General features: G+C 39.2%; 2 protein-coding genes across 4 annotated transcripts; one reads left to right on the forward strand and one right to left on the reverse strand.

The window, feature by feature from the left end:
• Window positions 1–15,309: 15,309 nt before the first annotated feature.
• c1qtnf12 (C1q and TNF related 12) lies at window positions 15,310–50,768 on the reverse strand. Its single transcript, XM_036591771.1, has 8 exons — window positions 49,512–50,768; window positions 38,983–39,087; window positions 37,872–37,983; window positions 36,798–36,979; window positions 29,250–29,358; window positions 23,316–23,409; window positions 17,366–17,444; window positions 15,310–16,688 (listed from the first exon to the last, which is right to left on the reverse strand). Exons 1-8 carry the CDS (start codon window positions 49,683–49,685, stop codon window positions 16,590–16,592), a joined length of 954 nt encoding a protein of 317 aa, XP_036447664.1. The 5' UTR covers window positions 49,686–50,768; the 3' UTR covers window positions 15,310–16,589.
• Window positions 50,769–54,215: 3,447 nt separating this feature from the next.
• sdf4 (stromal cell derived factor 4) lies at window positions 54,216–60,629 on the forward strand. 3 transcript variants are annotated; one of them, XM_036591214.1, is made up of 7 exons: window positions 54,216–54,361; window positions 55,140–55,483; window positions 56,094–56,230; window positions 58,416–58,529; window positions 58,633–58,791; window positions 59,082–59,257; window positions 60,408–60,584. In XM_036591214.1, exons 2-7 carry the CDS (start codon window positions 55,176–55,178, stop codon window positions 60,582–60,584), a joined length of 1,071 nt encoding a protein of 356 aa, XP_036447107.1. In that variant the 5' UTR covers window positions 54,216–54,361; window positions 55,140–55,175. The 3 variants fall into 3 exon arrangements, with proteins under 3 accessions (XP_036447107.1, XP_036447108.1, XP_036447106.1); XM_036591215.1 differs by lacking the exon at window positions 54,216–54,361 and adding an exon at window positions 54,370–54,550; XM_036591213.1 differs by lacking the exon at window positions 54,216–54,361 and having other exon boundaries at window positions 55,176–55,483; window positions 60,408–60,629.
• Window positions 60,630–69,171: the final 8,542 nt, after the last annotated feature.

Below are 69,171 nucleotides of genomic sequence, written 5' to 3' on the forward strand. Positions count from 1 at the left end.
CAACTCTCCCCAGTGGGGCTGAAAGGAGAAGAGGGAAGAGGAGAGATGAGGACTGAATCTGAATCTCATGTTTAAATCATAGGTTTATCTCAGGCTAAATCATAGGTTTATTATATCCATCTGCACATATGGACACCTTACTGTACATATTGCACTTTCTGTACCCCCCATCGTGCATCTTGCACATCTAGACATTCCACACCTAGACACTTTATTTCATATTGTTTCACCCATTATTATTATTATTATTATTATTATTACTGTACTGTGATCTATCTATCTATCTATCTATCTATCTAGTGGAATCAATCCATCACGTTCAGCAGCTCCATACCAGAGCTCGCTACTGAGAGTCACTGTGAAACTGCTACAAGGTAAAATATATACTAAGATATCTGTCACAAGCTTCAACTAAAACATCTGAACATCTTTCAGAAGTTTATGCAAACCACTGTTAGTTTAATGCTAACAAACTGCTAGAACCAAATAGGGCCACTAGCAGAAATTTGCATTTTCATTGAAGTGTTTTTTCCTCATACTTGGACCAAGTTTTGACATTTATGGCCTAAATTTAGGGCCTAACTCTAATACTCACAATTTGCCATTGGATTGCAGACAAATCAAAACTATAATAAGTCATAAGAGGAACACTTTCTCTGTCTGTAGTGCTGATATTAGCCCCTTAAAATCTCAGGTTTATTACATACTAAGGCTTATTATTCAGTAACTACAGGAACTTCAATGCAAACCGGCTGAGCTATTCTTAGGTTATAAAAGTGTGTAATAAAACTTTGGCTCCACCAGTCATCCCTGGTCATTTAGGGAACTAAAAGGGAATTCCACAGATTTTTTAAAGTTTCTGCATTTAATCTTTAAGTTGTAAACAAAGTTGTTCTGAGTGGTTTGGTATGAAATGCTTCATTCTAAAGAAACTTACAGAGCCAGCATTGTTCACAGTGTTGGAGATAAGGACCAGACATCTAAAGAGCCTCTACAAGCTCCCTCACCGAAGGTTATTACATAAAATGGTTACGAATATGCTACCTAATGCCTGAGACGTAGTTCTAAGATAAGCTTTTGGACTAAAACATTTTTTTGATTCATTTATAGTATTGGATTCCATCAATATTTTACCATAAACAACATTACACATAAAAAGTCAAGACATGCGTAGGTTCACTAGTAGTTTTGGATAGAAAATAAAAGGCTGTATTTGTTTTTTTTTTTGCCACCGTGACACTGCCTCCTATCATCACCATTGTAAACCATTTCACATCAAACCACTCTAAATGACTTTGTTTACATCTCTTTTAACAATGAGTGGCATTTCCCTTTTAAATATTGTGGTATTTCATTCAAACTAGCTTGTGCTTCCTATGAATTCTTTCGTTACACCAGATTTAAGTTGCTTTCCTACTTTTAGCTCTAAGGCTAATTGCGTAGCATATTTCTGTTCTCCAATCACTCCATCTCTCTGTCTGGCCCTGCCATAGCCTCCCTGCCTGCCTTATCACTGTATGGCTGGGTCAGTGAAACCCCTGTAACTTCTACATTGCAGACAGTAATTCACTTCCATTTAATATACTGAAGGTTATTTTTTATAGTGTCTGTAATTTTGTCCTTGCGCTTGACCCCTTGCCAGAAATAAATGTTTTGGGTTCCATCATGGATAAATATTTTTGATCTCAGTTATATCCACATATAGCATGTGTCTGTATGCTTTCACTTTCTTAGTGTAAGACAGAGGAAAAGAAAGAGAGACAAAAGAGTGTAGCTTTCATTCCTGGCAGCCTCTGTGTGTTCCTCACAGGAGCCTCCTGGTCTGAGTAAGAGCTCTCCTCACAATTTATAGGGAAATCAGTGGCTGCTCAGTGTCTGTGTACTCTGCTCATTCCACAGCTTTACTGCAGCGCTCACACTGCTCACTGTAACGTAAGCCTGCACAGCACTGCTGGAGCCCTTTATTAACCAAACCCCCCTCTACATACATACAGAGGGGGCAGTGGTAGAAAAAAAGGAAGATGGAGAGGCAAACTGCGAGAGGCAGAGATAGAGAGAGACACTGAGGGAGAGATGGAATCAGACAGAGAGAAAGAGAGAGATACACCAAAAGAGATACATAGGAGCAAGAGAGACAGAGAGAGATACAGAAAGAGATACAGAAAGACAGAGATACAGAAATAGAGATAGAGATGGGGAGACACAGAAAGAAAGAGATAAAGAAAGAGAAAGAGATACAGAAAGACAGAGACACAGAAAGATAGACAGAGCAAGAGAGACAGAGAGATACAAAAAGAAAGAGATACATAAAGAGAGACAGAGAGACACAGAAAGAGACAGAGATAGGAAAAGACACAAAGAGTGAGAGAGACAGAGAGAGATACAGAAAGAGATAAATAGAGAGACAGGGAGAGAGACAGAGAGAGAAAGATACACACAAAAAAAGGTGCAGAAAGACAGAGATGGAGAGATACAGAAAGAGATACAGAAACAGAGAGAGGCAGTGAAAAATACAGAGATACAGAAAGAAAGAGATGGAGAAAGAGATAGAAAGAGATGGAGAGAGATATACACAGAGACAGAGAGAGATAGCGAGACATACAGAAAGAAAAGTACAGAAAGTGAGACAGAGAGATACAGAAAGAAAGAGAAAGAGATACACAAAGAGAGACAGATGGAACAGATAGAGAGACGGAGAGAGAGAAAAAGACAAGAACAGAAAGGGAGAAAGAAGGAGAGGGATAGAGTGACAGAAAATGAGACAGAGAGTGAGAGAAAAGAGAAAAACAGAGTCAGAAAGACAGAGACAGAGTAATAAAGTAATGAAGGAATGTTGCAGAGCAATGACGCTCAGTCATCCTGCGATTGTAATAATAAGCATGAATCTCTCATCTTGAGCCACCCTCAGGCCCACCGTGACGGAGAGACAGGCGAGTGGCCCGTCGCCATGACGACCGCTTTTGTTTGGTGCCGGCTGGTATCAGCAGGGCCGGGGCAGCGTGGAGCTGTTTAGAGTAACTCGGGTCGGCCCGAAAAAATCCAAAGCATGCGCAAAGCATAATATACAGGCAGTCTCTGTGTCTGCTCCCGGCTCTACAGGTGGCCTTGTTTGGAAGTGCTGACAAATAGGAAATCTGCAGTAGGCTGTGGGGACTGTAACTCATCCCCAAACGGTCAGTCCCCTGCAACCGGGCGGCTCTTTTGCTTTGCAAAGGCCGAAAAAAATTACATGTTTGGTCTGGTCCTTTAGGCCTATGCGGGTGACGTTTAGATTTTGTCTGCGATCAGAGGCTGTCAAAGCCGCAGCATATGGAAATAAACAGCCTGCTTTTACCATTAGTCAGTGGAAGAAATCTGGACAGGTTAGGCCGGCTCCAGAGTCCTGAGTAAGCTCTTTGAAAATGACCGACCATATTAGACCTGTATTATCCAGCCTACAACTGGCTACTGTTCGATTTCATCTTGATCATGAAATCAAATCGATCTTGGTGGTATAAAAGTAACACATGGTTTAGCTCCATATTATTCAAGTGAAATAGTGACATCGCACAATCCGTATTGTTTATTAAAGCCCAAGTAAACCTGAATATGTACATTCTTTCTAAGTAGGCTAATCTTGCTGTTGTGGGCATTTAACATATAGTAAGGTGCAAAAGTCAGAGACCACCCATTCAGTTATTTAATTTCCAGTCAAAATACCCATTAAGTTTAAGTTATTCATTTTTCAGAGTGATGTTGGTTTTAAGATTGGAAGGATGAAGTAGTTAAGGTGGTGGGAGAGTTCACAAAAGTGAAGAGTGGACAAATTAAATACTGATTAATTTTGTTGGAGGCTTTTATGTTATTTTCTGTAAAAAAAATTAAATTAAATTAAATTAATTAAACTTTTCTCTCATTTGTTCCATTCCCAATCCCTCCATGCTAAACTGCAATTACTGTTCCATGAACTGATTTGGCTCCACTTAACCTGTTTAAGCTTATTTAATCAATCATTTAACTATTTATTACATGTTTATTTTTGGCCAAAAATACACATACCTATACTAAATCATGTACTGAAATTAGGCTAAAGCATGCTGATTTAACTAGCAACAGAATAAGTGGTACAAATTAAAAAACAAATCATGGGGTTTGCATTTTACAAGCATCTGTTGCCTCGAAATCGAGGACCTCTGTGTCCTCACAGTAGTTCCAAACATGACGGTCACTGATAATTAACTGAAGGCTTGAGGCAATGATGTATAGCAATGATTGCTAAGCTGTGGAGGGCTGAAAAAATGAGGCAGTGCCTGGCGAAGAGTGATTTTACTGGCCATAATACAGTGACAAGACTCCCAGAAAACAAATCAAATTTCATTATCTTAGAAATGTGGCGTAATAAATATTCCATAACCCTTTGACTGAATAGACCTGTGGCTGTGCCCCTGAGTAGACTGCTGTTGTTGCTGTTTCCACATTAAATCTCATGAATGAAGATATGGGAAAAAATACACTTCTAAAATTGCTACTTACAGCCATGTACTTAATGGCTGTTTTGGAAACTGAATAAACAAAAGGATAAACAAAAGGGTGGTCTCTGACTTTTGTATAGTACTATGAGTACAGAGTAGAGGTTTGCATGGCTATTCATTTTCACCGGTCGACTACAATGACAATTGTCTTGACCATGTTTAAAAAGAGCTGTGACTGTTCTGGATACCTGTGAAAAGTATTTTGTTAGTAGATTTCACAAATACTGTGGTTTGCAGTGTAAGATTTTCATTGCAGAACAGATTTTTTGTTATGTTTCAGCAAGTTGCAGTTTTAGGCGCTCTTCCAACTGAAGCACCCACACTGTCTGAAGTAAACTGCATGTTAAAATCACCACAGCTTCTATCAGAGATCGGTTCTTGAAACCTACTCAGTCTGGCTTATGAGCCTGTAGGTCAGTGCAGTTTTACAGAGGAATAGATTTCAGCTTGTGTAGCATTTCCACACTAATAAAGTACGTTGGCCTTTTTGTTCATAGAAACGTTCTCTCCTCCAGCCAGTTAACTGCAGTTTTCAACTCCGCTATATTTTAAGCACCGCCTTCAACTTGTTGCCCACAGCGCCAACCAGTCCACTAGTCTATGCAACCCCTAGCATGAAGTAAGCCCTACAAATAGCATTCCAGTGTCCCGTGGCAGATATATTTCACCAGAAATTCTCCCCTTTTGACATGAGAAAGGCAACCCTGATCATGAGTAAAGATTGCATAAGCTTTACAAAGCTAATGTTGCTTGTCCCACCCACATGGCTTTAACACAATTGTACAGTACATTCCCCATATCCTCACTCTCTTTGAGTATGCGCAGCTTAATCAGTGAAAGCTAACTACCAAGCGAAAGCTAACCTAAAAAGCATAACCAATCTAGCTCATCTGTCTGTCTGTCGTCTGTTTGTTTGTCCGTCCATTAACATCAGCCATGGCAACATTTCATACGTGCCTTAACTTCTTTAAGATCAAGAGTGTCAGGGAGGGTCTCTGAGCTAGCTGAGCATTTTCTTTTGATGATAAAAGGTGTTGCGGTGAGACAAAACATGATATTATTGGTTAATGTTATTTTCCCCACCCACTGGCGCATCGTGATGTGAGAAAAAGCTGGGCAAAAATGACTACATGGTGATGAGAGACTATGAGATTTTTGTCTTTTAAATGTTATATTATGATTAGTATCTCCAGGGACATGAGCTGACAAGGTAAAACATGCTAGTTTAATTTCAAGATTTCAAACATAAATTACTTTAAGATAAAAGCTGGATGTTACTTAAAGGCACAGTGACGAAAACAATCTGTTTAATTTTAAGGGATAAAGAAAGACTGGAAAATACTCATATGTGGCTGGTTTTGGCACATACAAGCATACAAACACTGTAAGTGGACTTATCACATACAAGAAAAATGAAGAATACAAACCTTTTAAAGCACAAAAGCACTGTATGTATTACATCAAATTGAGCTGAGGCAGATGTTTGGATGGTCCGTCCCACTCTCCAGGAGTGTACTTAGCCCACAGAAGCCTCTGCTAGAGTTATCAGTTTTGGCGCCCTGTTGGGGAAGGATGAGGAATCCGCTAATTAAATGTCCACTTAAACATACACAGCCCTGTTAGGACTGTTTACGGGCCGCTCTGGGATGAGGAAAGTTGAGCGCTCACAAAGGGACCTTTCATAAATGCTCCTTCTCTTCTCTGAAAGTGGTGGTGGGAGTGGGGGTGGTGGTGCTGGTGGAGGTTTGCTCTTAGCATTTGGGCAGGAGGTAATTGGGATCACTCAGCTCGTCTGATGCTGATAGTGGAGCAATGGGAAATTCCTGTCAGTGAGTTTTGCCGTGGCTGGGTGGGTTTCGCAATCACCTTGGCAGGCTCCGTACACTCCACACAGGGAGAAAGAGAGAGAATGAGTCGCAGCATGCTCACATAGCTGTCATTAAACACATTAAAGACAAATAACAGCATAACACAATCAAAAAACCAAAGCTATGTGCCATGCACTCGCTTCTCCAGTGCTTAAGAGGAATACCAGCTGTAGAATCTGATTCGCTGACTCAGTGTCTGGGGCCTGTTTTTGGGATTTGCCTGACGAGCCGCATTGGAATTACTGGACTCATGTAATCTGCGTGATCTAGTCACTTTACATCCAGAGCCAGGCCTTCAGTTTGGGTCATACATATTAAAACACGGTCAAAAATAAAAGTAAAAGAAAAAAAAAAACTCTACGACAATGCTAATTTCGAATAGTATGTTAGGACTAAGTCCATGCTGCACATAAACATTTTTTGGCCATGGTAAATTAAACACGGACATTTGAAGCATGCAAAAGATTATTTGAATTAGCATATTAATTAGCATGTACATAGCAGTTTTTAGCAGTATTTAACAGTTTTGCAGTGAGCTCTTCAGTCAAGGGCCTGGCATAGAGCTGCCACTGTTTTCCATAGCTAACAACTAACTGAAACCTGACTAGTCTATGGCTCGTATTCTCAGCCAATGATGTATCTACCATCTAGAAGGCCTAGAGTAATGGTCACCAAAGCTGGTCCTGGAGTTCTACCTTACTGTAAAGTCTAGTTCCAACCACAGTTAACTTCAGAAGTTCTTGATTGGCTGAATCAGATGCATTAGTGTTAGGTAAGGGGAGGGCAGCTTGTTGAATGCAAGTTGGAACTAAACTCAAGAAAGTAGATAAAGTAGATCTGAGGGAAGAGGGTTGGAGACCACTGGCCTGGAGTGATTTTTTTTTTAAACAAAATTGGTCATTTTTGTTGATGTTGGTAGCTAATCTAACCTGGATAGGCCCTCTGTTCAGCTCCTGAAGTCCTTTTTTTGTTAGCTATGCAATGGTGGTGTAACAGTTAGTCTTATGTAGTTCTTGTCCTTAAAAGCTGTGAGCTACTGACCTTATTTTGATTGCTGTTTCACCCCTTATATGACCCCTTATGAGTTTTATTACACACTTCTATAACCTAAGAATGGCTCAACGAGTCTCAATAATAAGCCTTAGTACACTGTTAGAAATAAAGGTACTGTGTAGGTACATTTTTCGTTCATCAAGGTACAAACACTGTAAATGTTCCCTCAAAGGTATAACAGTGATTTTAAGGTCCAGTTGTGTACCTTAAATAAGTTTTTCTAGGTGAAAAGTACATATTTGTACCTTTTCATAACCTAATGTTTTAAAACAGAGCAATACAATAAAACGTCTGGAGATGAGACGGGGTGTGTGGAGTCAGTACAACTTAGAAAATATAATTTCAGTGGATTATGGTACAATTATGTTCCCTGACTAGCTTATAATACAGTATGTAATAATCGTAAGTAAGTAGACTACATTATGTAACTGTCATATTTGTTATGTTAGGCTGAGTTTTTTCATTCAATAAAGCTGAAATATAGTGCTGTGCTTGATGTTTTCATGGGCTGTGTCTGTGATTTTAGATTTGCAGGTTAACAATTAGTCACTGACAGTGGTCAGTTATTGGTCGAAGGAATTTGCCAAAAAAAGCCAAAAAGCATGATTTTCTTATTAAAAAATTTAAAAACATATTTTTTTAGTTCCCAGAAATCATTTCACTTTCTATGAAAGGCCTAAAAGGCCTGAGGCTTCCCCACAATTTTACATATAAAAAAGTTTGTTTTTTATCAGTCCTGTAAGCTCAGTATAGCTGATTTAGTGCCTCATTTAGCCTTTCTTAGATGTCATTATTTGCTAAGCATCAGATATTTTCCCCTCAGTCCTCTGAGAACAATTATTCAAATCAAATTAAATATTGAATTTACTACTCACATTAAATCAGGGTTCAACATTTACGCCAGAACAAACATGAAACATTTCTTTTCCTGCAGACAATAAGCGTGAAATGACAAAAGAATAATGGCGAGGGCTAAACTGTTCACCATACCAGTTTACACAGACACAGAGGCCAGAAACATGACAAGCAAATATGTCAGGCTTTTGGCCTGTGTGTACATAAATTGGTGGGGTGAACTGTTTAGTTTGGACAATAAGAACAGACAAATAAGGCCCTTTACATGTGGAATAAAGTGTATTTAAGAGAAAAACTATTGTTCTGTCATCCATGGCATGTTGGTACTCATCTAAATGGTGGATGTTTATAATGGATATCTACATATCTCCATATTTTATCCTTTTATCCTTTTTTATCCGATCAAACAAGTATTGCTAAAAAGTGTCATGATGACTAACCCCTCAAGCTCAAGCTTTGGTGGGTGGGGGGGTTGTTGGGTTCTGTACTTTATTAAAGCATTTCCACTTTTTGAAACTCATTTTCAATCCACTACATTTCAAAGTAATTATCCTACTTTTTACACCTACACTTTACAACCACAAAGGCTTTAATATAAGTTGCTTATTAAGATAATTTGGCAAATTTTAATGCACAATTATTTCTACATATATACATACATACATATATATCGCTAAGAAAACCTTGTATCTCCAATCTTGTCATTTTTCAGTTTTTGGCGTAATTTGAAAATACTTCTTGTCCTTTACATTGTGCGTAAATTTCATGAAGAATGGACCAAAAGAAACGGCCTAAAATGACTTGGAAAAATGTCTCGTTCCATTGACTTGCGTTAAAAGTAAAGTAGGTTTTTTCCTTCTCCTGTGAAGTCATCATTTCAAAGATACATGGTTTTCTTCTGACAACAGCGATATGTATAGTTATAGTGTAGAGTAGTTTGCACTGAAAAGCTCAGTGTCTTAGAAGGTGACACTATCATAGGATGCTCTCTTTGCCACAAGTAACAGCAACAGCAGCTCAGCCATGAAGCAGTAGACCACCCAAAGTCACAGAGGGAGGCCATCTTTTTGTTGCATCACCCACTACAGATCTCCAAACTGCCTCTGGAAGCAACATCAGCATAAGAACTGTGTCTCAGGAACTTCACGAAAAGTGTCTCCATGGCCAAGCATCTGAACACAAGTCTAATATCATTACGCGCAATGCCAAGCATTGGCTGCAGTGGTGTAAAGCACGCCGCCACTGGACTGGGAGCAGTGGAAATGTGTTCTGTGGAGTGATGAATCACACTTCACTATCTGGCAGTCTGATGGATAAATCTGTGTTTGGCTGACGGCAGAAGAACGCTACCTAGCGGAATGCATAGTGCCAACAGTAAAGGCTGTTTTTCAGTGTTTGGGCTCGGCACCTTAGTTCCAGTGAAGGGTAATTTTAATGCTATAGCATGAAAAGACATTTTACACAATTATATGCTTCCAACATGTGCCCCTGTGCTCAAAGCGAGATCCATAAAAACGTAGGTTCATGAGTTTGGTGTGGAGGAAGTCCAGTGGTCTGCACAGAGCCCTGACCTCAGCCCCACTGAACACCTTTGGGATGAAGTGGAATGTCAGTTGCAAGCCAGGCCCTCTCGTCCAACTACATTGTCTGACCTGACAAATGCTCTTTTGGCTGAATGGGCACAGAGCCCCACAGACACACTCCAAACTCTTGTGGAAAACCTTCCCACAACAGTGGGGGCTGTTATAGCTGCAAAGTGGGCCAACTCCATATTAATGCCCATAGTTTCGGAATGGGATGTCCAACAAGCTTATATAGGTGCATTGGTCAGCTGTCCACGTACTTTGACCATATTGTATGTATATATATATATATATATATATATATATATACATATGGCCAAAAAACCTTGCATCTTTGTTTTTGTTGTTTTATTTATTTATTTTCCTTTACTTTTTTACAGAATTTGAAAACTCCAGTTACCCTTTGCATTGTGTTACAATTTCATGAGGAAGTGACTTTGAAAAAATTCCTGTTACAAGAATGTTTTTTTTTCTTCTCCTGTGAAGTTGTATATATAGAACTGTGAAAAAGCCTTAAGCACATAAGGAGACTGTTTAAAACCATTTATCTCAGCACATATTTGTGCTTGTAAAAGCACCAAATATCATTAGAGTAAATGCGAATAAACATGAATACAATAAAAAGTAACAAGAATTAAGTGTTGATAAGCCAGAATAGACACTGGATGATAACTAAAATTATTATTGGGCTGCCACAAGGAAAGCTTATGTGTGTTTGGAAACCCTATGTGTGTTAATGTTAATTAACATTAACATTAACACACATAAAATGAGTACTTACTGTATTAATGTTGTTTGGTTTTTTATATTATTTGTATTATTTGTAGCCTGCAACGGACTGCTGACCCACCCAGGGTGTGTTTCCTGCCTTCTGCCCAATGACCGATGGAATAGGCTCTAGCACCCGCCGCAACCCAGAAGGATAAGAGGCTTAGATTATAAATATATTAAGTAGGCAGTTCATGTGCACAACGAGCTATGAAACGTACCCTTTGACAATAGTCAGAAGTCTGGATTGCAAGACAACATTGGTTGTAACTCCAAACAAGGCAGTAGATGTGACCTTGTCATATTCCCAAGTTTACAGTTTTGGTTTGAGACGGGGGGAGTTACTGTTGGAGAATGGAAACTATGAACATCCCTGCAATCACTTGAGATTTGATTTTGAAAATGACTGGTTTGCATTTGAAACACACTCCCACTTCCTCAAATTCAACTGCGGTGTGATCTCCCAAGCCTGGAAATCTAGCTGCCTCTGAGGTAGACCTACCCTGAACTACATCCACAAAAATGAAGTGTATTTTATCTCCAGAACAGAAGTGATTTCACAACTTCTCATGCTTCAGTAAGAGAAAATAACTGGACTCAATCATGCGGTACTCAAGCAGAAATTGCATCTCTCCATCCCAATGGATCCTAACGCATAGTAATACACCACTGCCAGAAAGAGCTATTTAGCCTGGCAGAATGTGTTTAGTATTACAACACGCTCCTCTAACCACTATAAATCTACAGCAAATCAAGAAGCGATAATGGTTAGAGATTTATGTTTTTAAATACATTATTTCTGAAAAGCCGGTCCTAAATCTTTCTTCATGAGTTGAATTGGCTCCTTTTTCCCAGATCCCTGTCTAGGTTCTTTAAAAACCTATCAACTCTACAAGTTTCCAAAAGTTGGGTCACAGAAATGAGAATGTGTCATCTGCTACTTTAATATACTGAATTTCACTCCAACGAAAACAGCACTAATAATGCACTTATGCTGTAAATGCTCAGAATCTTATTCAGCTGGCAGGACAGGCTTCTGTGCACCAGAGGGTTTAAGCTCCTTAAAGGTATCTTGTGACACACAGACCACCCAAGCCGGGTAGTGTCAACACTTATAAATCCATATTTCAGAAGTAGATCATAATGATAGTGATACCACTCATTTCATGACGTTACACTATTTAGTCAATCCATAGGCTTTGGCTACTTAATTATTGTGTAATATTTGACCTTTGATTCATTATGTAAAATGGGACTATGTAAGCTTGCTGTAACCTCCGACTATTTAGTTTAACCATAGTATTTCACTAGTTAGTCATTCTATAACATTTGATTATTTAGGTATTTTTTAACATCTAGACAATTTGTAATATTTGACTATTTGGTCATTCTGTAACATTTGACTATTTACTTATTTTATAATAATCAACTACTGAATCATTCCGCCTTTGTCAATTTAGACCTTCCAAAACATTTGACTGTTTATTTATTACATAATATTTGACTATTAGTCATTCTGTAACATTTGACTATTTAGTCATTCTGCAACATTCGACTATTTAATCATTCTGTAACATTGAATGTTTATTAATTCCTTCATATTTGACTAGTTCATTATTTCACAACATTTGTCTTTTTAGTTATTACATAATATTGACTGTTTAGTCACTCTGTAACATTTGACTACTTATTTCATAACATTTTACTATTAAGTCACTTGGTAACATTTGACTGTTTTTATTACATAATATTTGACTATTTAGTCACTCTGTAACATTCGACTATTCACTTATTTCATAATATTTGACTATTTAGTCACTCTGTAACATTTGACTATTCACTTATTTCATAATATTTGACTATTTAGTCACTCTGTAACATTCAACTATTCACTTATTTCATAATATTTGACTATTTAGTCACTCTGTAACATTTGACTATTCACTTATTTCATAATATTTTACTATTACATCACTCTGTAACATTTGACTATTTTTACTACATAATATTTGACTATTTAGTCACTCTGTAACATTTGACCATTAAATTTTTCTTTAACATTTGACTATTTAGTCATTCCATAACTTCTGTATACTTAGTCTTTATAAACATAAATGTTCTGATTTAAACATCATCACTGAAGTAACAAAATCTCACATCTCCTAAAAGGTAACTTTATAAGAGAGTGTTCTTAACTTTAATGTACATTACAGGAAGTACATTAATAACTAATTTTGGATCATTTCTACTGGTCTGTTCACCATGAAATCTTCACACAATGTGAAGTGTTTTGAAAAAAAAAAAAAGTAAAAATTAAGTCAGATGGTTCTGCAGAACTGTGACCCTGACTGGAACCAATTTCCCTACTGGCATCAAATGAACAAGCAGTTGTAGTTCAATCTTTGTCAAAACTGAGTTATTTATTTTTCTATTTAGATATGCATTCTTCATAAATGTGACACAATGTCAAATAAGTTGCGCTTGGATGCCATTAGAAAGGTCCTGAAGGCTGCGTGCTGTGAAAAGATAAACACAAATGTGTTGTTGTCGAGGGAAATCATACAGTGAGCACACACGATACTGCAATAAAAAACACAGATGAGACTGACTCTACCTGGGGTGCTGAAGCTGGTAAACTAACCACCTGAAAGAGATTATTTGTAATCAAGCAGTGTGTAACTAGCAAGCAGGTGTCATTATTAGCTCTAATTGCAAGGAAAATTGGCAAGGTGAAGTGCTGTGAAATTATCACGAGTGCTCAAAGCCCTTCATGTGTAAATTTTTGCATGCCAACACAGTGCAGCTGCTGTAAAAACAGCACAGCTGCAGTTCAAACTGCACCACTTTACTTGTTTAGAATGTGACGAAGGCTATTTTTCACATACACTACTGGCTTCAGATGTAAGCTTCTCAATACAGTATCTGTTGAACACATTACATCCATCAAAGTAAGGAAACTCCAAATGTGCAAAACATGATGCTTTCAGAATGACTAAATCGTTTCTTGAAGGGAGAGAAAAATACTGCAGAGTGCCTCGTAAAAGACTTCATTAGACGCTTTTGGTGTGAAACCGAATATTGAGGATTTTGTGCCAGCTCGCTCTTCATTCCCTTGACCGGCAACTTCTGTGTGAAAAAGCAAGAAAAACAAAAAGGCCCATTGACTCAAGCTTGTGCTCCGGGCCTATAGTGGCGTGGGATTCGAATGACTGAAACCACAAGTCTGGAGGCAAGCAGGCGCAAAAAAAATGAAGGAAATACATACATAGATAAATAAACTGTGTCACATTTATGAGTGCCTTGTTTTTCACATTTCTTTCCAAATGACAGTCACAGATTGGGTTTCGGAAGATCGCACCATGGTCTGTTCAGGTGGCAGGCCACAGTCAGCTTGGCAGAACCTCCTTGTGTTCGCCAAAGTATTCGAGGCATTCTGAGATATTTACAATGCAAATGACCCAAAAATGCATTTTCCACTCTCCTTGCACCAAAGAGTATTTTCCATTTTGCTGCACTGTGCAGCGTGATTATGAAACCAGGGTGGCTTGAACAGCATGTTCCTATTACTTTACTAAACAAGATTAAATCCTTAAGTGGAGAGTTATCATTGTTGTTTTTCAGTGCTCTTTAAAGGTAATTACACAACATAGTTCATTTGATTTTCATTCTCTATCAACAGGGTCAAGTCTGCATTTATTACTTTCATTTTGTTAAATGGTTTCATTTCACAAAAAAGGACTGTATGCAGAACAATAACGTCTCATCCACCTCAAGTTATAAAATATTAGTTATATATTATTATATATTATTTTGATATATTTCAGGTTATTTAGAAAAAGTATCTTCCATGCTACTTAACACAAATCTTGTATGAATTAAGAACATTAGCCAGAGTAGCCAATTCATTACTCAACCATCAAGCTAAGAACACATATTAAATGGCAAACAGTGCTAAAAAGGACAATATGGAGCTGGTTGTGGTGTAAGCGCTAGCTTAGCTAGCAAGCTAACAGCTAGATACACACAAGAAAAGGTTTGCTCCATCGCATTTAAGTCTTCAACATCTAAACATATGTAAATAGATAATAAGCTAGCTGGAGTTAAACCAATACTGCGGTGTGCAGTCTGCTAGCTAAGCTATTTCTAGCAGCTAGTGCTAACTAGGACAGTGGAGCTGGCTGTGGTTCAAACACTAGCTTAGCCAGCAGGCTAACAGCTCCACACACCATGGCACATCAACTTGATAAATATAAATGAAATCCAACTACTTTGTCTTAGCGAGAGAACATTCTGCACTTGCTAAACATCACAATCTTTAGGACAGGCGTGTTCTGTACACAGAGGTTTCCTATAGTAATCCTCTCATTAGCATGTTAGCATATTGGACCATGATTTCAGTTCATGGCGTATGAAAATAAGCTGACATGTAGCACCACAGGAATCGTTTCTAATGGAAGTGCTGAGATGTGAAATGTGAAATTTGACACAAATTCCAAACTATATAAGTATAATAAGCCATCCAGGAGGAGTTAACCATTTAAAGAGCATTTTTGGATACAAGGGTCTCAAGTCAACAGCAGGCGCATCTGGACGTATACAAATGGTACATACATTTACTGAGTGTAGTTTCCTTTCCACCACGCTACAGTACAAACTACTGAAGAGTATGTCTGCTCAAGATGGTGATTTATTCACATTACCATCACTTGTATCAACATTCTATTTGATGTGTAGCAGCCCATTCAGAATTTTTGCTTTTAGGTACATTTGCGGATACATTTACATAAATACTTTGACCAATTGTACATGGAATCATATATGTGCATAACCTCGCCTGATATATTCAAGAAAAAAGGAGGAAAAGAAAACGATTGGTAGTTCACCTAAAAAAACAAAACAAAAAGAGCTTATGGCTTCCCAAGGGCATGCTTGAGAAACAGAGGCTTGACATGTTTGGCGTTTTGGAAAACTCAGCAGGAATCTCCAACATGTCTAATTTGTCATGGTAGTTACACTCCTTAAGCACAAGCGTACATTCCTGGACCAAAATTTGGAATTGGAATTGGAACTTCATTGAGGAAACAGAGTAAACAGAGCCAAAACTGAAGTTTTTTATGCTCCTCATTGGCCGTCTCTAGATTTAGGCCATTATAAGTTGGCGAATCCGTTCTCCATGGACAACGATGTGATCCATTTTCTTGCACTGACAGTGTTTTAGAGCTGTGTGGTGTGTTATGGTTTGTTATCTTTTGTATTATCATTAGAAATCAACAATACAGAGATGTATACATAAGGAGCGATAAGCACAACAGGATCCATCTCTCATGGAGATAAGGCCAAGTTCATTGAGTCCATAGACAGGGCCTTACTCGTTTACAGTCATTTTTCTCTCTAAAATATGTGTGCTCTGCTAATAATATTAGCAGAGTTATATTTCACTCATTTTCTAGCAAAAATATGCAGGATCTGCTAACAGCAGTCAAACAATAAATCTGTATCAAAGTACCTTAAAGACATGACTCTCATTTTTCAAAAGAACATTATGTAGTTGTAGTCATATATCTTTGTATATATCTACCATTATATATATCTATATGTACCACAAAATAAATTCTGCTCAATATCATATTCTTAAAACCCCAATGTAACAAAAAGATTGCTTTCATTGTGTAGGAAAAGACTATGAAAAAGACATTTTCATAGCATGCAAATAAAACTAGTGTAGATCAATGTCCTCTTTTCTCTCCAAGGATGATGAAAATTCCATCCAACTGTCTTTTCTCAGAAAGGACCCAAATGTGCCACATTCAGCACAGCAGTTCAGTCACATCATACTGAAGCTTTAGTGTAAACAGTCTCTGGATGTTCCATTACGCCCATTGTTTGATGGATTGGATTGTAGTCCAAAAGAAAGCAAAGCAGTCTTGGTTGAGAGAAAAAAGAAAGAGAGGCTATACCCCCAGCAGCATGCCCATGAAGTCCGAGCCGTTCTGTATTGTGATGGAAGCTCCTGCTGCATTGTCCACAAATATGGATGTGTACTGGCCAGCCTAGAGGGAAAACCACCAGTCTTAAATAAGTTGGCTGCTGAGTCTGAGACCGTTCATGTTTTGTTAGTATCAGTGCTTTTTTACAGGTACAAGTACTATTAAAATAGCACAATATCAGGCTGAAACCTGATACCAGTATCGGTACTGATGCACCTCTTCACTACAGCTACAAGGCTAATGTAAACTAACAAGTAAGTTCAGCTTATACCCTATACCGTTCCTGAATCATCACACAGTTGATTCAGAATTAGCTTTAATTTAATTGTGCCCAATTCCACTTGCTATGTTTCCCCTTATCAACATGATGCTACCAGGCTGGGAGGGTAAAGTCAGAATGGGTTTCCAACAAAACACATTAAGCCATCTTTTTGAACTTGCGCTAACACAACGTCAATGGACAGCTCAACACAATTTGAGGAGTACGTTAACTACCAACTCTGTTACATCTGCTAATAGATGCCCACATTGGCTAGCATCGCGCTGAGCAATAATGGGGGCTATTATGCTCTCTTGGACTTCCAGCCATGGTTGTGGCATCACCAAGGCTCGGACTCAACAATAGGGTGAACACTAGTTGTTAAGACTTTTTTTTAAGTAGGTAAAACACAACACAAATTGATGAGGTATAAGCTTTCATAATTTGTTGGCTACATTAGCCTCATGGCCAAGCCACTCACCTGGAGTTCCAGCAATCCATGAACATATACTGTGAATATCTTGCTGTTACTCTCCAAGCCAACAATCATCTCCAAGGACCTACACAAAAGTCAAGGTGAAAATTATTAGGATGCAAACCTAATCTGGCAAGTAGTTCCTACTACATCATACAAAGCAACCTGACATTGTTTGAAATTCATATGAAACATTCAAAAAGTTGCTCCCAACCCTAAGCTTACTTCTTGCTAATTTAAAGCTACAATTTGTACGTTTTGAGAATTTGGCATTTTGACTGTTTTGATGTTTTGAATTCACTCAGTGTAATTGCACATGACAAGTGGAAAAACATTTTGTTATTTGGGTTGCACTTTGGACCTTTGGAACTTCTTTTCACGATGGGTGACATGATCCGAAAAACTCCTGTGAAATCCGACCCGACACCTCTGACTTTTAAATGATCATTTCAGGCTTTACAGGGTGACTCACAGCAGCACACGCATGTGTTTTTCTCCTGACTCCTGACTGAGTAATGCTACTTCTTTTAGTGTTCACAAAAAATCGTACATTGTGCAGCTTTAACATATTGGTTATTCATAGAGATCATGCAGAGTTTGACTTTTCCTTCTGAACAAGCTTTTACGAATGACCCTTAAAGACTGCTGCTAAGATTAATACCGTTTTCTAGTCATGGCAGTGTTCATGCACGAGGCAGCTAATGTCAGATCTTCTGGTCAAATGCACAAGCTGAAGTGACGTTTTGCCTAGCAGAATTCCTGTGGGGCAGGCTGAAGACTCAGCGGCTGTTTTGGGCCCTTCTCCTCCTGCCGCATCCACCCACTCCTCTTGGGTGGAAAATGGAGAATTTTCATGGTGAATCAATCATGCTGGTCTTCTCTCTAGCTGCCATCTCAACAAGCCTCATCTCACATTCTCTGCATTTTCGAGTGGGTGTTGAAATGGAAAAACCCAGCTCGCTTTTTCCAAATTAGCCCAAAATTATGTGAACTGTTCTTCTGTTTTTGTAGACTGTATGTAACAGTCCCAGTAGTTGACAAGGCATGTGTCTTTAGTTGAGCACATACTGTACCACAGCAGTGATATGTTCACTGGTTGTGACTGTTCTTGGGTTGTTTGCTGGGATACTATGAATATATCATGAAGCTTTTTTCTAAAGCATGGTCATATAATAAACAATATCCGCAGATAAATACTGGCCATATGAGCTCAGTGACTTTTAACGTGGCACTGTCATAAGATGGTACCTTTCCAACAGGTCAGTTTATCGAATTTCTGCCCTGCTAGAGCTGCCCCAGTAAACTATAAGTGCTACTCTTGTGACATGGACATGTCCAGAAGCAACAACAACTCAACCAAGAAGCAGTAGGCCACATAAACTCACACAGCAGGACAAGGATGTGTTTATATAGCGCGTAAAGATCTATCCTTGGTTGCAACACTGCTTTGCTTTGAAGGTAATGCCAGTACAAGAACAGTCTGAGAAGAGCTTCATGTACTGGGTTTCCACAGCTGAGCTGCTGCAATGCAAGGCTACGAGCACCATGTGCAATACTAAGTGTCGTCTGGAGTGGTATAAAGTATGCCGCCATTGGACTCTGAAGCAGTGGAAACATGTACTGGGAAATGATGAATCATTCTTCTCTATCTGGCAGTCTGATGGACAAATCTGGATTTGGCAAAGGCTAAGAGAACACTTCCTACTCAAGTTTGGTGGAGTGGAAGTGGGAATAATGATCGGTCCCTTAGTTCCAGTGAAGTAAATCTTAATGCTACAGCATAAAATGACATACTAGAAAATTGTGTGCTTCCAACTTCATGGCAACAGTTTGGGAAAAGGCCCTTTCCTGTTTCAACATGACAGCGTCTCATTGCGGAGAGGTCCGTAATATAGTGGTTTGCTGAGTTTGGTGTGGACAGAATTGACTGGGCTCCACAGCAAATGGAAGTAAATCCCCACAGCCATGTTCCAAAATCTAGTGGCAAGCACAGTAAGAGCAAGAGGGGGACCACCTCCATGTTAAGATGCATAAATTTGGAATGAGATGTTCAGTGACGACATACAAATGTGCCGTTTGGGTGTTAACAAGGTTAAAAAATGTACCAGTCCATATAGTCTATGGACATAAATCCACAAAAACAGGCCATTTTTAATTTGTCATAGTTGTGATGTCACAAATGTTTGCTTGTAGTCTTCCTAATGAACCAGGCATTGCAAAGAAGTAAGGAACAGCTAAAGTTTACAATTTCCAATGTCCCTGAGAATTTCAGTGAGAAACTAAACAGTTTCAACCTGGACTGCTTTTTGAACAAAGCACAATACAGGGCAGCCACTCAGACCAGATGTCATTTACATATATAACTCTTAAAGGCACAGTAATAAAAACAGCCTGTTTAACTGAATTGGATAAAGAGAGGTTGGAAAATGGTCATAAAAATGAATTACGATTGTTTTTAGTACATAAAACTGCAAAAGTTACGAGTGAATTTAAAGGGTAATAAGTGTAATTCAACGAAATTATCCAATACAGGCCCTTCAAATAAACCTCTAGCACCTCAGACAGATTTCTAGGCACCCCTCCCCCACCTCCCATGATGCAAAGAGCAACCAGGACCCCTTTGAGTCAAAGGTGGGGCTCTTAAGGTGACCGGACCAGACTGAAGGTTCGAGGACATTTCATTTTAAAAGGCCTGCTCCACTTTAAGACAGGAAATGCCTTGCTGCTTCCATACAGGCCGGAACAGACAGGATGATTTACAGCCTATAAATTCTGGCGAAAGACAAACTGGCATTGGTACATCGATTGGATTCAATAAGTGTTCCTCAAGCTTTCTGCCCACAGTGTAGCTAGAGCAACACCAACAAACAACTAATTACTGCTGGCTTAGGGATTTGCCTGGATCTGCCCTCGTTTCCCCCCCCAGTCATAAACTAAAATCATTTTTGTTTGATTTGTTGAAGAGGACTTTTACGACATGCGTTCACTTGCCTGAGCCACTGAAATAAGAACCACATGGTCTTAATTCCAAGAGGAGCCCAAAGAAAAATACTAATTTTCATCTACTGGTGATGTATTCCTATGAGCCTGGGTCATACATGAATTTATGTAGATGTGGATGCGGTCGATGGAAACGGAGTCAAAATCGAGCGTTTGGCCATGATAAATACATCAGGGGAAATTATACAGGCGACTGACTTTCCTACCAAAATTGCTGGTATCAGCATAGATGTCTCCAACATCAGCCTTGTTAACAGAGTTGACACTGTCTGACAACAGATGTAGCTGAAGCCACTGAAAATGACAAGCGGCGTTAAGAGGGCCAACAAACGGAATCACACAGAACGTGCCATGCAATCATGCATATCACATTTTTAAAGCCTGACATCGTAAAATGGTCTACAAACAGTGATGACATTCTGATACTTAGAAACACTGCAGGCATACGCAGTGGAATCTGAAATAACAGCATGACCAACACAGCAAGAAGAGAAACCCTGAAAGAAGCATAACTTGGTTTATGTAAACACCTACCTGGCCTCCTTTTGAAATGTTACATTAAAGGAACATTCCAGCCAAAATTAAAATTGCAATCTTTGCTATAGCTGTTGTAAACATGCTTACACACATTTTACAGAGGTACTGCTATCCTCTATAGAGTGAGATTTTCTAATTTAAAGACCAGGAAAACCCTCTTCTGATGTATCTTAAAGGTGGGAGGAGCTTTTATAAAGAATTAATAGTGCTTTGGGGTGGATTTTTCGAGGCGATTTGAAAGGTTATTATTGTTATTATTATTTTTTGTTAGCTGGTAAATCAACCCAAAATGTGTGAACATATATTTGCACATACTAAAAAATGTTTTTTGTATTTCTTTGGAAAAAATGTATTGATGTTTTAAAATCCATGTACTAAATATATCGTCGCTGTCCAAAGAAAAACACGTATCTCCATTTTTGTCGATATTAACCTTTCTACATCATTTGAGCTCAGCAGCTGCCCTTTACATTATGAGAAAGTTTTATGATGAACGGACTAACAGAAATACTCCAAAATTGCATGGAATCAAATCTATTTACATTAACTTACATAGAAAGTAAACAAGATTTTTGCCCTCTCCTGTAAACTTACCATTTTGGAGATGGAGTTGTTTTTCGTTGGACAATGACGATATTTAACTGTGTCATTTTTGAATATTTAATGCATAATGCATGCCAACATATGCATGCATGTGTCAATACACTGAAATATTTTGTTGTCAAAACAAAACCTTATATGTCCAAAATAGTAAGTTTACAAAAGGGAAAAAAATCTTAATTTTTAATGTAAGTTAATGTAACAGGATTTTATTCGGAGTAACATTGGAACATTTGTATTGGTCTGTTCCTCTTGAAATTTTGACACAATGTGAAGGAAAACTAGCCTTTTCACATTACAGAAAAAGTTTAAAAAAAATGGAGAAACAAGATTTTGTTCCAATGATATGCACATATATAGACATATGTACACATTTGCATTTGGGCAGAAAGAAGCAAGAAAGCTAATGCTTGAAACACAAATATGTTATTGCAGTGATACAACTGTAGTAATTGTTTGCTAAAAATCATTAGAAAAAAGAATGGATTAAAGGCAAAAGTTAGCAAGGCAGCTACTATTTAACCAGCTATCTAGATGTTTTACTTCACTTTGGCTTCTTTTCTCTGGCTTGTAAGGGTAAAAGCTTATCTCTAGAGTATTTTGCTGAACAAAGATAGCAAACGCTGTTTTCTTTATGATTTTATTTGACGATCAAGGTAGGAGTGACACAAATGGTGAATTGGTTTTATTTATTATCCTATACATCAAAGGCTATGCTAGTAGTCAGGATTGGATGACACCACAGGGATTCGCAATGGTTGCATGATGTATTTGCATAATGCAAATATGTTATTGCAGCCGTATGACTGTAGAAATTGTTTTCAAATCATCATTACAAGAGAAAATGGATTACTCAGGAGTCAGGAGGTCAAAGAGCTAAAAGCTAATGTTAACAAGACAGCTACTGTTTGAAGCATTTAATTTTGTTCGACAACAGATGTAAGAATGACATTAACTGTAGCGTGGTTGTATTTATTAGCAGATACACCAAGTAAAATAAGAAAATTATATAAAATCGTCAAACCGTCAAACTGATGAGGTATTAAACTTTAGTTTTAGACTTTAATTTCCCTTTAAATAATGAAGTTCTGTTTTCCAAACTATTTTCGAATCTAAACGTCTGAATCAGTGGTCTCCAACCCTGGTCCTGAAGAGCTACCTTCCTGCAGAGCCTAGTCCCACCCACAAGTTTCCACACTTGCTCCACCTAACCAACCTCTTCCCAAGTATGTGATTGGCTGTATCGGATGTATTAAGGTAAAGTAAAGGGTGGAGCAGTTTATTACAGGTTGGAACTAACCCCTGCAGGATGTTAGCTCTCCAGAGCCAGGATTGGAGAAAACTGATCTAAATGGTCTGAAGCACATGTCTCAGGCTCCAGTCCTCGTGGGTCAAAACACTGAGGACTTCAGCACACTGCTTCATTAAACACACCTGATTCAGCTCATCAGCTAATTAGTAAAGCCTTCATGAAATGAATTCAGAGCATCAGATGAGGGTAAACGCTAATATCCGCGGCACTTTGGCCCAGAAGTTCCCCTCAAGGCTCTCAAAATATGTGGGGTATGACATTAATCCAAATGTTGCGTCTCAGTTTAACAATGTTTGCAAAAAAAAATGATGGAAAGATTGTAACAGTTGACAAAGAAAACATGCTCATTTATGAAAAACATTTTTCTAGTATCTTCTAAATAGATATCTCCTAACTTTTGAAGTATATTGCACCCAAATCACTGCAGTGCATCAAAGGATAATCCAAACTACGTGATTCAGTGGCTGGATGACAGCTTACTATAAGTACTGATAAGAGAACACTTACGTGTATCTATGGCACAGCGATTCGATGCATATCAGCACTCTCACATTGTCTCTGGCTCTGAGCTGGTTCTTACTTTTCTTCACCTCGCTGTGGTCTGCAAAACAGAACACACAATCACCTTCAGGTCAGGAGCTACACTTCTGTTCCAAAAGGAGTGAGTGCATCAGAACATTCTGAGACCAGCTGAAGGATGAGAAGAAGTAGAAGAAGAGGGAAAAAAAAAACTGAAATCAGATTTTCCTTTAGAGGAGTAAACATGGCCTGAAGCCTGAACAGTGTCTTCAGTAGTATAAACATGAAGGTATTGCCATATTCCTGACAGTTAGTTCTGGGGAATTGTTATGTCTGATGGAACTTTGTATCTGTAACACAGAGTCAGAGCCAATCACTCTGGACCTCCAGCATGGTCTGAGCGTGGGTCAGCAGCAGTTTTGCTGAAGTTGTGAAGGGATGCTGAGCTTGTGCCATGGTCTACTGCTGAGAGCTTGGTGGCGACACTAGAGCTTAGGAGAATTTAGCATGCTGAGGCTCAGGGGCTTATTTCACTAGAACCATACGTGGTTGTCTCTCAGAGAAGATGGATGGGGCCAGTAGGAGATCCACATACCCATTTCAGAAAAGCTGACTACAGACAGGGTTGAGGCTGTGTGATTTCAATCTTGGCGCCAGCTTTTCTTTTTCATCTTAGCGAGAGACTGGCACTCTTCAGCCTCCAGTCCAGCTTCTTTACTGCTATGTCTTCTGTTGCCTTTTGCACACTTTAGAACTTAATATAGTGAGATTACATTTACATTCACAGTATTTGGCAGACGCTCTTACCCAGAGCCACTTACAATTTGATCATTTTTACACAGGAAGGCGGAGGTAGTGTTAGGAGTCTTGCCCAAGGACATAAGGCAGTAGTGTAGGGTACTAACCCAGGTGGGGATTGATAACTATAAGGTTAAGTTTTCAGAATGTGCTACTGAGCATATGTCCACCTATACGGCCTACAGCAGTTTAGCCCCGTTCAGCCTCGCCCATTTCTCACTGGAGTTATAAGGAGAGTTTCGGCCTGGACTGCTTTTTGGATGAGTCTATGGCGGGCGTTCACAAATTCGGTCCTGGAGAGCCAGTGTCCAACACAGTTTGGTGATTTACCTGCTCCAACACACCTGATTACACTTACCTGTTAATTTCCAGGTTAAGTGGGTGTGTTTGAGCAGAGAAACCTCCAAACTGTGCTGGACAGGACGGGAGTTGTGCACCACTGGTCTATGGGATAAAACAAAGCTACAATTCCAAAAAAGCTGGGACAGTATGTGAAATGCTAATGACAACAGAGAGCTGTGCTTAGTAAATTCTGTATTTCCTGTATTCCATCAAAATAGTACAAAAACGCAGTATTTGATGCTTTACCTTCTTTTTCATAAATATATGCTCGTTCCATATTTGATGCCTGCGACACGTTCCAAAAAAGTTGGGACAAGAGCATGTTTACCACTGTGTTACATCACCTTTTCTTTTAACAGCACTTAATAATTGTTTGGGGACCAAAATAAACTGATCCAATTTCGAAGCAAAATTTTCTTGCCATTCTTCTGTTATACGACTGTTTAGCTGTACAACTGTACAGGGCCTTTGATGTCATATTTTGAACTGAATAAAACACACGGTTTCAGTTGGAGACAGTTCTGGACTGCAGGCATGCCAGTCTAGTGATGCTGTGATATCAATCACAGAAGCATGCCAGTTTTTAATGCAGTGCTGACTGAGGGATCAAAGGTCATAGGCTTTCAGTTGTGGTTTGTGGTCTTGACCTTGACGCGCAGACATTTCTCTGGATTCCCTGAATCTTTTGATAATATTATGCACTGTAGAGGGTGAAACACCTACAATCCTTGCAATCTCTGTCTGAGGAACATTATTTTTAAACTGTTGAATTTCTTGCTGATGCATTTTTGGCAAAGTGGTGAGTATTGACACATCATTGCTCATAAAGGACCAGGCCTTTCCTAGATGCTCCTTTTATACCCAAGCATAACTGCAAGATGTTTTTTGAACATTTCACAATGTGAAATGCCTTAAATCCCATCTTGTTGCAAGCCTCAATTTTCAGAATTGTTTATTAACAAAAGAACAATGAAACTGATGTGTAACACATTATATATCTTGGCCTTGTATTGTATTTGTTCAAATATAGGTCAAAGTACATTTAAAATCACTGGTTTCTGTTTTTATTTTTTTTCCTGCAGTCCCAACTTTTTGGAATCAGGCTTATAGTAAGGTAAAAATGAATTATGACTGGTTTTGGTACAAAAGCATTGCAGCCCATTCAGACCACTTTCCTTAGCTGAGGAAGGCTTACTTCCAACTCCTGTGATCACTACAGCTCAGTTGTGGAAAGATGATTTTATTATGTATATCTACTAAACTATAGGATATCCAATTGACATAAGACAGTAGGCCTGTAAAAATTCCACAGATCTTCACCAATTTCTGTAGTATTCTATCACTGAAAGTCATTCAAAGTGGTCTGATGTGGTCTGTGCTTCTTTCCATAGAAACTTACCCGGTCAGAATTGTTCACAGTGGTGGTGATAGAAAAAAGACATCTGCAGAATTTAATGCACCCCTCACTGAAAGTTATTACACTAAATGGTTACAAATGCATTTTCTGATGCCTTGTTTTCTGAAAGTTCTGAGATAAGCCATTGGCCTAAAACCTACACAGCAAATTTGGCAGTGTTAAAAAGTGTTGATTTTTCAGAGGTAAAATTTTAATGTTGATGAATTTTGATTCTGAAGTTGGTTTTACACCCATCACGTTGATAGTGGTAGTAGTGGTGTATAGGGGAGTGTAAGCACCAGCACTTTTTGAAAGAGATGTTCTGGTTGTTTTTGGCAGTCCAAGTGGTTGATGAGTAAGGTAATTAGAAAATGGATTTGCTGTGAAGCTGGGAATCAACTGAAGTCATATGCTCATAACGATTAACACCATTTAAGTTGACAACTCCAGTGCAGTAATGAATTAACCCCTGTGTTCTAAACAGTACACACATTCTGGTGTACCATGCAACACATGAGTGATATAACAACAACACCTTTAATGTTAAAATTTTAACACTTAAAGTGGTGTAAAATACCAACACTTTATAAAGTGTAACTTTAACTCAAATAGGTGTGGACTACACACTGAGAAAGTGCTAAAGTTAATATTCACAATGTAGATTTAACACTGGCAAACTTGCTGTGTATTTTTAAAATACATGCAGGGCGCTCTAAGGCTAAGTAGCAACCAAAGAAAATGTTTTTTTTTCAGATTTACCACTATTTTACCTTTACTGACATTACATATAAAAACCGGATGTGTAGGTTCACTGGTGGGTTTCGATACTAAATAAAATAGATTTATTTGCATCGTAGACATTGTGATCTCTGGTTCCTTTCACCACCACTGCGTAGAAATCTGAGTCAGTAAGTTTGTCTACAATTAACCATTTTACTAGTTTGAATGACTCAATTTACATCTCAATGACTGAATTATCCATACGTTTTTTTAAAAAATCTATGCAATTCCCCTTTAAGCCTTAACTTTAAATTGCATTCTATTATTGTTTTTGCTTCCATATCTGCTTCAGTGTCGGGAATCATGAACAAATCACCAAATGACAGTGTTGCTATTATTATTATTATTATTATTATACATACATACATCATCTAAACCGCTTATCCTTCTGGGTCGCGGTGGGGTGCTGGAGCCTATCCCAGCTGTCATTGGGCGGAAGGCAGGATACACCCTGGACAGGTCGCCAGTCCATCGCAGGGCAGACAGACAGACATACACATTCATACACACACTCACACCTAGGGGCAATTTTAGCACGTCCAATCGGCCTGATTGCATGTCTTTGGACTGTGGGAGGAAACCGGAGTACCCGGAGGAAACCCACGCAGACCAGGCAAACTCCACACAGAAATGACCCTGGTCGCCCGGCCGGGAATCGAACCCAGGCCATTCTTGCTGTGAGGCGACAGCGCTACCCACTGCGCCACCGTGCCGCCCATTATTATTATTATTATTATTATTATTATTATTATTATTATTATTATTATTATTATTATTATTATTATTATTATTATTATTATTATTATTGCTGTGTGTAAACATGTTGTGGAATGACCTCATCATCTTTCCTTATAAAGTCGGTGTTAACCCCTTAAATTCATCAAAAATGAGGTGTGCTTTACAACTTCTTATTGCATTGAATGTAGCCACAGAAGAATGCATTTGTGGGCAGAGCATGGACAAGTCAGTCCAACTTCAATGCAAGATCCTTCATTAGCCTATCACTGTGTAAAATCTACATATATCCTGCACATATATTGAACAAATTTATTATCCTAATCATTTATATAGATTGAAATACACTATATTGCCAAAAGTATTCGCTTGTCTGCCTTCACACGCATATGAACTTGAGTGACATCCCATTCTTAATGCATAGGGTTTAATATGATGTCGGCCCACCCTTTGCAGCTATAACAGCTTCAACTCTTCTGGGAAGGCTTTCCACAAGGTTTAGGAGTGTGCTTATGGGAATTTTTGACCATTCTTGCAGAAGCGCATTTGTGAGGTCAGACACTGATAGTGGATGAGAAGGCCTGGCTTGCAGTCTCCGCTCTAATTCATCCCAAAGGTGTTCTATCGGGTTGAGGCAGGCCAGTCAAGTTCTTCTACACCAAACTCACTCATCCATGTCTTTATGGACCTTGCTTTGTGCACTGGTGCGTAATCATGTTGGAACAGGAAGGGGTCATCCCCAAACTGTTCCCACAAAGTTGGGAGCATGAAATTGTCCAAAATCTCTTGGTCTGCTGAAGCATTAAGAGTTCCTCTCACTGGAACTAAGGGTCCGAGCCCAACTCCTGAAAAACAACCCCACACCATAATCCCCCCTCCACCAAACTTTACACTTGGCACAATGCAGTCAGACAAGTACCGTTCTCCTGGCAACCGCCAAACCCAGACTCGTCCATCGGATTGCCAGACGGAGAAGCGTGATTCGTCACTCCAGAGAACACGTCTCCGCTCTCTAGAGTCCAGTGGTGGCGCTTTACACCACTGCATTCAGCGCTTTGCATTGCACTTGGTGATGTAAGGCTTGGATGCAGCTGCTCGGCCATGAGAACCCATTCCATGAAGCTCTCTACGCACTGTTCTTTGCGCTAATCTGAAGGCCACATAAAGTTTGGAGGTCTGTAGAGATTGACTCTGCAGAAAGTTGGTGACCTCTGCGCACTATGCGCCTCAGCATCCGCTGACCCCGCTCTGTCATTTTACGTGGCTTACCACTTCGTGGCTGAGTTGCTGTCGTTCCCAATCGCTTCCACCTTGTTATAATACCACTGACAGTTAACTGTGGAATATTTAGTAGCGAGGAAATTTCACGACTGGACTTGTTGCACAGGTGGCATCCTATCATGGTACCACACTGGAATTTACCGAGCTCCTGAGAGCGACCCATTCTTTCACAAATGTTTGTAGAAGCAGTCTGCATGCCTAGGAGCTTGGTTTTATACACCTGTGGCCATGGAAGTGATAGGAACACCTGAATTCAAAGATTTGGATAGGTGAGTGAATACTTTTGGCAATATAGTGTAGATATACTTAATGTAACTATCGATTGGGTTAATGCTGTGCTGACTTGAATATAGCCAAGCAGGCTACTCTCTGTAAGCAGTGACAAACTACCATAAGATTCTGGGAGCAAACTGTCTCTAGTGCTATAAAGCAATAACATGAGGTGCTGATGTCTAGCTACACCTATCAAAAACACATTCCACAGTCAATGCTGTAATCCACAGTCATCTATACTTCCAACTGATAAACAGAGCCATTTCCAGGCATGAAAAAAATTCCTGTGATAGGTGCGTAGCGAAGCACCTTCTTACCAATATGAACGTTGGCAGAGAACTGATAAATTCCAGTGATGGGCGCTGTGAAGCGGCCGGTGGACTGATCCATCCCCGTCCCTCTGAGGAAGGCACCTTTGGCAGGAGGCTGGAGGTAAGAGGCAGGTGAGAATTATTGAGAGCTGCAATGAACGCCAGACACCAAACAACCAGTTCCTACTTGTGGAAGCTACTGGCCTAAAATCCCTGACAGTTGCTCTTTAGAAAAACAAAAAAAAAAACAAAAAACAAAGCAGAGAAATCTGCAGAGAAGTTGAAATATACTGAGCATTCTGGGGGCATGTAAAAGCCTTTGAGTAGCGTTCCAAGCTATGAAATGTTTTAAGAATGCATTTTTTTTTTCTCAAAAGAACTTTAATACTCCACAATTTAATAACCTCCACATACACTGTTACAAAATAAATCGGTTTTTAGGGTTCGGTTTGGGAGCACATAGCAGTTAAACGTTCAGAAATATGTAAGAATCTGCCAAGAAGCCTCTGATTCTGTTTTTGATCAGCACTGTATGGGGCAGTCATGCCAGGCCACATTATTCTGCACTACGCCTTCAGAATTCACCACGGCTTCCAGGCCTTCTCCTCAGAATGATTTTGCAATGTGCATACAGATATACATGCTCAGTATTGCTTCACTGAATTTTGTTCAGATTGATGGAAAGGAAAAATGAATACAAGTATGTAAGGAACGTCTATAAATTAGTTCACACTGCAGTCCCACAAGAAATTCTAATAATAATAAATAAATAAAAATAAAAACAATGAAGAATTCAGACCTTAGATATTTACAAGGATTATCATTTAATCATCATTTAAATGGTGCTTTCTATTGGAAGGTGGCCTAAATCACTAAATTTCAACATCTCTTTTTATTATTAATTGTTTTGCTTATTTATTATTTGTTTATTTGTTTGTTTGCTTGTTTGCTTGTTTGTTGTTCAAAGATCTTTTTGATTTCTCTTACAGTTTCTTTTACAGAAGCTGAAGGATAGAAAAACTGCTGTCCCATGTTTTCATGTCACTACTGAAACACAGAGTTTTAGTCCGTAGGCTGAGCCTGATTTTAGCCACACCTCTTCATTTTAGAGCAGGAAGTGAGACTGCACCCCTGTCCCTCATGGGCACATGGTGAGCAGTTGAATCCCATTGATTTGGAGTAAATGTGTCCCTAAATGTGTTTTTGAATTCTACTCCAATTTAGCTAAAATTGTCACTACCGAAACATTTGTTGAAATTTCTTAAATGTTACTATTGTCACTACTGAAACATATCTTCTCTGCAATTACATAAACTTGTTTGTGCTTTAGTGAAAAATATAATTTTATGTGTTTACAACTATTCAAAGCTGTGTTTGCTAGTCATGTACTTGCTGGTGTTTTTGAGTTCTACTCCAAATTAGTGTTTTGATTGTTTTGGTAGTGACAAAATGGAGTGTTCAATCATTTATTTTAATAAAATAATCAAAATGAAGGTATAGGGTCATACAAAATAAAAGGATTTGAGTCTAAAGTCCAAGTCAGTTAAAAGTCTGAGACTCTGACTTTGAACCAATTTGGTATAATGAGTCGTAATTGTGTATGTAGTAGTGTCTGTCATTCATTTCTAACATGAAAGACTAAAAACTGACATGGCATTTCTCCCAAGTAACCTTCCTGGTACGGAAGGGTGTAATATATTTTATGGGAAAGGTTTAAAATCACTCATTCTAATACAGTTTATAACAATGCTCCCGTCAGGCCCATATTTCATTAAATCACGCGCCTCTAAACTCTTTCTTTGGACGGTTCAGTGAGATGCTTGGCACCACAGCTTTTGGAGAATCTTGTCTACATTCATCAAAGGTCTATTTTTTCCACTCCTGCTGGAGGGGCCACTTCACAAATCACAAAGATTTCCCCCTGCTCCCAGCTCTCCGTATATGCCAGCATCTGGCTCCTCCATGCCAGCCTCATCAGAATGTCACAGGGCATAGCTCTTCCTTGAAACAGCATGCTGTTTCAAACAGCGTCTATTTTTACCCTTCGCTGCTTTCTAGTCCAAGTCCTAGACAGAGTACCTTTTGTACAAAGCCATGAAAGCAATGTGGCACATTCGAAGGAGGAGATATTTTTCAGGACACCCAAGTTTGGTTCGGCCTGGATGACTGGCTAGTACAGATGAAGAAATCCAATCAGGCAGCTGCACTATTTACTCTCCATTTCATAAAATCCATAAATGAAAATGAAGCTGCAAATAATAAGCTGCAAAATCCGCTTGTTTGGAACCTGGATGTCATGAAAACCAACATATTTGCATATATCCAACAGTTCAGTCTACTGCAGTTTAGCTCCACCCATTCACAGTGAAGTTATATGGAGTGTTTTAATCCGTACAGGGTAATAATACAGGGCAGCCAATCAGAACAGAGCCCGTCTTAAAGGTCTTAACAGTGTTTAATTTGAAGGGATAAAGAGAGGCTGGAAAATAGGTACGTAAAAATGAACTATGATACAAATTTTTGATACAGAAACCTTGTTTATAACATTTTAAGCTCTTAATGGCCTAGCACGTCCCATTGGTAAGAATACAAGCCTTTTTCCAGTTCATGAAAATCACAGTAACAATTTTTACAAATATGAATTAAAGTGTAACGTGGTCATTTTTTTTGTCCTGCACAACTTTATTAAAATTAAATTAAAATTGATATGTTGAAGTTGGAATCTATATGACTAGCCATTTTAGCTTTTATTTCCTATTTTTCTTGATCTCATGAATTCATTTTGCACATGCGAAAATTAAATTTGAAGTAGTAAATAAAAAAATTAAAATTCAGTTTTGAGTGTCAAATTTTTATTAGTAAAACTTTCATTTTCACATGTTTTGAGAAGTCATTTAACCCCATGAAAGTATCTTATTTTAAGCATCACAGTATGGATTTAAAGCCCTTTTAGTTATTTTTGCCTATTTAAAAGCAAGGTTTTTTTCTAGTATAGAACTTGAAGTTTGTTCATTCAGTAAATTTCCAGTAAATTTTGTGCCCAGTGAGGTTTTAACAAAATGATTCATATGCTAGCTTTTGCTTAATTTAGATTTTTTATTATAACAACAGATCAAATTAGTGTTACTTAAATGCAGCCACAATGCCTTAAACCAATAAATATGTATTTTAAATATTTAAATTGTAAGATTATGGGATCGTTTGCAGCCCAAGACCTTTTTTTCTTGTTTTAAGAAACCTTTTTTAATCCACCGATAATCTTGCTTGAGGTACTTCTTGATTTGGTGATGTTTTTGACTCTGATTTCTTGCAGTGTTCCAAATAAAGTCAAGAACTATTCAGAAACCTTTCTTTTTAAGAGTGTAGTTCTCATGTGCACGTAAAGGCCCATCATTTGGAAAGCTTTTTGCAAAGTCAAGGAAATTCGGTATTCTTTAAAACTGTCACCAAGACTGCACCACTTGCAGCCAAGTGGAACCCAGACCAAAATAAGCCAGGCGAAATCCTTCTCGAAAGACTGGAATCTGCGCTGGCAGTGGTTTAACCTGCTGCAAAAAAGGAGTCACCCACTTTTGCACTTTGGTAGAGCTATCACTGAGGCCCAGTGACTGTCTCTCAGTTTTAAATGGGTTACTTCATCACTAGAATTGACACTGCTTTTACCTGCTCTCTCCCTCTGTCTCCATTTGCATGATGATGCTTCTTTGTTGATTTACTGTTGGTGCTTCTCTGCATGCAGGTCACAAGACAAACCGAGAGCCTCTCCCAACTTTGCTTCAGCACACCTGCTTTTGTTTTCATGCATGTGTGCGTTTCATGAAAAGAGAATATCTAGATGTGAGCGAAAGCGACCATAGCCCTTGTGGTGAGGTAATGCAGATGGGGATGATAAGCAATAAAACAGTGGCTGGAGAGAACAATGGAGAAAGAAAAACACGCAGGGTGATAAAAGACTTTTGAGGATAGATAGAAATACTGGAAAAACACTGCTGCCTACAGTAGATGTATTTTCAGACATCTCTGGTGAGCGATTGCGCCGAAGAACCGCTGTACTTATTATTTATCTAGGGCCGCACGCCACCTCCCAAAACATTCATCCATTTAAAAGCTTTTGATCAAGCAGAACTGATAGATTCCCCTGAGGAGTGTGTCTTCATTCCCTGACGCATAAGTCTTAAAGCCCAGTTCACGGCCGTCTGACTAGACCAGACTATGGAGTTTTAGTATGATGAGAATATTATCACTATAAATGATGGTCCACACTGAAGAGCAAAACTTTAAAGGCACTCAAAAAGTAATAATAAGGTGTTCTTGTTCACCGATGAGGCAAATATGCTGGCATTTTCTTACTTGATGCTCCCATTTAGAGGGCGTTTGATTTTGTGATTTATTACTATAACATTTAGAGGCAGGCATACAGTGATGGATGATCATTAGGGCTGTTCATTTCCAGAACTTCTAGATTCAACTGCGATTCAGAGTGATGGGAATTGATGGAATTTCCAGGTTGATGCAATAATATAATGACTTTCTTTATTCTCGATTCCAGAAATCAAGACATAGGCCCTTTGCACTTGTACCCGTGAATTTAACAGTAATTAAAAAGGAAGGGGTTGCGTGTGAAACCAAGCCAGAGATGACATCTCAGTAAGATTGATGCAGCACAAGATCTATTAGATTTCCCACTAAATGGAGGGTTTAAATGTGCACAGAAGCCAATACATTACCAACAAAACAATGGGCCTCATTAACCAATATCTAGTTTTTTCTATTTGTTGTTGAGAAAGGTCCTAAGAAAAAGTCTACATCAGATTCATGATGTGTTCTTAAAATGGAGAACTGTGCACACCTTTGTGCTCTTGAATATGTGTAGATTCTGTTCGTACCTAAAAATAAATCCCAAATAAGAAAACACTGGTGAATGTCAGAATGTTCGTGAAAACTGCATAAGTGGATTTTAAGAAGAAATTTCTTCTTGACCCTCTATTGCATGGTGTTGCCATATGGCAACAATTACTTTATCTCAATTTTACTAAGATGCAGTAATATAAAATCTGTGTTTACCTATTTAGTTGCGGAAAAAGGGTCTTTTACTTTGAAAGGACAAATTCCTTATGACATCACATGACCTGGAATTCTTATTATGATGTTGTTATTACCATACATTGAAAATACAGATTGAAATTGTGTTAATTTCCAATATTTGTAAATATTAGGTCATACATTTCAATAAGTATAAATTGGATTTGTTTGGTCTTGTTTTCACTAAAAGGATGTTTATTAAAACAATAAATTTGATTTTACAGTGCTTTTTGTTTAGATTTTATGGCCCTGTGCTACGATTGCACATTGTTGCCATATGGCAACAATTTACCAAGTAAATCAAATATTTCCATTATTTCAGCAATTTTAAATAAAAAAAACATGTAAAAATGTTTTTATCATGTTTAAAGGGTTAAGAACGAGTGAATGAGGTCCTTTGACGTCTTTATTGCAGTCATCAAAGCAGAATGTTCTTGCGTCTAGTTTTCAAGTTTCGTGAATGAAAAACATCACTGGAATGTATTTTGTACATGACTTTAGCAGCATTTCATTCAAACAGAAATGCCATTTTTTCAAATGTGTTGGAAGCTTGATGCAGATTGATTGGACGAACTAATGATACACTGTATACAATGACAAGTCAGCTCAACCTAAAATAATAAGGTAACTGATTCAGTTAACTTTTCTTGAGTTGAGGACACTAGAGTTCACTCAGCTCAAACGTCTTAGTTTGGGCCAAAGATCTCCCAACTCCCTTTTCTAGTTCTGTACATCAGTTAGATCAACAAAAATGCGTATTTATTCAATTTCTCCTCAGGCTAAGACTCTTTCCATCACACTATCCCATCAGACATTTTCTCCTCAAGTGCTTCTGGTTATGGACAGCTGTGGTTTTGCTGGCCTTCAAACTCACAATCTCCTGAAGTTGGGGTGAATTACTAGACAGTTGCACCACATGTGAACATGCTACTTTTCAAAAAAAAGCAAATATATTCTACAGTGTTTTAAACGTTTATGGACATGAACTGTAACTTGAGGTGTTCTCAAGCTGTGCAACAGACCAAGCCATCACCCCAACGGGAGATCACACTGCAAAAAATAGTATCTTGTCAAGTGAAAGTAACTTAATTCTAGTAGACCGATCTAATATTTCTTACTTGGAGATGGTTGTGCTCTTATTATAAGATTATCTAGCTTATTTTTATACTTTTTGTACCTGTTTTAGGTCATTTTATCAAGAAAAATTATCTCATTATATTGGCAGATAATTTTACTGGTTCCAAGCACATTTCTTATGTTATCTGCCAGTATAGTGAGATATTTACCTAATAAAATCGGTTAAAACAAGTAAAACAGTTTGGAAATATGTAATCTTAAAAAAGCTTACAACAATCTCAACAGAAGACATATAAGATTTATTGACCAGATTTGAGAACATTTTACATGACAAGATACGATTTTTTGCAGTGCATGAGTTTGAACCCCAGTAATGCTATAGCCATCCATAAGTGAGTCCCAGGTGCAAATGTCTGATGGAAAGTCCCAGGTAGTGTGGAAACTGAGTTAAAAAAATCTAATTCTATATTGTTTACCTAACTGAGAGGCAAAACATAAAAATTAAGAGAGCCTTTGAACCAACTAAGCTGAGTGAGTTGAGTGAACTCTGCTGTCCTCAAGTTGAGTTAACTCAAGAAAAGCAATGTAATTTGTTACCTTATCATTTCAACTTGTGCTGACTTTCATTTTTAACAGTGTATAACTAAATGATGCAAGTAAAAACTTAGAGGTCAGACATAAAACGCCTTTATACTGTGGTATGCAAAAGTTTGGGTACTCTAGTCAAATGACATGTTTTGTTAATTTTAAAATAAGTTAACACATCCTCTACAGACACACTGTGTTAACACACTTCTGCAAATTTTAATGCACAATTGTTTATTTGCTGAATGTAACAGTGGTCTGTGCTAAAGTTAAGGCACATTTTGTATTTTATGTTTTATTTTTTTCCAGTATGTTAAACTCAGTGAATAAATGGATATTGTATATTAAAATTAGCAGAAAGTGCCGTATTTAAGTTCAAGACACATCAAGAGGATGTGATTTGACTAGGGGTGTTAAATATTTTGCATGTAACTGTACCGGCTCCAAAATCTGATTGGCTGAGCACTCTTCAAAGTCACTGTATTCAATACTCACACAGATGGCTGCATAGATCAATTAAACTCTATATTAATAAGTTATGTTGCTTGACAACTATTGTTAAAAAACTTACATTGCTTAGCAGAATTAATTATTGTGATTATTATTAATTAAACGGTAAGTGATTTATTGAACGTAAGTGTGTTTTGTTTTGTGGCTTTAAGCCACTTTAGGCCATGTGTTACAGTGATTTTACTTTAGCTTGTGCTTAGCTTGTGTTTATGCATGGTAAAGTGGCCGCTCATGGCTTATTGCTTCAGTAAAACATTCTGAAACCATCTTGTCTGAGTATGAACTGGCCTTAACACTTACTGTTTGGAAGTTCTGCAGCTCTGTCAGTGTCTTCTTGTCCACCACTACGGGGCCTCTGAGCTTGCAGTGGAAGGCCTCCTCGATCCTCCTGTAGGACACCATGCCCTCCAGAGCCAGAAGAGCCGTGGGCAGATGGCTGGACCCGCCGGATTTGTCCACCGACGCCCTCCTCTCCGTGGCCTCTGACCAGGCACAGCACACAGACATGCATCACTGTCTGTTTCAGACACGGCTCTGATGCCAAACTAACAACCGTGGTGACCCGAGGGTCTGGGTCCAATTAAAACATTAGCCATCACTTAACTCCTAATCTGTCAAATGTAAATGTTTGCTAGGTGTTAGGAGTGAATGTATGAAGGTGAAAGAGCTGGAAAGCCCAGCTGGAAAAAATATATTTGTCTAATCACGTGTTATGCTAACACTTTATGCAAGTTCTAAATATCTTTTTTTTTTTTTACACCACTTAAAATGGTGCCCATTACATTGCATGAGCCTAGTCAGCAGTTATGTTAATAGTTATGTTAATAGATGCTTATAGGACCCATATGTTACATTTCTCTTGTATTTTATTTGTTTAATGTAAGGTCCACTTATGATATTTGTGTCAGTTTATGTACCAAAAACAGCCACAATTCATTCCTAGATGACCATTTCACAAGATCACTTTATCCTTTAGAATTAAATGAGCTGTTTTTTGTTACTGTGCTTTAAAGACTAATGCGTATAAATGAGTTCTGTCTAGGCTGAAAAACTCATTATAACTTTTGAGTAAATGGGTGGGGCTAAACAGCTATATGGTCAACAGATGGATATATGTAAATCATAAAAGCTGAATTTAAAATTGGTGTTTTTCCAGCTTATTTTCCATATATGAACTATATGTACTGCGGAGTGAATGGTACGTTCTGAAATTTTAAGTGTTTACATACTACATGAAACTTCATACAGGTCTTCTAAGTTGTTTTTTTTTCCTTTCTATAAAGTCATCGTTCTGGAAATATGAGGTTTTATGTCAGTGACGTTATGCTAATGGTTTGTAGAGAAGGCCTAGGGTATGTGTTTGTTAGAGCTCACCTTTGATCATCTCTTTAAACTCCTGCAACAGAACCTCTTGAGTGACCTCTGCTCCGGGGGATCCTGGAGGGCCCTGAGGCCCTGGGGGGCCAGGAGGCCCTGGAGGTCCTGGCTGAAACAGAACACAGTTTAATTCAAGCCCTAATCTCTGGCTAGCTTTACACACCGAAACTTTCATGCAACTAGTTGCAGGTTGCAAGCTGCATGAATTGTAATTTCCGTGCAACTTGACAGTTGCACAAGCATATCAACACTAATATAAGTTGCATGCAACACACAGTGATTCAGTATTTTCCATATATTGTATCACACAAGTGAAATTTAGTTTCATGTACAGTTCTGGGCAAAAATCAGAAACTAGCCTTCACTTATTTCATTTCCAGTCAAAACTGCCATTAGGTACAAGTGTTTTCAGAGTCAAAAATACAGAAAGCACGAACAACTAAATATAATATCAAAATTTTAGTGTTTATTCAGTATTAGGTGTGTCCACACTTTGCTTTACAGCTTCTGTTCTTTTCCAGAGACTTGCTTTCAGTCTTTCAAAGAAATCTGCAGGGATGTTTTTCCACACCTCCTTAGAAGTTGGTTGTATTTTCTGCTTTTCATGATCCAAGTAATTCCTTGGATTTGGATTGAGACCTGGACTCTGGGGTGCTTAGTCCATTGTTCTGAGAACACCAGCATCTTCTTTGTTTGATTTCCTTTGTATTTTTCAGTAACAGCTTCTTCGCAGCTGCACATCATTTCAGACCCATAGTACTGAATGGTCTTCTCACAGTGGAAGGATGGACAGAATGTTTTTTTTTCAGATTTGAACATAATAACTATTTTGACTGGAAATTAAAGCTCTCTGAATTTTGCACATTATTGTTATTTCAAGCAACTAAAGCTGCGTGTATGTTTCACCATGAAAAGCCAGCCTCGGAATCAAATGTTGGAGCAATGAACTCTACAAAATGAGTCCTGTGCTTAGTCATAAGGCATGCCACAACATGACATGATGTATGAGGCATTAAAATGCAATGTACCAAAAGCCATACATTGAGCGTATGGAGGCCTCGCCTATCTAGAAATCAGACTTGTGATGCATGATATTGGTGACATGTACCAGTGGTCGCTTTCGTTTCCGGCACTTTCCTGGGAAGTTGCCCACAGGTCTTTTGACAAAGTCCATCCAAGATCCATGTGGATCTACTCTTTGACCTTCAGTGACCTGTAAAAAAAAAAATCACATCATTTGTTTTTCTTGTTTATAGATTTATATTTCATTGTTTTCTCACTGCCTGTTTTCACACATTGTTATTGCCATTTTCATCCTCAATAAGACTTTAAGAACAGCATCAATTATGCAGTCTATCAGACGTGTCAGCCTAGAATCATGCTCCAATTGGCAGTGGGGGCAAAGTATTGTACCTACGTAACAAAATCCAGTGAGTCATAATTTCTGATTGCAAACCTTCATTGGAAAATCTTGCCTAACGACACTATTAAATGGTGCCAGATATCAAGGCAGGTTGCATTGCTTGCTCTCTCTTTCTCTTTCTCATTCCCTCTCTCCCTCTCCATCTGCCAAACACATTCACGCCAATTGTCTTGAAGATCTGACCCTTCATTTAATTAGCAGTTCTCTCAGGTGCTCCACCAAGTCTTGCCCACTTGGACCTATGAAAAATAAAGAGGCCATCTCCCACAATACGAGAGATTCCACGAACAACAACATGACAGTTCTCCAAGATCTACTGGCTTGTAGGTTTCTCTCTGCAAGTGCATAAAAGCTGCAGTCTAGTAACATTAGATGTTATAAGTCACTCTGGATATGGAGTCTGTTATTCTGGCCTCATCTTTTCAGTAAACATCGAAGACCTGAAGCTCATTTTTCAGTGGGAGACTGTTCGCTCACACAGAGGTTATCGAATATGCAATCTCGAGAATTCTGATATAATTCATGCTCTTTGGCAACAGCTTGAGCACTCCAAATCCCAACCTGGACCGACTTCAATGATCATCAATCAAAGAATGACTCTCATTTTTCTGGACAATTCTCCAAATGTGGCTATTTTTGCAATAGCAGCGTTTTTGATTGCAGTCTAAATACACTACGGTGCACTCTTAATGAGTAATTACACCCTAAAGCTGATTTTTTTTCATTAATATTGCTTCATAGTAATAAATGGCATCAATCCTGCTGACATTTTAACAGTTCTTTTCAAGCTGCGAAAATAACAGAACTACAAAATAACAGGTTAGTTCCTCCTCTGGTTAAACTCTGAATGCTGCCGTATGCATGTACAACATGGATCAGTACTGGAGTATGAATCTACCACACAATTAGAAAATCAGTCAACCAATGTTACCACCAACCAATTAAAAAAGGACATCCTTGAGCTGTGCTGAACAAACATGAGTTTGAAATATGAGAAATAGTTTATTTAACCAGGTAGTTGTCACTTTCCTACCTAATATTAATTTAGTTTATTTGAATAGTCAAGAAAAAACAAGGCAAGTTTCTTGTCCTTTTTTGCCTGTTTATACCAAAAACGACCATAGCTGCAAATTTCTGCTAGCCATTCTATGGGGTTTTCAGTGTTATATTAGCACCTAGTGAACAATGGTGAAATTCACTTCAACAGTTCTTAATTTAAACACAAGGTGACTTTTGTGACAGATATCTGAATGTTCAGATAATCGCGTTCCATTCTATGCATCCCTCTTTGTTTTCTTTCTGATAATTGTCTTTCCTCTCTGCCTTTTTTCAGACTATAAGAAATAAGGCATTTTCTAAATACATTTGTGCATTTCATCAGCTTTACTGTAATATTGTTATGTTTGGATTACAGTAAAGTTAAGCTAGTGGTCTCCAACCCTGGTCCTGGAGAGCTACCTGCCTGCAGAGCCTAGTTCCAACCACAGTTTGCTACACCTGCTCTGAAACTAATGTCATTACTCATTAAAAATAAAGGTGCTAAAATGGGTTCTTTGTAGCGATGCCACTTTTGATTCCTTGTAGTCACTGTACATAGTCAGAAAAGGCTGTATAGCAACCAATATTGGGTGACTCAAAACAAATAATATGCACTGTCGCTAGCTGAACCTTTTGGAGTGAAGACATTAACACCTCCTTTGACATTGAACTGTTGACATTTTATTAAGGTGAAGAGTAGGGCCGCGTGAATTCCAATAACCACAAAAATGACGCGAATCTCCTCGCGCCCTTCCCTAAACGTCAAGCAACTGCGGTTGAGATAGAAGCGGAGATACAGAAGAGCCGTGGAGGTGAGCTGTCTGAAATGGAATTTGTTTAGGTTTGGCAGCGGGACACGGATCACTTATCTGTTAAACTAACATGCCGCTTTTCTTCACAGAAAGACTCTGTTTTTGTGCAGCAACAAAGTAACCCCTTGTTTTTCTTTCCCTATATTCCAGACTGAAAAGGGGCTCATATTTTTGGTTGGTTCTCTTTCCCTCCTTTTTCTTGTGACAGCAGACAAAATAAACAATACTTGACTAGCGCACAAGCCCCTTTGCACTTTGTGTTTTATTGTGCCTTAGAAATCCAGATAGAGATAAAAGACGGGCAGGTTTGCTCGATTGTAAAGATGCTGTTACTGCGGCAGGCAAACCTTCAGATCCTTCAGACCCACTGCATGCTAATTGTTTTCTTACTGTTACAGCTCCGAGCCTGGAATGCTCACAGAATGCTAGGAGTATCAGCATTGACAAAGCAAGAGAGTGCCCAGGCCTAAACACAAACTGAATACTTGAATCCTAAATATCTGAATCTGTACTTTCAACAGAATTTCTCCATTTGTTACAAGTGCTAATATAAAATGCTATCATTACCACAAGCAACAACCGCAACTTCTAATGGTTAAAGACATTAGCCATGTTAGCCAGTTCATCACTTAATAAAAGTAAACCATTAATCTAACCACAACCATTGCTAAACAGCAAAGAGTGATAATAAGGAGGGTATAGAGCTGGGTGTGGTGCAAGTGCTACACAGCTACACGCACAGCCACACAGCTACACACACCACATACTGCTCCCTTAGATTTGAGCCTAAACATGTAAATGGATCAGTCAGCCAAAATCAAGACTATCCTGTGGTGGATGGAGCTGTTAGCCTGGAAGCTAAAAAGCAGTAAAACCTAATTGGCTAACTCAGCTAACTAGGACAGTAGTTGTTTCAATGACAAAGGTTATAGACTGTGATAGTTTCAATGAGCTATAAGTGAGAAATAATTAATATTGAAATGCTTCCATGCTTTTGTTATTGCTGTAATTTTTGTAACTGTGACTTTCAAGAGTAAAGGATTAATAAGAATAAAGGATTTATAATTAGAGCACTGCTTTATGCTTATGGGACCAGGCGGATCTTCAGGGTTCCCAAGCAGTTTCAATCAGCTTAGTTTCTACCAGTGGCCAGTGAGTTTGTCAACACCTTCGCTAAGCCACTTTGAAATATATGGGAATCCTCCAAAAGCACTGTGGCTGAAGAGAATCAAATGGTGCATGTGGAGACACCATAATTCTGTCAAAGCAGGGATTAACTCGGAGCAAAACAAGAACACGAGTTTCGTAGAACTTTGCAGAGGCACAACACTACCCCATTCATAGTAATATGCTAGACCACCTTATGCTCTTTTCAATGCTGCAAAGTGTGAATCAACCGGGCAACACCCTGAGCACATAATTTTGTTTGTTGTGAGCACATAATTAAACGAACAGTGCCATGCCCCGGACGTACCAGCAGATGAGCTTCAAACCAGGATGATGATAATGCTAAATCACAGCCTTCCATCCAAACCATTTAGGTCTTTATTGCCTCTTCTGTAAAGCATCATCTATACAATGCCATTTATGAACAGACATGGTGATACTCCTAGTATGAAAAAACCTTTGAACTAGGTGACTATTTTAAGAAATTGCCCTGACAAAGAGCTTGTATTTCAGCATACCTCCACCTACATGCTTTTATGGAGCCAGGTTTTCTCTGATGATTTCGTTTGTGGTTGTTAAAATAACGGTGCCTTCTGAGGCCAGGCTGCCAAATACTCCATTATGGGTCACGAAAAAAAAAAGCGAAGTAAACCACCTAGACATGGAGACACTGTGTGTGCTGGTAGGAAGAAAAGTATTTCACCCACTAATGTATGCCTCCTACCGAACTGAACTAATCTATGGAAGATGAAAGGAAAGCACAGGCCTCCCAGATTTATTAGTCCATGAATAAAGCACTGATGGGGTGTCAAGTTGGATGTGGATGTTGGAAACACAACAGTTCTGCTCAAACCACGAAAACGAGGTTCAAATATTCTGTGCTTGTTATAAGATAAGCAAGGCCTAATTAGTGAAAGTATGCAGTACACTTACATCTACACATCTGTAATTACAAAGTAATTAGACTGCAAAATTTGCCTAGCCACAGAAAAACTGCTTATCATTGCTTGTGCTGCTTTTGGTTTGGGGTTTTACAAGAAAAACCCTGTGGAGTTTTTGTATTACTTCGAAAACATCTTGGCTTGGACTTGGCAACACTGTATCAGTGTGTTTGTGCAACCGTCTCATTTTTCCCTTTTAACAAGTCACAGTTTTAATGAATTGCAAAGTGCTATAATTGTTATCTACGATTAATAGAATACTTTTATGGTAAATCCAAACATCGTTTGTAAGTTTTTGCATGGCTTTTCAACAGTGAACTTCCTTCACAAAGTACTGCTTGTTTAACATTTAAAGGAAATTTGAAAATTAGCTTATTTTCTGCAACAAAAGTCAGAGAAACAGTTACCAGAGGCAGCGTGCCACAGCAAACATAAACAGAGCCATAAAATTCTGCCTTGTGGCCACTATCAACAGGCATGCAGCACTTCACCATGGACAGTCTTAATGACTGTTTAGGCTTGATTTCTATGTCATTACCATGAGCTTGGTTATTATAACATGATATAACTCAAGCTATTTTTGCCATGACTATGCATTAGGCTTAATATTTTCCACAGCGTTGCATTTACTGACAAGCGTGTAGGCCAAACTCCGAAGCCTATAATTAGGCCCACGCACGCACGGCCTGCACAAACTAGACTAATATCACATAAATACTACACAGAGTCTTTACAAGTTGTCATATTCCAAACGGTCTGCCATTACAGCTAAATGACAGCCATGTTTTCTGTTTACTCGCTCCAGCCCTTATGTGTGGAGCAGGGAACATGGGCACTCCCCCAAAAGAGCATTGCCTGGCTTTCGGAACTGAACAGGCTTACGCAAATCAAAGAACGATGCCAAAGCCACAAGTGTAGTTGGTGCTTGGAGTGCACAGGTGGGTACGGTATATGGTGAACCAAGCTGATGAAACGCGGTCTCTGAGCTGCTGTTTGTTTCTGGGTGTTATTTGCAACTCCACACTTATCCATTCATGGATGCATCCACCCTGTCCCTCTCAAATTAAGCCTGTGCTTCAATCCAGCATCTCTATCAGGTGAGACGCTGTGATGGTATACAGTGGTGGGTAGCAGTGTAGGGGGTAACACAGTACAGTAAGGTGATTACTTTTTCCTGTAATGAAGCAATGTAACACATTACAGTTAACATTTTTGCAATCACATTACAGTTACTGTAGGAATTACATTACTTACATTACTTGTTTGACTCTAACATTCTCTATACTAATTACACGCAAAACATTTAAAACATACATTTCCTCTATATAGATTATCCGTGACTGTCCTTGTGCATACAATGTGAGCATGTGTGCTAAAAACAAAGGGCCATAAACTTGACAAACTGTCAAAGCATCTTATCCTGCTAATATGAATCTGATGGGGAAGGTCCCGGTGCCAAACAAAAGACTGCTCCAACCTCACCTAGACAAACCAGACTCGTTTTTCATTCAGAAACATCTCTGTAAGCTTTACATTTAGTAGTGAGATTACTTTTTCCAGGAAGTAATAGGTGATCCTATTTCAGTTTGACAGAAGACATTAGTCATTTATAATGGATTATTTTTATATATACTACCCTAACACTGGTGAGTAGTAACTGGAGATGGCCCAGGTACCAATTTTAGTAGAAAATGCTGGATCGGATATTGCAGGGAAAAAAGAATGAATGTTAACCAATCCTGTAACAAATTTAGCCAGAAATAGTATAAATTCACATGTGTGATGTGATGTTGTTAGCTGAGAATTCTTTCCTGTGGGGTAGTAGAATATTTGAGTAGTTTGGGCATGATAGCCTACTTTTAGATGCTGATCTTAAGTGAAGTGCGTCAATAAAAATGGTGAGAAAAAAGAGAAAATTTCGGATCTGTATTGGCTGATACTCAAGGTTTATAATATGGCATTGGTATTAGAGAAGAAAATGTGGTATTGTGTCATCTTTAGTAGTAACTTGTTACATTTATACAGTTCCATGTATGTACGTCCATTTCAGCCCTTCACATTTAGTTCAGCACATGGACTGCTTTGGTGTTGATTGCAACCCTCATGTGTCGAGCTTCAGCCTTTTATTTTACACCAAGGAGATTCCAAAAAGAGAACACCACCTAACAAACGTATTTTCTTATGAATAGAGAAATACAGGGAAATCAGTAATATAGAAAGTTGACCTGACACCTTTTTTCACTCCTATTCAAGTTGTTCAGTAGTTGTCAAGATTACTTTTACTTTGAATCGAAGAAACAATAAGCAACAATACTTTGTTTTATTGAAGAAACAATACCCTTTGGTTTTAGGCTTTTCTACCAGCCTCTGGCGGTTTGTTCTTGGCTTGTATTTTTTATTTTTTTTTAATGACTGATGTGATTATGCTCACATATTCACACCACGCCTCCATGTGGTACCTGCAATTAAGCTTTCTGTTAGCGAACCACTATGAGACTTTGGATGCTGGTGCGGAGATACAAAAGAAAAATGATCATTTGGCGCCATATCAAGCAGCAGGGCCCCTTTCAAAAGCCATCATTTAACAGGTAACAGACCCAGCGTAGTTTTCATTATGGAGGTACTCATTATTTTGTAATTCCTGAGGTCTGATAACTAGCTAATACACTCCAAATGGACGATAGATAGGCCTACAGGTCTTTTTTTTTCCCCTTCCTCGTGTGTATGCTGAATATTTGTTTGGCAGTTACCATAAAGTTCCTTTCATCACGTTCTTACGTACACAGTGAAGCAGGCAGTTAACTGCTGTGTTATTACTCGAGGGGAAAGTTGGAAAGCCGCCCATTAGGCCCGCAGGTCATTAAAGCAGTGACAACAGAGACGGCTGTATCTCATTTGCGCTGTGATCTAGCATGCGCTTTCACAAAAGGCGCCAACATGTACCGCCGAATCGCTCAGAACTTTCCACAATCGAGGTCTAAGCTAATGCAACAGGGGCCCCTGTGTTGTTTTGAAAATCTCCGCAGTGTAAACATTGTATAGATAAATTTTTTTCATGTATGTGGAGAGCGCATTCCTTGCTAGTGAAGACATGTGAGGAGGATAAGCCACAAGGCCTATTATAAGATTGTGCAGAATTACCCTGCCCTCCTCCTTTACACAGGGCCTGACAAGAGGCTGATTGGAGCATCACACCTGCTTTTTGTGCCCAAATTACAGTGTTGAAGTGTCGTTTTTGTGCGGGTGCTCGTTTCTCCCTCTCTTTATCTGTGGTAGGTCAAATGGACAGTTGATTGTAGCATGATGACTGTGATGAATTGGATACCTCCTATGATGATCTTACTCTGGTTTTGTACCACAGTGGTTTTGCAAAACAAGGCCTACCTGCAAGACCTACTAAACCTATTAAGTTTTAGAGGGGAAATGACTTTTGCTGTAAGGGTTATGTTTGTAAGTAAACCTAATATAAATAACCTTGCACTATTTTAGCAATTTCAGTGAAAACCATTCTAAAGGCGCCCTGCAACAATTTCATTAAGATATTAATGCACTATGCTAAGTGCTCAAAGTATAAGCCTTACATGTAAGTATGTTTGTAATCATTTCAGGTTCTTGATTTAATCATGCAAATCTTGCAAAGTTGCTGAAAGAGTTATAGCATACCTACTTCCATAAAGTAAGACGGATGTAGAAGAACATGACCAGCACATGATAAGTCTCAAGACTAGATTAAGGGATTTTTTATGTTATTAATCTGGAAACAATTGCTAATTATCAAAATTAAATGAAATCACAGCCATGCAGTTCATGCCATAGCTGATGTGCAAAGACTTTATTTGCATTTAGTGCACTGCACATATTCTTACCTCTTTCACCTAAACTGAGATCACAAGCAGTGTAAGGATCCTGCATCCACTGCTTTAATGCTATTTAGTATGTTTTAAAGCCCTGAAAATGATCCTCGGCCCATAGCCCTGAATGTCAGCTTAACCTCAAGTCCACAGCCCAGGTGACGCTCTTTGGCAGTGACACAATCTGGCATAACACAGGGTCTTAGTGTGATTATGTCATTACTCTCTGATCGCATGGGACAAGATGAAAAGAATGTAAGCAAGAGGAGGGGGTGGCTAATCCTCCTCAAGGTGTCCTCTTTCAAGACCCTTTCTGTGGGGCTTTGTGAGGGGCTTACACGGCCTGCTGCCCCATTTTTTTGGGGGGGCGGGGGTTGGGGTGGGCGCACCGCCCCTATCGGATGTCCCAGACACAGCGGAGTCAGGCTGGCCCGAGAATGACAGAATCAATGGGCTGGGAAAGAGCTCTGCCAAGGGACTTTAAATATCTCCCCACCTAAACTTTCCCAGGAATTACATCATGGCAGCCTGCCTGTGCCGGACCACAACAAGAGGAAGAATACAGAAAGTAGAAGAAGGAAGAAAGAAAGAAAAATTGAAAGAAAGAAAAGTAATGACAACAATGCTACTAGTGCTACTAATAAGTAGAAGCAAGAGGAACAAGAAAAAGGAGTTGAGGACAGTCGAGTTGAGATAGAGACAGCAGAGGTTGAAAGAAAAGAGTGCAGAAATCTCAGTTGGGTGCAGCCTCCAGTGGACACAGGAGCTGCCCTAAGGTCGTCCACTGAAGAATCTGATTTTACACAGCCAACCAAGTCAAATAAACAGGGTGGCTAAGAGAGAGGATTCCAGGTGCCCAACCCATATGCCTCGATCTACCAAAGGGGCACACTATGCAAAAAATGCTCCTTGTCTCTGACAGCTAGTCTAAAAGAGACAGTGGTTGTTGTGAAGAAGCCTGCTGAAGCAGACTAACCATGAAGTGTGTTGTTGGTGTGGTGGCGGAGATGCTGAGACAGTTATTTGAGAATGCCAACACAATGGGTGGGCCGACAGAAAGGCGAACGTTCCAATGGAAATCCCTATATCTAAACAATTGTGGAGCAATAAACAAACACAGGTTTGAAATAGCAAAACATTTGTCATGGTGGAGCCTGAGGGTATGTATGCACACTTGCATTAGAATTCAGCCGCTGGAAGTGGGCGGTTCATGTTGAATAATGTTACTTAAGCACCCCGTCCAAACAAGTTAATGCTGATTCAGGGAAAGCATCTTACATATTCACTTTTGTGGGGAAAAAGAAGCTAATGGATTATTCTAAGCAACCGCAAAACATATCAGTGTCAGTCTGAATTCCTGTGTCTACAGCTGTCAACTAACACTAACCCTAACTGCAACTTGTTGATGCCCCAATGGCTTAACCAGTAAACAAGCCTTCCTTCACTTACAAAAGGACACTGGAGAGGGGACCCCCACTGTGATTACTAATTAATGCATTGATCAGGCTTCCAAGTGCACATTCCTCACATACCTGAGCCATTCATCCACTCTGACCTTCACACATTAGAGTCTGTTCTCTCTCTCTATCTCTCTCTCTCTATCTCTCTCTCTCTTTTTCTCGTCCAGGCAGGGCACACCTGCTCTAACAAGGACTAAGCATTGCCCAATCAAGATTCTCTCTTATGGTCTCATTCCATGGGAGTGACTCTTCATCAAGAAATTGTTGAAATGGATGAGAACATCCCACCAACTTTGCTCTATCTGAGACAAAGCCTCCATAAAAGATACCCAAAACTTGTTACTGTAACTGTGATGGTCAAACACAAGCGGTTAGATACCTGGTTTTCTGATGATTCTCCAGATAGTCTTTATTTAAGACACATTAAAAAAACAATGTTTCTTTTAAGGCATTCCTGCACGATCTTGAGAACCAACGTGGCAACCTGGTGTTAAAACCCTGCATCATCCCACATTTTAATAATACTTAATAATACACTTTGTACAATTCCTTAACATGCAAAACACAAAAAGTATACTATGCATTATACATATATGTGACAGTTATTTTCCTGTGTCAAGTTCTGTGAGAGAAAGACTCATTACCCACATCTAATCTCTATTACCTACATCTAGACTCATTTCCACATCCTAATGCTGGGGTTCCCAAGCCTGGTCCTGGACTATACCTGCCTTGCAAATTTGAGTGTTTTCCCTGGTATAATGTACCTGATCCGATTAGTCAGTTAACACCAAGAAGCCCTAAACACACTGCAATGCTGGGGACAGGCATTCCAGGACCAGGGTTGGGAACTGTGGTCATAAGGCACTCCGGCAGCATACACCCACAGAGAAAGGTAAGACAGGCTGCTGAAGAGACTTAGAAGAATGAGACAGAAGCTGTTACCTTTGTGCCCTCATCCAGCTCCTCGCTGTTGGAGAGTGTGGTGTTGAAAGCCTCTGTGTGCTGTGGGGTCAGCTCTTTCTGCTTCTTTCGCACTTTCTTTGCCTCAGCCCCTGCCTGGAACGTTTCCTGGCTCCATAGCACCGCCGCCAGCATGGTCAGCACCCAGAGGCGCATCTTCAGCTCCCCCAAACCAGCCTCCAACAGGAACAGACAAAGCTCTTGTATCCTAGGGATCAGCCTCCTTCTCAGGGGCACAGTGGACCACACTGCTTAGGACAAAACCAAGGCAACAGCTGAAGTCTCTGGTGCTTGACTGTGGTGTTTTGTTGTAGTGAACCAAAATAGTGTGAGAGGCAGGCAGTTTGATTCAAGCAGGCTGGTGGCAATGATGTTCAGATTTAGCTAGTAGGGTTCAGCAAGGTCCTAGGGTCCAGGCTAGCTGTGCGGCTTACTCGACTGTGAAAAATGTCAAGTGGAGGAGTCCCAGGGAGTGACAGATCACTGCTGGTCTGACAGCAAATAAACCCATTAGTGAGATTTTTCACGCTTCCTGCCCCATGGGGCGAAGGGGGGTACCACAGGGCGCCTGCAGAGGAGGGGCCGGGGATGAGGCCGGCGAAGGAGGGGGCCAGAACTCAGTGGGTACTCAGATTCCCTCGCTCTTTGGTACTCAGATTCCCCTGCTCTTTCTCTGGCTTTGTGCCTGCCTCGGGCTCAAGCCGTACAGCAGACTCTCTCCGGGGCTGCAGTCAGGGATGCAGATGAGCTGGTGGTTCTGTGGCAAACAGCACGTAGCCTTTTGCCCATCTGTCTTCTTGTCTGATTCCTTCCCGGGGCCGAGGTGCAAAAACAAAAGTCCTTAGGGAGTTGGAAGTTGGAGCCAGTCCAGTTGTCTTGGCCTTTGGCCTTCTTTCAGCTTTGGTTCCCCACAGAGAAAAATTGGTCCCCTGCAGCCGCCTCCAACAATTTTAACAACTTCAAAGAGGAGAGGTACTTGACAGTGGTGATTGTGATGATTTCTCCGACCCTCTTAGTCGCTGCCACTTGCGCGCTCAACTCAGCAGCCCCTAAGTCAACAGCCAACTCCAGCAGGGTGACAAAACCGCAAGCACACTCGCTTCTGAGTGCAGCCTCTGTCTGGACTGCGTGGTGGGTCCTGCCTACTCTACGCCTGCTTGTTTCGACACACTTGCTTTTTCCACTCTCTCGTACTCCTACGCTCCTGCTCCCAAACTCCCTGACTAAAGCTTACAGGAGGGCTCACAGCAGAGTTTATCACACACACTCTCCCCTCCTTTCTTTCTCTCTCTCTCCCAGTTCTCCCTCTCTCTCTCCCTTTCTCCTCCCTCTCTTTTCTGATTCCCCTTGGCCTCCCCTTTCCTCATCAGTAAAATTGGCAGCCCCACTGGGTTGCTCAGCCCTGTTTTATCTCACAAATGAAATGTTCAAGTGAGAGCTCAAGGGAGAGTTCTTTGGCAGACTCCAGGGGATATGTGTGTGTGTACACATGTTCTATTCTACTCCAGACTAGTGCTCACATATATGTCCTAAAGCACCAGAGGATTCAAACAACTCGTAAAGAAAAGCCTCAGGCGCAATTTTTGTGCCATCTGACATTTAACTAATTGCAAAGGAACAAGGGTTGATTTCTCCAAGTGGCTGGAGCCAGTGTGCTGAATTTCCTTCACTTTTACAAGGAGTCACTTTAATGATCTGCTGCCCTGAACTGTGTCAATGAGCAGTCACACTGAACAGACAATAGCACAGACCTCTGGGAAGAAACATTCTACTTGTCACAAGTATTATTTTTCTCTATTATCTTTATTGGACGTGTCTCTTTTAGGGACACAGTTTATTCAAGAAGACTAAATAAAGTTCACTGAGTCATGGAAAACGTAAACATGTCAGTGCCTATATGTCTCGGTTGACTGGGCCGAAAATAAACCTATGTAATTGATGTTATAAGCTCAAAATACTACTGGCTGGTTTCCTAGACCCAGATTAAGCCTAAACCCACACTATGAAGCTTCTTTTAGTCCAAGATATAGTTTTAATCCACCTCAAAATCACCACATTGTGGTGGAAGATCATGTATCATTACATTTGGTTATGTTATTGGTTCTAAACCACTAAATATCTATTTAGAAGCTCTTTCATTAATACTCATTAATAAAAAATCAAGTTATTTTGCTAAAAGACACTGAGTAATCTTTATTAGGTGGGCCAAATGTGTTGTACCTATGAGCTTCAGAGCCAAGCATAAATGTGGTGCCAGTTAGGAGACATCAGTGCTCATAGTACTATAACGCCCTCTGGTGGATAACATTGAATAACACATTCAGCTCAGTTTAGTGTTGTAAAAGGCCCATTTGAATTCATGAGGAAAAGAAGAAAAGAAACAAAATCTGAAAAAGAATGGACTTATCTATAAAGACTAGGAAACCCCCCAAAAGATTACAAAATCGTAAATTCTGTCAAACTGATGAGGCTAAGGGATGCAGTGCTGCACTACAGAACATTACATAACATGACAATTACATATTAAAGTTTAGGGCTAACGTTTATAAGAGTAGGTTAGACAATGCACAAGTTTAGTCTGACAAACTACTTCATAATTTGAAATGAAAGAAACAGAAAAGAAGTCAATAAATATTTTAATTTGGGTAATGTATGCTGTATATACTGTACCACATAGACAAGTAACTTGTCTCTCCCAGCTGTATCTGCTAATGCAATTCTGTGATATAGAAGGCCTGCAAACAGGGATTCACACAGGTATTTGATGAAAGACCACCAGCCATGTCTCCACCATCTACTGAAATCTTAAGCAAATTGTACACCTGTACAACAACAGAAAAAGCAAATCCACACAACGATTATTGTCAATAGCCTGGTCATCCTGAAATTGCTGACAAGCACTCTACCGCAGTCTATGCTGTGTAGAAATCAGCCGGAGGAGCACACCAAAGCATAGCAAAGGCACACCAAGTCCAATCAGGGCCTGCAGCAGGTCAACCGTAGTGTGGCCAACCGTGTATGGATGAGGGCAAATCCTGTTTGGATTTTACAATACCTCCAAAATCAGCAACAAACAAGACCAGCCAAAGACTTCATGGTACACTTTACAGGTCATATTTCTGAGCAGGTCGGTCCAAGGCTGTGTGTAGGATGTCATGACAGTGAAGCTATTGCAAGTTGTTATGGTGCTGTTGTGGTCAACAGTAGGAGAGTGGAAAGTTAAATAATATAAGTTTAATTTAATTGAACTTAAATTTCTACCAAACAGCAAAGCAGCTCTAGATGGCCAAACTGAGAGGGTTTGACATATACATTTACGCTTAAAGCATTTTGCAGACATTTTTGTCCAGGGGGACTTACAAAACTGCTTTGCTTTCCATTTAGAAACCATATCCTGTCTAATCCAAGTAGGCTACAGTCTAGGAGATACCCTTGAGCTAGGATACTGCCAAAACCAAGAATCAGTGCTGATGCCTAGATTAAAAGATACATGATACCTGATACCTAGATACACGTTTTGGACTGAGAAAGATTTGTTTTAATTCTATTCTTTCTATTAGTTCTAGTGTCCTTTACTGGTGCAAGTCAAAGATTACACTATAACTATGTACTCTCTGTGACACTGATTGACTGAAAAAGGCTAGGTGGTGCCATATCGCTAACATCCACGACAAGTCCAAAAGTTGGTAGACACTTGCTTATCCAACATTTATTCCAAAGGGTATCAAGGGTATTTATAGTGTTTTCCTGTTCTTTGCTGTAGTAACAGCTTCTACCTTCCCTTGTCTTGGAAGGCTTTACACTAGACAAAGATTGCTTCAATTGCATTCAGCCACAAGAGCATTAGTGAGGTCAGGTCCTGACGGTGGATGATTAGTTCAGGCTCACAAACACCACTCTGGCTCATCCCAAAGGAAACTGATGGAGCTCCATAACTCCTGAAAATGCAGCTCCACTGCCACTCAGCCTAATGCTGGGTAACCTGCCCTGCTGTTTTGCTGTGTTCAGTAGCGCTGGGCTGGCAGTTTCCCCTTGCTGTCTGTTCAATAAAAGAGCATTCGCCAGTAAGCATAATGTTTCCCGTGTCTTGTTGTACGCCGAAGCCACAATGCTATATTCCCCCATGCTAGTGCATAGTGACGTAGCCAAATATGAGAAGATGTTTCAAAGGTGAGTCAAAGTCACTAACTATTGATGGAAGATTACAGAAAAACAATCATTTTGTCTTTCTTATTGATATGACATGATGAATCTTGTCCTATATGTCACTGATCATATTAAACAAGATTCATAATGTCATATCATTAAGAAAGATAAAATTATTGGGCCTCATTCTTAACAAGAACGTGCTGCTTAAGAACACGTCACTGATCTGATGTAGACTTTTTCTGAGGGCCTTTCTCGGGACCAAATTCAAGAAAAAACTCGGTGAATGGGGCCCATCGTTTTAAGAAAGGGACTAACACAGTAAAAACGGTGATATGGTCGCTGGGTTCATTCATTAAAAAGAGTGGCTAAATACTTTTTAATATATGGTGTAGCTAACTAGCTATCGAAATTATTGACTTCAGGGAAATCATAAGATAATTAGAGGGATTTTAAGCACACCTGAACCATACAGTGCCATTCGAAAACTGCCCCAGTTCATTGATTGGCCATAGGAGGCGCCACTGACCATAACGCACTGAACCTGTTTTAACAGAAGAAGACACAAAGTCCTGACAACAACCAGAAATGTTTAGTTCCTGAAAAGAAAGCTGGCTTCATAACTGGATATCTCAGTCGCGCAAGCGTCCGCATCTGACTCTGTGAAGGAGGTTGGGCAGACACAGGTAGGTAGAGTCCACCGCAGAGCAGCGCCCGCTGACCGGCCACGTGTACAGGAACTACGCGAGCTGTAAACGGAGTTCAGTCAGGTTCGACGTAGAGCTGTAATAGTCCGCAAAGCCTGTCAGAACAAGCCCGTTTAAATCTTCATTTACCCGTTTCTGTTCATTCGTTGAGGGTCTGTTTCCGAGCAGGTGGGTTGTTCCCTGTCTTTTCGCTGAGTGGTCATTTATGAGACGGTTATTTATCATTTTGTTTAAGGACGCTAATGTAACGGCTAACATAGAAACGTTTATTTCTCTGGTGAAGCTCTGACAGGACAAGCTAAGCTAGCCAGCGTTTTTAAGCTGATGTAACGTTATACGCTAGCTCTGCTGACAGCTAACTCCATATGCGACTGAAATTGGTATATAATTTGATCAGAATTAGAACAAAACACGGTTTTAATGGCTGCATTTCTACACTGTATGACCAAATGCTTATGGTTATGTTGCTGGATGACCTAGCTAGCTAACTAATTTAGTTAGCTAGCAAATTAACGAAGCTTAAGTTGGCTTCGTGTTTTCCAGCTTCTTGTATCTTATTTTCCCGTTCCACCTTAAATGACGCAGCAGTTAGACTTTGGCCTGAGGCGCCAGAATGTAACTGCTGCGCCATTTAAGGTGGAACGGGAAAAAACTAGAAGCTAGCAAACAGAAAGCCAACTTCAGCCTCCCGTCTTTATATATTATTCCGAAGCCTACAGCAGGTTCATGAGCTAAAATGTTCTCTGTGTTTTAACAGTGTCCTCCACTGTCCGTAAGGTGTGATCTGGAAGTCATGTCCACCAGAAGGAGAGCCCGAAGCGGGCACCTGGCTGCTGCCTCCTTCGCCCTGTTTGTCTTTCTTTTAGTGGACGTTAACGCGCGGCCCGCGAACGTCTCCGTCCACAAGGACAAAAACCCGGACAGCAAAGAGACGAACGAGATCCTCCCTCCCGACCACCTGAACGGAGTCAAAATGGAGATGGACGGCCACCTGAACAAGGACTTCCACCAAGAAGTGTTCCTGGGGAAAGAAATGGAGGAGTTTGAGGAGGACTCGGAGCCCAGGAGGAACAGAAAGAAGCTGATTGAAATCTTTACCAAGTAAGTGTAATTTAAGGTCATTTCAGTAGCGTCTGGTTCATCTGGACAGTTTGGCAGAAGGGTAGAGACTATGATCAGCCATGCCGCATTGATTTAATAGTGCATGTGGAAGATCTAAAGGAATGGTTCACTGAAATATGAAATGTGGACGATCAGCCAAGTCATCTCTGATGTCTGAAGTAGTTGAAAAGTAATGTCAGGTTATGTGAGCCAACATCTTATTGGGTGACACAGACTTCTATAATATTAGCCTGCATCAGCTTTGTAGCTCCAGTGCAAAACATCAAACATCAGACATGATCTGGCCCATCATCTACGTTTGGGGTATAGGGGAGATTTTGTAAATTTGATTTGTCGGTAAACCAATTCCTTAAAATGCGACAAAAAGGAATATGACAACATATATTATAATATGATAACGGTTTTTAGTCACTACACATCTGATGGCCTTTGCCACCTTGTTATAGTGAAGCACATTCTTGTCACATTCTCCAAAAAATCGAATTATGATAATCCAGTGCACGTTTTGGTTCCTTACCTTCTGTGCTGTTACAGTATGTCAGCTTAGTTTTATTTGATTCAGTATAATTTTTGTCTATGCTCTTGGCAGGGTTGATTTCAATAAAGACAGAAGTGTCAGTGCTAAGGAGATGCAGCGATGGATCATGGAGAAAACGGAGGAGCACTTCCAAGAGGCAGTCAGAGAGAATAAACTCAGCTTTCGTGCTGTAGACCCAGATGGAGATGGTGAGCTTGAAGTTGCAATCCTTTTTGGACTGTTTACGTTGCAGTAGGGCTGCTTTTGTTAATGGCTGTTGCATTAATTAGGGATGCATTGATACCGGTACTGGTATCTGATATAGGCCTGATACCATGCTTGTTTAGTTGTACCCATAAAAATACTCTCATGCCAACATCCAGTACAACCTGAAACCTGATATGTGATGTAAGCTCTGAACGAGAGTGAACCATGGCAGTCAGACACAAAGTTGTTGGTCACTTTAAACATTCTGACTTGGTGGTGGGGTGGGTGGAGACACAGAGGCTAACAACACAGAGGTGAAAAACATGGAGGTGATCAACATGTTCTACCAAAAACCTTGTATGCTGACTATACTCTGTTTGACTAAATAGAATTATGAGGTAAAATCGTTAAAAGTGATTTTTATTTTTTTTAACTGTAAATAGGCTGAATAAAGAGACCATATTGTCCTACCAGGGTACATCATCTCTTGCTTAGTTTCAGTGCACATTGAGGTTAGCAAAGCTGCTGTAGTTCTGTTTTTCAGCATTTTTGCTGAGTACTTGGGTGCGTAGCGTGTTGTTTTGAATGAAACAGCTTCATCCACAATTGTTCATAGACAGAGCTTTCTGCAGGGGCTGCATTCCTTGTAGCATTTCAGTCTGACCGAGCGTTTTCATACAGTGCGCGTCTACAAATTGTAGGCTTTTTCTGTACAAGATGGTCTATTCAAATGTGCTGTCTGAGTTACCAGAGAACAAGATTTTTAAAATCGCAGTGTTTGCCTGGCTTTAGGGTACATTCAGCTACAGCTAAGCAAGTCTTAACTCTAAGTAAGTTACTCAGTATAGTATCAGAACTAAAAACATACACACGGTCTAAACATACACACGGTCTGAAAACAATGGTATTGATGCATCCCTAATGCAAATATGCCTCTAACCAGTCACTGATTGTTTTACTGTGTGGATCTATAACAGTCACGGTTATAGATGAGTAATTCTGTGGGTGTTTGGATACAAGGCATTCATGTGTTCCAACAAACATAAATCATACTGATCTAAATAATGCAGGCCAGTCTTTAACTGTGTCACATCAACACACCACCAGTGTGTCTGTAGTGTATTTGAAAGTTTGCCCTCTGAAGTCATGTCGTCGTTTTGTAGTCTGTATCATGTCCGCATTAGGAACTCCGGGTCTAAGCTGGCTTTCTCTACGATGGAAATTAGTGGTGTTTTCGAAGATCTTCACTGTTGCTTCCTGTGGTAAACAAAAATGCCTCAAAGTTTATACATTTTGTCTTTTGTAGATTTTTTTCCTTGTCACTGAATCATTGTGGTAGTTTCTCAGTCAAAATACAATACTAATTGTACTAATACAAATAAACATAAACTTCTTATATAGCAACACCAGCTACTTAAGCTACAGCCTAAAACTGTCAAACTCTCTAAATTACCACATTTGATAAAACTTGCTGGTTTGAGGAGTGTTTTGTTGTGGCGGCCAGTTCAGTAATGTCAATACAGTGCACAGCGGTGTCAGCTTGCATGTACTAATAGTAGGTCCTTGACGACCTAGTAATTCAGAAGATCTGGTGACATTCAGCAGAAAAATGTCTGTATAGCAGAATAGATTGACACAGGGCGTGATGGTGATTTTCCTAAACACCATTCAGTTCTTTCACAGAGAAAAATGTCTTAGAACCGTTCCTAATACAGGCCTGAGAGCTTGAGAGGTCTGTGTGAAACAATATAATCACATGATATTTTGTCTATAATGTGCAGTTCTCAGGCCCACAGACCTGTAACTCATTTCACATTTGGCATAAATAGTATTTAGATATTGTTTTCATCCTGTTTAACTATAAAACATGCAAGGCAGTGGTTCTCAAACCAGTTCTTGGGGCCTCCATGCAGTCCACATTTTTGCTCCCACCTAACTCACAGGCCACAGGCAAAAATGTGGACCATCTGATAGAACCAGTTTGATAAACACTGAAGGTATTTACCACAGATTTATTTATCTAAAACGTAAAGTAGGATATAGAGTTTTTCTTCTGGGTCTCTTCTGTAAGAGGAGACATACCTTTGGTTTTAACATAATGGCAGTGAATGCACCCAAAACTACCACTTGGGTCAAGGCAAACCACAGGATTTTCAACCTTATCCACTCCAAATTGTGTTCTCTCAGGATATGTGACGTGGGATGAATACCGGGTGAAATTTTTGGCCAGCAAAGGCTTCAATGAGAAGGAAGTGGCTGAGAAGATAAAGAATAATGAAGAGCTCAAAGTGGATGAGGAAAGTAAGTGAAATGTAACAGGTGTGCTGCACAGACCACTACACTGCATCTGTACGTTCATCAGTTATAACTATACCATTGATTTTTTTTTTTTAAATGCCCACAGCCCAGGAGGTTTTGGAGAGTCTGAAGGATCGCTGGTTTCAGGCAGATAACCCTCCAGCTGACCAGCTGCTGAATGAGGAGGAATTCCTCTCTTTCCTCCATCCAGAGCACAGCAGAGGCATGCTCAAATACATGGTCAAGGAGATCATCAGAGACCTAGGTAAGCGTGGTCGTGGCTGTTCTTCAATCATGTTCAAGTACAAGTTCAGTAAATCTTTATTGAAGTATTTTTGCAGTTTGGTTTGAATGCAGCATAACTTTATAACAGATAAAAAAACATTCTTACTGTTAGTGTAATGAGATTTTATTCTAAGTATTTTTGGACTGTTTCTATGCTTGATTAAATGTTCAAGGTCAGCTGGTGTTTGCAAATGGTTCTTGTTCTGTTTGTGCCTAATGCAGTTTTGCTGTCACTTAAATCCTCTGTGTTTCAACTGATGTTTTCGCCAGATCAAGATGGAGATAAGGAGCTGACCCTGTCTGAGTTCATATCCTTGCCCAAGGGGACAGTGGAGAACCAGCAGGCTCAGGACATTGATGATGACTGGGTCCGCGAGCGGAAGAAGGAGTTTGAGGAGGTTATTGATGCAAACCATAATGGCATAGTCACTATGGAAGAGCTTGAGGTGGGTCTTTTTTTGTATCTCCTTTATGGAGCTAGCATCTCTTGCTGTTTTTTCCTAATAGAAATGGACAGATATAGGGATGGTATTTGCTTGCTTAATGTAGTATTCTAAAAAGTCATATGTAGTTCATTGAATTGAATTAGAATTTTTGAATTAAAAAAAAAGAATTATGTATCTTGCATCTGTAGGACACCACCAGCTGATATTTCATGTCAAATTAAGTCAAATGTAAGCGGAGAAATATATAGAAATGTTTAGAACAAATACATGATTAGGATGGGTCAGAATGTTTGAGTATTCAAATGGTTATTAAAGTTTAAAAAAAATCATAGTCATTTTTTTATGTGCAAATTAGTGTTTCTCTGACATTATGTGTTCAGATTCAGATGTCTGAGTTCAGTACCCTACTGGAATGCAATGAAGAGCCTGTGTCTTATGTTTGGTCAGGGATTCTTATCTGTTTACTCTAAAAAAGGAGGCATAGAAACACTACTGCAGCCAGCTAAAGGCTACTGCACACCAGACAAGAAGCACCAGGTCTCTGGTGCTGGGTAGCAGAGGATACAAAGTGCAGCAGTGTTTATAAAAAAGAAGCTTAAGTTCATTTTACATTCCACTCAGATAGATTTACTGGAGTCAAACTTTTAGTGTTTTAGTATTTATAAGGTTGGTTGTAACTACCTAACTTTTCATAAACTTGCTTAAAGTAGAGGTATGACGTGAAATAAGTCATGACGTGACTTGGCTAGTAACATTAGTTGAGGTGAAAACTAGCATTTGTCTGTGTATCTTTAAAGACTTGAGAGTGACACTACTATGCAGTTGTGCTCTAGGTTTAATGTAAACCAGTAATGGGAAGATGATTGATTGATTGATTGGGTGATTAATTTAACTATTAAATTAGACTGAAATACTCATCCCTAATAGATTTAAGTGAGCTACTAGCATGTTAAACCACATACATCTAAAATGATTAGGTACAGATCATGCTAGCTGCATGCAAAAAATAAATGTAGAACCTTTCTTTTATACATAACAATATAAAATGTCTTTTCATTGAAATATTTGAATACTACTCAAGAAAAAAAATGGTTGAAGTGTTCATCTCTACTTTCTAAGCACCAACTCTGCTATCTTTTCCCTCCTGCAGGAGTATATGGATCCCATGAACGAATACAACGCCCTGAACGAAGCGAAGCAGATGATTGCTGTGGCTGACGAGAACCAGAACCACAGCTTGGAACTGGAGGAGATTCTCAAATACAGCGAGTACTTCACTGGCAGCAAGCTCATGGACTACGCCCGCAACGTGCATGAGGAGTTCTAGGACATTCTCCTCAGTCCCTCAAAAATAAGAAAAGGAAAAAAAAAACAGAAAACAAAACAAAAATCTTATTCCGCCCAACAGCTAAACAGGCAGACATATGTACACACATTCCCGAGGATTGGGTACGTTTTTGTCTGCCAGGGTTTGGAATGGCCTATTGGAGTGAAAATGAGTGTGTGTGTGTGTGTGTGTGTGTGTGTGTGTGTGTGTGTGTGTGTGTGGTTGCTTGTAGTAGTGCCTGTGTGTTAAAGCCTCTCCTATGTCTCAGTGCAAAGCATTGAGATGTTTATGATATTCCTCCTTCATAATCTCATGCAGCACACCGCCACTCTGTCAGGTTCTGCCTTCTGTTGGAGCTGCCCTTCTCAAACACTGTGTATCATGGCTTTTCAGCTCATTTTAGACACTGTGTCACTTTCAGAAGTCATTAGAGAGTTGTTATTTAGGGAAATGTATGTATATGAGGAGTTTAGAGGAGGAAATAATGGCTTTGAGGTAAAACCAGGAATTATGTTTTCCTCAAAGTGTAGAAAGGAAATTGCAAAAATTAGAAGTGATGCATTAGACAATTATGTAAATAATATTGTTTCTGTGGAAATGCCATGATATACATCCCTTAGACTCCCACCAGGAGTTGCTGCTGATCCTCTAAAGTTACTATTTTCACCAAGGTTTTGCATCTTGAGCTGGGGACAGTTCAAGGGCTGACAACAATATAAGAGAACAGTAAAGCCAAAAGTGTAAATTATAACACGTATGTGTATATATGCATTATAAATTACCTATCAAACTGCTACAGTGAATTAAATCAGATTAAAGATGTCTAGAAAAGTAGCTGCATAGACAATGTGTATTTTTCTTAATTGAGAAAAGAATTTTCTGAATTGAGAAAAATCATAACTGATTTTTTTTTTTTTCTTTTTTCAAATTTTCTGCATAATTCTGTTGGCTGAGATGTAAATAGAGCCAAAGTGGTTTGATGTGAAATTGTGCATTGAGAAACATACAAACTGTGCACACATAGCCGTTTTATTTATTCTCTTTTGTGTTGAGTTTATATAATATATTGATAATGGTACAATAGCGATAATTTTTTTTTATTTTATTTTTTAATACATAGGTTTTGATACATATGGTTTAGGCCAAAACCTTATCTCAAAACTATGTGTTTGGCATAATGCAGTGTATTTGAAACCAGTTCAGGTAAATAGGTCCTTGTGAGGTCGTTACAAGTCGCATTAAACACCGACGTCTTGGACTGGGTTAGTTTATCCAGAATGGCATGTTTCACACCAAACCACTGTTACTTTATTTAAATCTAAAGCTTTTAATTATGAAGAAAATTTGAAAAATATCTTAAGCGGCCGCTATTATTTGCACATTGTGACAAAAACTATGGACCGAAAGTCCAGTTACTCTTAGAGAAACTTTTTATTTTAATGGCAACTTTATACGATGCAGCTCTTTATTCATGGTACATTCAACGTCATCCATCAGCCTTTTATCCTCCAGAGGTGGTGCTGGTGTCTTGGCTGTTGTGGGAGATTTCTGATTGATTTTCTGGCAGTGAATCTGAGAGGTTGATCTAGAACCAGTTGGTTTTACTCTCAGTAGAATAAACAGCATAGCAGCTCTGGAAACAACTCACTTGTCTTTTTTTAACTCAGAATTCAAATGGAAGACCAACTTGTTTTTTTTTTTTTCTCTTAAATAGGACTCACCATACACTATATGTCCAAAAACTTGTAGACACAGCTCATCTAGCATTTCTTCTGAAGTCAAAGAGTATTAATAGGGAGTTTGTTCCCCTTTGCAGCAGTAACAGCTTCTACTCTTCTGGGAAGACTTTATGCGTTGGGTCACTGCTGTGAGGATTTGATTGCATTCAGCCACAAGTGGTGTCAGATACTACTCATCTCAAAGGTATGGGATGGAGTTCTGTCACTCCAAAGAACCCAGTCCCACTGCTCCACAATCCAGTGCTGGGGGCGTTATACCCCTCTAGCTGCTGCTCGTCATTGGGCATGGTGACCTTAGGCCCGTGTACGGATGCTCCAGAGCATCACATTTTATTGGCAGTGCTTTTCTGAGGAGATTATACAAGCTGTGTTGGCATAGTTGTACATCTGTGTTAGCAATGACTGCACTTTAAAGTAGCTGAATTCACAAATTGAAAGGGGTGTCTGGATACTTTTGGACATATAGTGTATGTCAAACTCTTAAAATTGGACTAAAATCTTGTGCATGAGCTCTTTGGTGAAAAAGGGCTTTCAGTGCTTACTGTATACAAATTGGAATGTTTAGGTGGAAAGTAAATAAATTTTTTAATTATCCAAGCAGAACCTCATTTAACGTGGATACCTGATGTGGACACTCTGATGCTTTGCTAAGAGCTGGTTTGCGTTGTGTTTGATTCTGTACTCATACACTCTGCTTTCTTGGCTAATATGTATTACCTCCTTGTGCATGATTATATGATTTGATGAAGCCATCTATGTACAGTGTATTGACAGTATAATGCCCTAATCCTGTGGAACTGCTTGATTTAAAGCCATTCGTTTGAGCCGTTTTCCCATACTTCCTTCGAGTTGCTGAATGTCTTGAAGCTTTGAAGTTCATTGTATTGCAGTTATGCATTAAACAGTATGTTTGTATGTTTGTTGTACTGTGTACCTTTACACCATGTGCATCATTTCCTGTTTAGGGTAAGGATTATTGAACTGTAGTTATAGCTTCAAGCCCATGTCGTTTTCTTATATTAACTGCAGTGTTTTTGATGTTTTTGCTGTTAACTGGCAGAGAACAAACTGGTCTTTTCTATTGAGAGATTTTTCAAATGGCATTTTCTGCCATTTTCCCTTAAGTTCAGTTGAATTGCGTGGACTGATTTTGGCATAGGTGACGTCACATCTGCCAAACTGCCAGAGTTAGCAGTGTTTGTCAGCTACTCGTCTCACATAAAGCGACTGAGTCCCAGCCAAAACTCCCAGCGAGTAGGTTATTTAGGCTTTTCTAAATTTGTTAAAGGTGCTTGTTACGAAGGTTTACTACACCGCTGTTTGTAGCGTAGCTAGACGCTGCTTCCTACTTGTGTTAGTCACCTGTTACGGGATCCTACTGATAGCTATGATAGTGTTATAGCTACCCAGACAGCAAGCATAAAACAGCCTTTTATTTTGGAAAATACAACAAATATTACAAACAATCGAGAAAGGAAAAAAAATGTATGACTAGGCCTAATATAAAATGATTTTGTTTAAAATGTCATTGCTATGCTATGCTAGACTGGTTACAACTGTATAACCAGCTTTATTTATGTCTGCTAAAAGTTTTCTAAACTGATTTTCAAAGGATAGAAATGAAATGAAGAAATGGAGACAAAAAAAGAAATGAGGGAAAATTTGGAGTGTGGGTAAAATGAGCAATTAAAAGTGCCATTTTGTCTGATACTCTGCTTAACTACCAAGGGCCACCCAAAAACACTGAGCGAAAACCCAGTGGGCCGCTATCCTGTTGCTAGCTGGGTAGCCGTCCATCTTAACTGTAATAAAATTATACTGAGAGTAAAAGTAAACTTACTTGTACTGGACAGGCGTGGCGCACAATAAGGCACAAGAAACATTTCTCCACAGCGTTCGCAGATATGACCATGTCCACTCATGACAGGAGCTCGTGTGACCTCAGAATCGCGGCCGGTGTTCTGACAGATTGTGCTACCATGTCGAAATGTTCTACTGTACCACATATTTTTAGGCAGTGCTCTTCATAAAACTGTAGGTAGGATATTTCAATGGCCTAAATTACCCTATCAGAAAATGCTACCAGCACAGAAATATATAGATAATTTGACAGCCTAAATCTCTTTATCAGAAAACGTTACCAGCATTAAAAGAATATTTAGGATTTTGTAATGGCCTGAATCATCTTACTAGGGAGTAAGTAATAATATTAAGCTGAAGCTGAAACACAATACAACGTTTGAAACAATCAGTTACTACGCCATAGTAATGATATGCGCATGCTCAGTAGGAGCACTGGATGGGTAGGACAAATTGTTAGAACACCGCCGTTAGAGCTAAGAGGCAACCTACTAGCATTTCATTTGCATATTATTTACATTAAGCAGGATCTAATTCATGCAGATGTTTCATGAGCGAGCCAATAAAAAGTCAGCATTCAGCGGCTCGTGAGCCAATAGACCACTGCAGTCGTGCGTCATTCTGTAGTCCTCGTTATGCCCATATTAGGAACTCCGGGTCTAAGCCCCATTTCTCTATGACCAGAATGAATAGGGTTTTCGAAAAGTCGCCTCTATCGTCCCCTGTGTTAAATAAAAATGTTCTGAACCCGATACGTTTTGTCCTGTGCACATTCTTCTCTCGAATATCACTGGATCCTCTGAATTACGAAGTCATAAAAAGCTATAATACCAATATTGCTACATGCAAGTTAAATCCACTGCGCATCAATTTGATGTCACTAAACTACACGAAACCAAGGCGGGCTGTGGCATCTTATCGAAATGTTATACTGTCGCGCATAATTACAGGTAAACCCGTAAATAAAACCTCTAGGTAGGATATTTTGATTGGGTAAAACTCCTTATCAAAAATGCTACCCGTGTTAAAACTAAGAGGCTGAATTTGGCTTTTTTTTTCGCAGCTTCGTGTTTGAACGTTCCCGTTCCACCTTAAATAGTGCAGCAGCTGTGACTAGCTATCACAAACATTAGCAAACGAGACAAAATACTGACCTGTTGGTTCTGTAAAACAGCAAAAATAAGTCAGTGTTACTTAGCTGTTATAAACAAAACGTCTCAGTAGAATGATGTGATTTTGTAATGTGATTATTCTCCTAAACTAACATATTTAAATGCTGCACTGTTGCATTGTAGGAGATGCTTCAGCACTAGCCGGAGGAATTAGGGCGTTGTGGGCCGCTCGAACGTGGTGCTCTGCACTGCCGCTGCAGCCTCGCTGTTTACGTTGCCTGGGAGACGCCGCTGTCAATCATTTTATGTTCTGACACGCCCATACAGTTCTAAACAGGCAGCAGCTCGGAATTTTTATAGCATTTATCTGCTATTGAAATGTATTAATTTACATATGTTTCGTGTAAACCGGTAAACACCTTTTTCCACAGCATATTTGTACTATTAAAACAAAAAATATAAACATATCAAAGCCTGACTGTCGATTTAAAACAGTTAGGGACACATATGAATGAATAAATGAAATGCTTTTCTTTCACTTCCAGGCCCTGTCTATGGACTATGTTAGTCTCACTGAAGAGCCATTAGCTGTCTGACATGTAAACAGTGTTAGGCAGGTATTTGCATGAAAGGAATGTGTTTCGAGGTGAAGCTCACAAAACACAGAGTACAATAGTATGTGAAATATGAGCAGCTCCAGAGCGCACATACAACCCTAGTAAATATTTAAGGCAGGACAAGATTTTGCTGTATTATTCCAAGACCATGGAGCATCAAAAGAAGCACTTTACTGCTTGAGAAAGCTGTTGAAGAGCACATATTTCAGATGACTGTTTTCCATTTAGTGTATAATAATGGCAGGGTTCACAAAAGCTTTCAAAGAAAAAAACATATAAAAAATATTGCAGTTTTGCTGCATTTTGCTTTTGTTAGTTGCTAACAATTATTTTCAGTACTGAGTTCTCTTTTTCAAACCTCTCCACACAGTGCAGCAACACTCTGTTTGGGACCAAACCATGAACATGGTTTCCTGGCTGGAAAACTATGTGTTCTGTGACCACAGTTTTTTTCTGAAATCTTTTCATTCGTTTCTCAGTCTCAGCCTTCAAAGAGGAACTCCACTAATAGTCTAAAAAATTCTGCCAAATTACAGAATTTAGATACAAAAGTCAAACGAAATCATTGAGAGTGGTTTGATGAGAAATGCTTCTTTCAAGAGGAACCTGAATTCAAAATTGTTCACACAGATACGAAAATGCTGCCTGATGTCTAAAACATTGGTTTTCAATAGTTTTGACATAAGGTTTCAGCCTAAAATGTATAAAAGGTATTTTGTTTATCTGTTTTTGGCAGAAAGGTAACATGCAGGGTGTTGTAAGGCAAAACAGTCCCCAAAGAAAAGTTGTTTTTTCAAGTTTTCACTATTTTACCATTATCTGCATTACATATAAAAGCTCAGAAGTCACATGTAGGTTCACTGGTGCTTTTGAATAGTAAATAAAATGGCTATATTTGCGTTGTTGACAATTGAATAGAACAATTGAAAGCTTAAAAGAAAAATAGACTAAAAAAGTATCAGGCCAAAAAGGTCATCAAGTACTGACTTCCCTGAACAAGACTTCAATTGAACATCTTAGTGCATCCAGCATAGTAACTGAAGTTTGTTAGGTACTAATCTTACTGTTTTTGGAATCCATTCGGTCTAAAATAAAATGCTAAAGCTCAAAAGTGAGAGGTGTGAGCAACAGCAAAACAGTCCGTGTGCAGAACTAATGTGAGCTATACATGGTAAAATCCATACATTGCAAAAATATAGAAGAATTATGAGGAATCCATATTTTGTAATTCTAATAATCAAGGCCCTTGTTGCTAGGAGACCATTGTTATTGTCCAACTTGAAATAAAACACAATATGCAAAAGCACATACTTGAAAACATATATTAAACTACAAAAGTCTAGTTTCAAAAGACTAAACTTAATTCTATTGCAGCACAATGTCTTTGAACCTGTCTGACTACTTCAGGAACTACTTTGCAGAAAATCTTCATGACCAGCTCATGTAAGTAGTTTAATCTAAGTTTGATCTAAGTATATATGAGTTATACCAAGTCTGAATTCTTCTTTCTGGTCAATGAATATTGACAATGGTCTAAATTGGGGCTACCCCAAGTGTGCCAGCGGATTAACATTTATAAATAACAATGGTACGTTTGTATATTAGAATGATACTTAAGATGACAGGCTCTTTACTGACTCACAAAGACAAAAAGATTCTTAAGTTGGACTTTGATGAACTGTTTTTAGTGTTTAATGCCATATTTGATTGCTGCACCAACAGGAAGACCACCCCAACAGGGGATGAGATGTTGGCGCCATCATCTCGTCTTCTGCAGAGGAGACGGGAGGCCATAGAGGTCCACAGTGCCATGAAGCTGCAGCGAGAGGTCAGGGAATACACCCAGTTAACCAGCCTGGAGACATTGCTTAAGTAACAGATTGTTGAGTGTTGACAAAAAATGTGGTGCTGATCTCAGATTTATCATTTTCTTAATGAATGGATGCTGAAAGTCTAGCTGAGTAATCTTTTTTAAAGGGGCTGAAAATAAAAAGGTAATCATAATTTAAATTAATAATTGAATTCATTTAATTCATAATAATCATACTTTCTTAACCATTCTAAACATATACACCTCATATAGTGGTGCCACAATAGTATATTTAGAGAAATATGTAGATATCCATGACATTCGCTTTTTAAAGACTGAATCACTGTTTTATAAAGATGAATTGTTAACACCTTCCTTTAAAGACCACTAAACCTACCCAATTAAATGCAGAAAGAATATTTATTAAGCTGCATTTTTAAGACAATGAAATTTGATTGTTTTTCTGTGAGTTGTGAGTGCTGCCGCTGTATTATAACCAATGAAAATCAAAATGTGTGAGGTGTAACTTAGTCCAATCAACTCATCCCAATATCTGCCTTATTTTCTCCATCACTGCTTGCTATCTATCATTGCCTCAAGCCTTCAGATCTTTATCAGTGCACCAATGTTTAAATTTAAGGGCCTATTTGCAGTCAAAAGATGTAGGTGGGAGACCTGTGAAAGTGAGACCCCATCCTAAATCCCCGGGCCAACATTCCTTGGCCACACCACCACCCCCCCCTTTTCCAGGGGACCTATATACTTATATATATTTTTTTTCTTTCACTTCGCTATTAATATCGCAACTCATCGTTTATTAATGATCATATAGATATAAGGTGATGTGGCACCACAACCACCCAACACCCCTCCAAACACCACCCCGCCACCCTCGCACCCGTCCCCTGATTTGAGTGAAACAATGAACAGAAATAACAGATGTATATAATAATAATAATAAATGATAATAATAATAATGACAAACTGGACATACAGAACAGACAAATACAGACACTTAACAAAACAATAAACAAGACAGTAATGCCCCTTTTTTATGTAATTATAACGTGGGTAGTTATCAAATCCTATGTAGGTGTTTTAACCTTCCCCTGATGAGTTTGGAGAGAGAAATCAGCTCTCAATATATTGTAAAAATTGTGACCAGGTTTCCTTGAATAATTTTGTGTTATTTTTAAAATTTGCTGTGAGTCTTTCCAAGTTGCAGTGATCCATGAGGAGATTAAGCCAATGCTTTATCGAAATTTTGGTTCTGTCCTTCCAGTTCAGCAGTATAACTTTTTTGGCAATGGTAAGTGATATGAATATAAAGCATTTGAGGTGATTGGGTGCTGAAAGTGAGGAAAGGTCATTAAGTAGCGCTATAATGGGACATAAAGGGATGACAAGGCCCAAAATCTCTGATAGCCTGTCCATGACCTCTGACCAAAA

The sequence above is a fragment of the Colossoma macropomum genome, unplaced genomic scaffold (genome assembly GCF_904425465.1).
Source record: "Colossoma macropomum unplaced genomic scaffold, Colossoma_macropomum, whole genome shotgun sequence".
NCBI classification, from domain to species: domain Eukaryota; kingdom Metazoa; phylum Chordata; class Actinopteri; order Characiformes; family Serrasalmidae; genus Colossoma; species Colossoma macropomum.

What these genes read in the sequence shown, in the direction of transcription:
- c1qtnf12 (XM_036591771.1), bottom strand. Translation starts at nt 49,685, where the DNA reads ATGCGCCTCTGGGTGCTGACCATGCTGGCGGCGGTGCTATGGAGCCAG. An exon ending in CTCTGCCAACGTTCATATTG is followed by an intron (nt 23,410 to 29,249) that starts GTAAGAAGGTGC and finishes TCTGTTTTGCAG; the next exon opens with ACCACAGCGAGGTGAAGAAA. An exon ending in TCGCTGTGCCATAGATACAC is followed by an intron (nt 17,445 to 23,315) that starts GTAAGTGTTCTC and finishes ACTTTTGTGTAG; the next exon opens with GTCCTTGGAGATGATTGTTG.
- sdf4 (XM_036591214.1), top strand. Translation starts at nt 55,176, where the DNA reads ATGTCCACCAGAAGGAGAGCCCGAAGCGGGCACCTGGCTGCTGCCTCC. An exon ending in GGAGATCATCAGAGACCTAG is followed by an intron (nt 58,792 to 59,081) that starts GTAAGCGTGGTC and finishes TGTTTTCGCCAG; the next exon opens with ATCAAGATGGAGATAAGGAG. An exon ending in TCACTATGGAAGAGCTTGAG is followed by an intron (nt 59,258 to 60,407) that starts GTGGGTCTTTTT and finishes TCCCTCCTGCAG; the next exon opens with GAGTATATGGATCCCATGAA.